Source organism: Lycium barbarum, chromosome 7 (assembly GCF_019175385.1).
Source record: "Lycium barbarum isolate Lr01 chromosome 7, ASM1917538v2, whole genome shotgun sequence".
Lineage (NCBI taxonomy): Eukaryota > Viridiplantae > Streptophyta > Magnoliopsida > Solanales > Solanaceae > Lycium > Lycium barbarum.
In genome coordinates, this window is record NC_083343.1 from 132,452,767 (window position 1) to 132,506,532 (window position 53,766).

General features: G+C 33.7%; 3 protein-coding genes and 2 long non-coding RNA genes across 10 annotated transcripts; all 5 read left to right on the forward strand.

The window, feature by feature from the left end:
* Positions 1 to 1,459: 1,459 nt before the first annotated feature.
* Positions 1,460 to 6,658, forward strand: LOC132604520 (uncharacterized). The gene is made up of 6 exons (XR_009568745.1): positions 1,460 to 2,513; positions 2,633 to 3,307; positions 3,384 to 3,476; positions 4,729 to 4,814; positions 5,427 to 5,512; positions 5,919 to 6,658. It is a non-coding gene; the product is annotated as an uncharacterized LOC132604520 (long non-coding RNA).
* A 1,629-nt stretch (positions 6,659 to 8,287) lies between these two features.
* On the forward strand, positions 8,288 to 17,225 carry LOC132604522 (uncharacterized). Of its 2 annotated transcripts, XR_009568751.1 has the most exons (4): positions 8,288 to 8,612; positions 10,228 to 16,293; positions 16,405 to 16,565; positions 17,146 to 17,225. It is a non-coding gene; the product is annotated as an uncharacterized LOC132604522 (long non-coding RNA). The 2 variants fall into 2 exon arrangements; XR_009568750.1 differs by having other exon boundaries at positions 10,228 to 16,565.
* A 243-nt stretch (positions 17,226 to 17,468) lies between these two features.
* On the forward strand, positions 17,469 to 18,191 carry LOC132601975 (disease resistance protein Roq1-like). The gene has a single exon (XM_060315014.1). The coding sequence runs from the start codon at positions 17,469 to 17,471 to the stop codon at positions 18,189 to 18,191; it is 723 nt and encodes a 240-aa protein (XP_060170997.1).
* A 232-nt stretch (positions 18,192 to 18,423) lies between these two features.
* LOC132604521 (disease resistance protein Roq1-like) lies at positions 18,424 to 28,941 on the forward strand. Of its 5 annotated transcripts, XR_009568749.1 has the most exons (7): positions 18,424 to 19,059; positions 22,487 to 25,187; positions 25,302 to 25,354; positions 25,664 to 25,749; positions 26,356 to 26,441; positions 28,049 to 28,134; positions 28,575 to 28,941. XR_009568749.1 is itself a non-coding variant. In XM_060318062.1 (2 exons), exons 1-2 carry the CDS (start codon positions 18,859 to 18,861, stop codon positions 20,026 to 20,028), a joined length of 396 nt encoding a protein of 131 aa, XP_060174045.1. In that variant the 5' UTR covers positions 18,424 to 18,858; the 3' UTR covers positions 20,029 to 20,851. The 5 variants fall into 5 exon arrangements, 1 of the variants encoding a protein (XP_060174045.1); XR_009568748.1 differs by having other exon boundaries at positions 22,487 to 25,354; XR_009568747.1 differs by lacking the exon at positions 25,664 to 25,749.
* Positions 28,942 to 35,299: 6,358 nt separating this feature from the next.
* Positions 35,300 to 47,802, forward strand: LOC132604523 (disease resistance protein Roq1-like). Its single transcript, XM_060318064.1, is given in 19 exon segments — positions 35,300 to 36,097; positions 36,698 to 37,575; positions 37,577 to 37,779; positions 37,906 to 38,193; positions 39,786 to 39,992; positions 40,086 to 40,292; positions 40,386 to 40,592; positions 40,686 to 40,892; positions 40,986 to 41,798; positions 41,879 to 42,718; positions 42,796 to 42,887; positions 43,271 to 43,319; positions 43,437 to 43,653; positions 43,734 to 43,817; positions 45,502 to 45,590; positions 45,686 to 45,803; positions 45,912 to 45,993; positions 46,641 to 46,720; positions 47,456 to 47,802. Coding segments are annotated over 10 exon segments (4,260 nt in total). The 5' UTR covers positions 35,300 to 35,618; the 3' UTR covers positions 42,650 to 42,718; positions 42,796 to 42,887; positions 43,271 to 43,319; positions 43,437 to 43,653; positions 43,734 to 43,817; positions 45,502 to 45,590; positions 45,686 to 45,803; positions 45,912 to 45,993; positions 46,641 to 46,720; positions 47,456 to 47,802.
* The last annotated feature ends 5,964 nt before the right edge of the window (positions 47,803 to 53,766 follow it).

The window sequence follows — 53,766 nt, forward strand, 5'->3', positions numbered from 1 at the left end:
TAATATCAAATGAAGATCAAATAATGAATAAGGTAAATTAGTCAAATTATAATTCTAATTCACGTTTCCTTAAAAAACCATACAAAAGACAACATGACAAGTAAAATGAGTTAAACCGAGAATATTTACCAAAAATTAAAAAATAGCATTTCTTCGTTTAAATAAAAAATTAATTTCTACTTTGTTTCGTTTCAAACATGTAAAATTAATTTAATAATTTGAATTACAATTATCCAAATCAAAATTTGATAAAAAATAATAAGTATTTTACACTTTTAAGTTAATTGAATTAAAATTGAAAGTATCAACGGATGCTTAAATATTGCTATTATTTTATCTCAAAGAGAGGAATGTAGTTTTGTTTTAAACAAGTCTTCTCTGTTAAAAAATATTAATAAGTTTTCGTAGCAAACACGAATAAAATAAAGTTTTAGATACGGTGCACAAATTACAATGTTATATTAATCGTATTTTGAACATAATACATATACATACATATATATATATATATATATATAACCGAAAATAAAAGTAATAGGGACTCTGAAAATCCCTATTACAATTAGTAAGTTTAGTTCATACATTTTGCAAATTGAAATTTGGAAATCAATCTACGTCAGAATTCATCCATGAGAAAAGAGCTACAATTGTACAAAAGCAATTCTATTCTTCTACCTTTGTCTGTTCTACAATTGAAAGCCCAAAAAAATTATATGTTTTAACTCAAATCTCACAAGTGATTTACAGTCATAGACGCCAATCGAGGTAATTAGGTGAAGTATCCACCAATAGATATCTTGAGGTCAGTCTTTATTTTCTTCTAAATTGTTATTCTTTAATTTCTCACTACATACTGAAAAGATGTACTACCAATATGTACTGCCTAAGAAGACTTCATAGCACACATTAACTTAAATAGTGAAAACAACTTGGATATTACTAGTAACAATGATTAAATTAGAGTATATTCACCATTAACATGCTTAATGAAACAAAATGATCGATTTCTCAAAAATACATCAATGCCTAAAATATAGTGCTTTAGTAGTACTTAGATATTGTATTTATAGAGCTCTCTATTTACAAGCTAGTGCCAACGTATGCTAAAATATTTATGTAACATGTATTAAGTACCATTTAACCTCCAGATGTTAGTCATTTTCTTAACTACAACAACTTTCTAAATTGTTTTGATTTAGATAAAAGTGATATCTCAGTCTCAAATCCAATATTTTAACTGCAATTAGAAGTATTATTAATTTTTTTTAATTATTCATAATAATAGTAGTAGTAGTAGTTGTTGTTGTTGTTGTATTCATAACAGTTGATTTTAAAAAAAAAGACTACCTTTGTGGCATTATTATGTGTTTGTTTTGAACATTAGTTGTGACAACTGTTTCTTTTATTTTCTGTTTAATTTACTTTGACATTCTTTTCACTGTAATGTAGGGATGAGGCTAGTTGATGACATCTTTCCTAAATCGCTTCAAGTTATTTCACCTTTCCCGGAAAGCTTAGTGGGTATGAAATCTCAGGTTGAAAAAGTAACCTCATTATTAGATATGGAATCAAATGATGTTCGCTCTATTGGGATTTGGGGTATGGGCGGCATAGGCAAGACAGAAATTGCAAGTGTTCTATATCAAACATACTGTCATTGATTTGAAGCTGATTGTTTTCTTGGTATTGTATCAGAAAAATGGACTTACATGGCTAGCAGAAGTCGTCATTCGCAAGCTCTTGGGTGAAAATGTGACTCTTAACTAGTGAATACGAAGGGGTGATTATTTTAAAGAAAAGGCTTCGCTGGAAGAAAGTTTTGTTCATTCTCGATGATGTAAACCACCGAGAACAGTTGGAATTTTAGTGGGAGGGCTAGAGTGGTTTGGTGGGGGTAGCAGAATTATTTTAATAGCAAGAGACAAGCACCTGTTGATTAATCATGTTGGGGATAACGTGTATGAAGTCCAACTATTAACTGATCGAGGATGAAGCTATTGAATTGTTCAGTAGGTATGCTTTTGGAGAAAAATCAGCAAAGAAGGATTTTATGAAACTTTCAAGAGAAGTGGTGGAGTATGCTGTGGACTCCCTTTAGCTCTTCAAGTTTTGGGTTCTTCTTTTTACAGATGAGACAAAAAAGTACTGGAGAGAAATAATTGATCGGCTGAAGAGAATCCCTCACAATGATATTCTAGGAAAGCTTCAGCTTAATTTTGATGGATTGAACAAAGATGAGAAGGGTATATTTCTAGATATTGCATTTATTGATATTGCATGCTTGACTGGATCTAGTTTTACTCTTTATGTGGAACTAGTACTTGAGACTCCTGGTTTTCAACTGATAAGAGTTTGCCTTATCGAAAAATCTCTGTTATCCATTGACATATATAATAGAATCGTGATGCATAATATGATAAGAGATATGGGTGCAAATGTCATACAGAAACAGTACGCTAACAGCAGAATATGGCTTCCCGAGGGGGGCTTGTGACCTTTTTAAAGGAAAGTTGGTAAGCAATATTTAACGTTGTAATTAATAATTTCATAAACTCTTAGTTCTATTAAATTTTTTTGTTTCATTTTTATTCCTTAGAAATTAAATATATTTTTCATTCTTTATGGATAACAGAAAAGGTGGAAAGCCTATGTATCCCTTATCATTACGATTTTGAAGATGACCCGGTCAATTATAGCAATATTTTCAAGAGGATGCAAAGCTTACAAGTAATCATAATTCGTGATGGAACTGTTAGCTCGGACGCTATCTCTTATCTTCCTTCCAGTTTGCTGTTTATTGAGTGGGAGAATTCAGTACAGGCAGGTAACATGTTGGGGAATTCACCTGGAGTTGGAGAATAAAGATAGGAGATGGAGAAGGAAGCAACGAGCGGTGCAAAGTCTCAAACTCTTTCCAGTTCTGCGAAAAGATACTACAATGACTACTGAAATTGGTGCTCTATGGTACTACTTGAGCAACCAGAAGCAGCACGCACTTCTGGACATTTGCAAGCATCTGCTGATCATAACATGACAACAGACAGGGAACTACATTTGGGCAATGAGAATAAAGATCTAGAGATGGATCAAGCAACAATGGCAGTTCAAAAGGAGCATGAGTCTCAGAATGTAGAGCTGACTAGAGTTTGTGATAGCCCATCAAGGAAAATGGGCGATGCTTCAAGAAAGAGAAAGAGAAATAGAAATAGAAACAAAAAGAGAAAGACAGCACACATGATTTTGGTTGGATCATGAGAAACCTCTTTCTTTGCTAGCAAAAGTTGGTCATTAAGAGGAGAAAATCGAGGTTAGCCTTGAAAGTATCTTGAGAATTCTTGTGCTCATACGTATTTTACCCTTAACTTCATGTTTCTTTGATGTAGGATGCATCTGTCCAATCAGATATTCAAAACAAAGAACGTGTAATGATGGAGCAGTTACTCAAACATCAAAACCAAGCGTAAGGAGCTTTGCAAGTAAGTGTTTGTTGAGAGTTGAGACAGAACAAAAAGGAGTCCTTTTGCTAATTGCAAGTTTGATTACTTTATCATTTTCAAACTTAAGCTAGAAAAAGTTTAATCGCTCATTGCAAGTTTTCTAAAGACGTTCTTTTTTCCCGCTTAATTTTCTTTTTTATGTTTCAAAAAATAAACTTAAGGTGGAAAAAAAAACAAATCTTTAGAAAACTGATTATTATTCTGTTTGTTTGAAATTTAAGTTACATTTAATTCAAGTAATTTTGACAAAACTTTCCTGTTTTTTCATATGCAAAGTGAAAAACAAATAGTAAAACATACTGTCAAATCCTTTGGAGCCTCTATCCCCTGTTGTATGAGTACAAGTAGATCCTAAATCACACTATTTGAAGTAGATCGAAGCTCCTTAAGACAATTGACTTCACTGACGGCTGGTGAAGGCTTTCAAGTTACATGATTAACTTTGGTATTCCAAGGCACATGGCAAAAAAGGAGGAACTGAAAGATAGTTTCAAGAGGTACACATAATTTCACCTCGACTCTGTAATGAGAAATGGTGATAATGTTTTCGCATTGGAGTATCATAAAAATAGCCCAACAACAAGTAGAACATAATGCAATCAACTAAACGTAACTTGTCGGTGTTTGTCAGGACACAACTTAGGTGAAAGAGCAAACATTTGCTTTCCCCAAGGCCCCCGCTTGAGGGGCAACCTTTATACTATTTTAATTGTATAGTGATCAGGGGAATGCTCACACTCTCAAATGGTATACGTGGTTGCGTTATACTCCCCTTCCAAGTTTTGTTATTGATTTCCTGTTTTTACTAAGAAATACAGCCATCTTTGTATACATCAATGAAACCTATTACCATGTATATCAAGTTGCCAAATATAATTCTGCACACGCTTGATTTCGTCAGGGAAGCTAGTGATAACAATGACTACCTTTTTGTTAGAGAAGCACCGTCTCATTTTCACCTTTTTCACATTAGCCTTGAAAATATCTTGAAGATGTTTTTTTCGAGCTTATTTTTTTATTTAGTTTCGAAACAATAAACTTAAGCTGGGAAAAACCCACATCTAAATCAGTCATTATATAAAATGACTGATTTTTCATATGTAAAGTGAAAAACAAAACGTTAAAACATACTATCAAAGAATTTTTAGCCTTTATCCCATGTGAGTACTAGTAGATCATAAATCACACTATTTGAAGTAGATCAAAAGACAATTGACTTCACTGATTGCAGGTGAAGGCTTTCAAGTTACATGATTAGCTTTTGGCATTTCAAGGGACATGGCAAAAAAGGAAGAAACTGAAAGATAGTTTCAAGAGGTATACAATTAATTTCACCTTGACTCTGCAATGAAAAATGTCTTTTTTTTTTTTGCATTGTAGTGTCATAAAAATAGCCCAACAAGAGTAGAAAGATAATGCAATAAAGTAAACATAACTTGCCGGTATTTGTCAGGACAAATTAGGTGAAATATCAAACATTTGCCTTCCCCAAGGCCCTCGCTTGAGGTCAACTTTTATACTAATTTAATTGTATAGTGATCAGGGGAATATTCGCTTTCTCAAATGGTTTGTCATGAGGTTGCGTTGTACTCCCAATCCAAATTTTGTTATTGATTTCCTGTTTTTACTAATAAATACAGCCATCTTTGTATACATCAATGAAACTTATTTCAATGTATATCTTGTTGCCAAATATAATATGCACACACTTTGATTTCGTAAGGGAATGTAGTGATAGCAGAAATTGATAAGAGGTTGATGGCTCTTAAAGAAATGTGTTTGCTTGCTACTTTGTTAGAGAAGCACCGTCTCATTTTCACCTTTTTTAAAATTTTGGAGAGGTCTAACTAATAACTCTTGCAACCTTTTAAGTAACTTGAGCTTACAAGATTGCAGATGTATAATTGTGACTTTTCTTTTCCTACTCAGATTGGTGAACTGAGATGGTTGTAATATGGGGACATGGAATCATACATAATGGTGACTTTTCATTTCATACTCAGAGACCTGATTGGGTATGTCTCTACTCCTCTTCTATGTTTTCCTGATTGGCTATGCGTTTCACTTATCTCAGTTTCATGCCTCGTCCTCTGCTGTTATTCTTCGAATTACGCCTTTACTAGTTATTCCTATGGATAATCATGAGTTCTTTAAAGTGTCAGGGGATGTATTGTTTGAAGTATAAGAAATTTTAGTGTCTCTATAAATTTTTGCATTACTTGTACAACATTCGTTTTTCATATAGAACCTGCATAACTAATATGATCTCCGTATAATTAATACATCATTTGGCATCTGGTCTTAAACTTCGGATAACTTGAACTCTACACAAGTTACACAAAATTTTCACCAAAAATTAGATGTTGTATTGCTATTTTCGCTATAACTTATATTGATTCCTCCCCTCTTTCTGTTTTCCAGATTGCTAAAAGAGCTGGATTTTGAGGATCAGTCCGGAGAGTTGCCAATGGTTACGAGATTGTAATGGGATTGCTTATATTTACTTCAGTTGCTTTACTAGCATGCTTTAGTCTGCCGTAATCTGAATTCCAAACCTGGATGTTGTTTAACCAACAATTCAACGGATATCTCCTAATTGTTTGTAATCTTTGTGGATATATAGCTGAGATCTCATTTTCTCTAAACAAAGGACTAAATTTTCAAGCTTGAAAAATTCTTCAATACTGACATGTTTACTTACATCGTAAATAATTATGTAGTGCCGATTGCAGCATTTTTGGGGGAGTTAATAGTCATATTGGCTAATTGCACCACATGTTTTTACTCCTTTCTTCTTGTGAACTTTGGCATTTGTATTGGGCTTGCTTGACTTAGTATCTCAAGCCATGATGGGCTTTCCAAATCATTTGTATTCAGATGATTTGATTTGCACCAATGGAAACCATAAAACGTCTTACTCAAGAATAGAGGGATACCAACGTCTTACACAAAAAATAGAGGGATACTATTAGAGTTTTTTTTTTTTTTTTTTAATTTTTTTTAAAATGAATGGAGTTTTTCTTTTTCTTTTTCTATCCTATTCATGAGTACTGATTACAGATATTGTAAGAGTCCTTTCTTATTGTTGTGCTAGCTCATTATCTAAATGAGTTGCACATACATCTGATTATATATTCCTCGACGTTGAGGGCACTCCTTAACAATAGAGATCTAATAATCAACACTCAAATAGTTTATACAACGATCAACCTTTAATTCCGAACTCCACCCTCAACAAGACAACAATAATTCCAACATTTCAAAATTGAAGAACTATAATATTCTTGGTCAAGTTAAAGAGTTAAGAGTAGAAAGGAAAAAATGAAAGAGTAAAAATGTCAACTGCAAACTGTAGATAGTTTTTAATCTGAAAATTAACGTTAAGTGCAATTAAGGTCAAAGAAGATAAATTTATTAGGCATTTTTTTTTTTTTTTACTATTTTCTGCTATCTAAACGGTTTTTAATGTATTGGTGTTATTTTATTTTGATCCTTGATATATTTCCAAATATAGTCTCCTACTTCAGGTAAAAAGATAAGACACTGTTGGTCCAAAGCAGTGTTTTAAAAGGTAGAGACGTGAGGTGAGACGTTTTACTTAGCACGGGGCGAGGCGTAAGCCCTATAGATCTTTAAATATTTAATTTATAATATAGTAAAATAGTAAAAAATATATATTAATAGTTTAAAAAATTTAAAAATATTAAAGAAATTCATAGAAAATAAAACGTCTAACATGGTTTTACAAGTATAAATAATGCAATGATATAAAAGCTATTATAAGATGCAAATTAACCCTATCATCTTACTTTCAAACAATAAAAGAATCACAACTACTTAAAATACATTACTATCAAACTATGAAAGTTACCTTCCTGAAAGAAAATAATCAATAAACTTTATTTGTATTATAGTTAAAACATCACTCCATCAAGAATAAAAACAAAATTCCTTTCAAATAGTGAAATAATAAAATATGATAATTTTGAGACATGAGACAAAAACATGAAGACCAATGATAAGTGAATATGTAAAATTCGTCTATCTATTTTTAAAATAGCTGTTAATTGTTGTTCAGCCTCACGTGTTCTCAATTAGTAAGTATGCAATACTAAGGCTTGTTATTTGAGTTACTCTCAATCATCTTATTTATATAGATGAAAAGACTATTAAACATCATTTTATTAAAGAATTATGAGGGTCAATAATGTTAAACTATGGAATTTGACATATATAATTTGTGTAAGAACTATTAGGTTACCCCCCCCCCCCCCCAACATTGGCCGTTAGCCGCGTTCAGGACGTACAGTTGGGCACATAGGGCATAAGCCTTACAAAACTAACCCCCACACGTAAGCCTAGACGCGAGTCCCAAAACTGCCTTTTAAAACACTGGTTGAAGCCCTAAACTAGCGTTTGGCTAGATCAAATTTTGAAAATTTATTTTCAAATATCGATTTTGCTATGAAATTTGATCAGTTTTTTAAATTTTATTTTCAAAATATTTTCAGGTTCCAAAAATTGACTCAAACAAGTTTTTGAGAGAAATTTCACTTCCACTAACAAAAATTCAAATTTTTTCCAAGCAAAATGCATTTTCAAACACAATTTCAAGTTCTTTAAATCACAATTTTAAATTTAACAGAATTTTCAAATGAATTAATTAAGTCAGCGTATGGCCATGAAACTGAAGTTGTATTTGGAAACCTAAAACCCTATTTTCACTTTTTTACTTTCATCACATTCGAACAACCAAATATTTTTTGCAAAAACTATAGCCAAACACAATTTCAACTTAAAAAAATCTCAAATAAAACGAAAAATATTGGTTTCAATCCCAAACGCCTACGAAGTTTAACATATATGTCCATGTGCAAATCCCGTGCATTTGTCAAAATACCTAAAGAACCTTCTGAAATCAACCACCGTGAAATAGAGAAACCAGTTAGTTTAGTTCAATAAAACTAATAGAGACTCCGAAAATCCCAATTGCAATTAGTTAGTTTAGTTAATACATTTTGCAATTGAAATTTGGAAATCAATTAACAGAAGAGTGGATGCTACACTAGAGTTACATCATCGTAGCAGTGAAAACAAGGATTTATGTCTATCCAAGTAAGTGCTTTTTTTTTTTTTTTTTTTAAACTTTTCATTGTAAATAGATTTTGATTTGACAAAGAGGGGAAAAGCTAGAAGCGTGATCCATATTTTTTATTTTATTTTTATTTTGTGTCTTTATGATCATGTAAGTAATGAATTCCCAATCATATGGTTTTGTTTGTTTTTTCTTCAATTTTACAAAAAAGTATAATTAACTTAAATCCCATCCCCCCCCACCCCCCCCCCCCAAGCTTAAAGAGATTTCTCTCTCTATCTCTTTATTTGTTTTCTTTCTTGTTTCACTCTTTAATTTCTCACTGCAATAGTCAAAGAGGTAGGGTTCAATTTTATGTCACCTAACAGGAAGATGATAGGTAGTTTTGCATACTAGAGTGTGGCCTAGTGATCAATAAAGTGGGTTGAGAATCATGAGGTTTCAGGTTTGAATCTCAGCAGAGACAAAAAACACTAGGTAATTTTTTGATGGACAGAGTTGCCTGGTATTCGGTGGAATTAGTCGAGCTGCGCCAGCTGGCCCGGACACCACGACTATAAACAATATAGATACTCCTAGGTAGTTTCCATGAAGACTAGGAATATTGAAAGAGTTAAAAAGTCTTTACTCTTTATTTAAGCACCACAACCGTCAAATTATCTGAGCTATTAATATACATATAATGTAACTCTAACCTAACTTATTCTAGTTTTTGCTTTACAGATTTTTATGTAGTAGTAGTAGTAAATTTGACACTCCTAAGATGGTTTTATGTATTAATGTTGTATACTTATCCCTCGTTTCATGTTTAAACTACAAAAATAAGAACAATGAGGTTGGTCAATGTTATTTTAGGTTCAATCATTGTCAAGTAAAAGACAAAAAGGAAATAAATGCATTGAAGCGGACACTAAAATTGCTGGAAATTTCTAAGAAGTTGGACCCGATTGAACAATGATACTGCATGAGAGTTTCATTAGAAGTTGGACCCATTCACAAAATGTTGCAGAGACAACAACCATAAGACAACAAATTTCAAGTAGTAAAAGTATAATGACAAAGGCAATTAATAAGAAAAACACATATTTTGCTTCCTTAACTTTCTGCTAAATCTTCTTACATGCCTAACCTTTGCGAGCTTCTCCTTATCTCTAATCTTGTTTCAAGTTAAGCAGTATTAAAACCCCTCCTCATCAACTACATACACCACTTCTGCTAATCTTTATTATTGTACTCTTTAATAAGGCGCCAATTTTGTTGAGTTTTCTCCTTTTTCACACACCGCTCGTTCATGCATTCTTCTCTGTTTCACTCTTTAATTTGTCACTGCAATATTGAGAAAGGTAGGGTACAATTGTATGACTTGAAATCGGAAGATGAGAAGAAGTTTCCCATCAAGACTAGGAATAGTGAAAAAGCAAAAAGAGTCTTACTCTATTATTTGAGCTATCAATTACTCTAACTCTTAACCTAAAGTTTTAACTTTACAGATTTTTTGTGTACTAGTAGTAAATTTGAGAGTACTCCTAAAATGGTTTTACGTATTAATTGTGTTTTATGTATTTGCATTTGAAATTACAATTACGTAGGTTAATTCATACATTTGCATTTGAAATTTGGCAAATCGATTTATAGATAAGGATGAAGAAGACTGGATGCTGCATCAGAGTTCCATCGTTGTAGCAGTGAAAACGACCCTAATAGACTCAAACCAGAAGGCTCTTAAATATATGAGTTTTAAGTCTATCAAATATATTCTTTTGCTAGCTAGTCCAAAAAATGTATTAAGGTTATTTTATTTTGGTCCTCCATATATTTTCCTTGATAAATATAGTCTTCGATATATGTCAAATGGTGATACCTTTGGTCCGAAGTGTAGAATTTCAAGAAGAAGAGAAAGTATTCTTTGTATTTCTTGATAATTAACATCTCATGACAATGGGTATTTATACAATAAATCCTATAACTAAATAAAGAAAGAGAATATTACACAATCATTACATAATCAATCTATATCAATTACTCCTATAATTATGCTAGGAAATCCATATCAATCAACACTCCCCCTCAAGTTGGGGCAAAGATGTCGCACATGCCCAACTTGGGGGCAAAGATGTCGCACATGCCCAACTTGCAAACTAGCGTATGGAAAGTCCGGTTGGTGAGGCCTTTGGTAAACACATCAGTTAGCTGCTTTCCTGATGACACATGGAACAAACTCAAGACACCATCCGTAACTTTTTCTTTGATGAAGTGTCGATCAATTTCAACATGCTTTGTTCGGTCATGCTGAACTGGATTATGAGCTATACTGATTGCAGCTTCGTTGTCACAATACAAGGAAATCTTTCCCTTTTCAGACAATCTCAATTCCTCTAATAGCTTTCGTAACCATAAAAGTTCACAAACACCCTGAGCCATAGCTCTATATTCTGCTTCCGCACTTGATCTAGCAACAACACTTTGCTTCTTACTTCTCCAAGTGACTAGGTTTCCTCCTACGAGTGTACAGTAACCGGATGTAGATCTTCGGTCATCTAGAGATCCTGCCCAATCCGCATCTGTAAAGGCTTCTATTTTGAGGTGACTATGTCTGGAGAAAAGTAGACATTTTCCTGGCGCAGACTTCAGATACTACAAAATGCGAAAGATAGCTTCCATATGAGGATCTAGAGGATCATGCATGAACTGACTCACCATGCCGACTGAATAGGCTATATCTGGTCTAGTGTGAGAGAGATAAATGAGTTTTCCAACCAGCCTCTGATATCTCTCCTTATCAGCTAACTTTCTAACTCCACTTTGTAGTTTGTGATTGCTTTCCATAGGTGATATTGCTGGCCTGCAACCTGTCATACTAGTTTCTTTCAAGAGGTCCAGAATATACTTTCTTTGGGAAATAAAGATTCGTCTATTTGATCTAGCAACCTCGATACCCAAGAAGTATTGCAATTTTCCAAGATCCTTGATCTCAAATTCTTGAGCCAACAACTTCTTCAATCGGGTCATTTCCTCCTTGTCATCTCCTGTCATTACAATGTCATCAACATAAACTATGAGAAGAGTGAGTTTACCCTTTTGATGTCTTATGAAAAGAGTGTGATCAACATTGCTTTGTTGGTAACCGAAAAAGATCATTGCTTTACAGAATCTGTCAAACCAAGCTCTGGGAGACTGCTTCAGTCCATACAAGGCTTTCTTCAATCTGCATACCTTTCCTTGACTCTGTTTATTACCAAAACCAGGAGGAATCTCCATATACACTTCGTCTTCTAAGTCTCCATGAAGAAATGCATTCTTCACATCAAATTGCTATAAGTTCCAATCAAGATTAGTTGTACAAGACAAAAGAATTCTAATGGTGTTCATTTTTGCAACAGGGGCAAATGTCTCTTGATAATCCACTCCATAGAGTAAATCCCTTAGCCACCAATCTCGCTTTGAATATTTCAATTGAACCATCAGCTTTATGTTTCACAGTGAAGACCCATTTACAACCAATTGTCTGGAGGTGGTGTGACAAGTTTCAAGTCTCATTCTTTGACAAGGCCTTCATTTCTTCAAGCATAGCTTGCTTCCATTTGGAATCTGCAAAAGCTTCCCTCCAATTCTGGGGAATAGACACAGAATAAATAGACAAGTCAAAAGCTCTATAGGAGGGAGACAGAGAATTATAAGAGACAAAGTTAGATAAGGGGTGTTTGGTGCAAGATCTGACTCCTTTCCTGTGAGCAATAGACAAATCTAACTCATTAGGAACTATAGATGACTCACCAGATGAAGAAGGTTCAGCTTCGTCAGATTGCATGATAGCTTCTTTTGCTCTATTCCTCCTTGAGCAAGTTATCAAATCAGGCCTATCCAAATGACCAACAGTCTCCCCCTGAATTCTTTTTCCAATTTCATTTTCTCTTGTTTCAAAAAATGGAATTAGAAAAAACCATATCTTCTTCCTTATAATTCAAAATGGAATTAAGAGAAACCATCTCTTCTTCCTTATAATTCTCCTCATGAAGAGGTGATGGTGTAATACTGAAATAGGACTCAGATTATCGAAAGGTAACATCCATGCTGACGAAGGTTCTCCGGGAAGGAGGGTGATAACATTTATACCTTTTCTGTGTTGGAGAATACCCAATAAAGACACACTTAAGAACTCTAGGATCAAGTTTTTTGGAGTTCCTAGTGTGAACAAAGCAAACACATCCAAATATCTTGGGAGGAACAGCATAGTCATTTCTACCCTTTAAAGCTTCCAAAGGACTCTGAAAGTTGAGAGTTTTAAGTGGCATTCTATTGATGAGGTAGACAGCTACTAGAATGGCATCCCCCCAGTAAGGTTTCGGCAGATTCATGGTAAACAAAAGGGATCTTGCTACTTCTAACAAATGCCTATTTTTCCTTTCAGCAATCTCATTTTGTGCACTAGTATAAGGACAACTAGTTTGGTGGATTATCCCAAAAGACTCCAAATAAGCTCCAAAAGTTTTTTTTCATGTATTCTATACCATTGTCAGTTCGAAAGATCTTTATCTTAACCGCAAATTGAGTACAAATCATCTTATGAAATGACTGAAAACATGCGAAAACTTCACTTTTGGCTTTCAACAGATAGACCCATGTTATTCTAGTGCAACAATCAATAAAAGTAACAAACTATCGACTCCCAAACAAAGAAGGTGTTTCAGTAGGGCCCCATACATCAGAATGAATGGTCAAAAAAGGAATTTTGATTTTATTGTCACTCAGAGGATTAGAGTTTTTAGTTTGCTTGGCATATTCACAAGCATCACAAGCATCACAAGACAAAGATTCAAACTCAGTTCTGGAAAATAAACTAGGATCTAACCTTTTTAAAGCAAAAAAAGAAGGGTGTCCCAACCGTCTATGCCACTGCGTTATTTTCTGGTTGACATCCTTATTTGTTCCTAAATAAACTGACCAGAATCTCGAGCTCCATTGATCAAATGTAAGGTATCATACAATCTACCACTGCCAATCTTCTTCCCTGTTTGAAAGTCCTTCAAAACATAATGATCAAGAAAGAATTTTACACTACAGTTTAGTACTTTTGTGATAGCGCTAGCAGATAATAGATTAACAGGAAAGTCAGGAACATAAAGAATGGATGATAAGGTAATATCAGGGATACAAAGGAGTGAACCTGTTCCAGAGACAGGGGTTAGGGAGCCATTGGCTATTCGGACATAATCCCCTTTGGGACTAGGAGAGTGATAACGTCCAAATCCACCCTATTAATTAGAATGGGCACGGTCGTATGCAAATATATTTTACCCAACTATGAGTCGGGGTCGAATCCCACAGAGAACAATATGTAGGCGATTAGGAAAAGTAGGAATTTTCACCAATGATAGCTAAAGCCAAACGATGGATAATATTTTGGTTTTGTTTGAGAGAAAATTATAACTAATGCAAAAATGTAAACTAACCTAGAAAGCAAGTAAAATGATCAATGGCCACAAGCATGGATACATGGAAAACTACGCTCAAGTAACGATCCAATGTATTTCATGATTTACAAATAATGGTGAGTTTATATTACTTAGCCTCGGATAATGACTCTAAATTAGCTTCTTCCGAAGACTAACTAGACTACCTAATTGAATATCCCTAAAGCAATTAGGAGCATTAAGAACACCCGAATATGGCTACAAGTGGTGTCGCCTATTCCTAGGTCGATTTCCATTAGATGAGGGTTAACGCCCCAAATTCTTGTTAATTAATCTTTCCCAATCCCGAGTTTGCCTCTTCCAAGTTTAAACCGAAATAAATGGGCAAGTCTTAGGGTTAGCTACTCCCTTAAGAATCATTCAACATGAGATTAATTAAAGAAACAATAACTCACTTCATTAGGAATAAAATCATTCAACACATAAGCAAAACAAGAGATTCAATCCAAACTTTAATCAAGAATACTTCCATAAACGAGATTCAAGTATTGAAATAAATACTACACACATAAATATTCAATACAAAATAAGAGTAGAAGAAAGGATTAAGAATATCTCATTAAAGTGCTTCCAATCTTCTCCTCCAATGTGTTGGTGTGAAACCCTAGCCTCCAAGGACTTGTGTTGAGCCAAAGATGATATGGTTTTGCCCCCTAGTCTTCCTTTTATGTTTCCCAATTTTTCCAAGTCCAAAAAATGACAAAATATGCCCCAGATTTTCGTTTTTGCAGTTCTGCCCGTTTTTTGCGAATCTGTCCCATTTTTGCAAAACTGTCCAGTTTTGACAGTTTTGCAAATCTGTCCAATTTGACCTCTTTTTGACTTTATTTTCACTTGGTTTCTTCCGATCACTTATAAATCATATAAAACCTGTAAAATAGATGTAAATGATATTAAATGCACTATTTTCTCAAGCAAACATAGCAAAAATATAAGATTAAAGAAGAGATAAGTTGGTAAAATACCAACTTATCAGAGAGTAATTTTGAAGGCCTTTAGAAGACTCTGTCATGTGTCTATTCGCACCAGAATCAATAATCCAAGAATTAAGCTGAGCATTAAAGGCAATACCTGACTGCACATAATTGAAACTAGCAGCACTTGAAGAGTCAAGTTTGTTCAAAAGACGACGAAGTTGTTCAACTTCATCCGGAGACAAAGTCTCTCTAGAAACTTCGTCCAGAGACAAAATCTCTCCAGAAGTAGTGTCTCTAAACGTCTCCACATTTTCTCCAATATTAGACTGACCAGCACTGATTTGTGAAAGAGAACTATTATCTGCTCCCTTTGTATCTCTGATAGTTTGAACAGTCATAGATCTAAATAATTAGATGTGTTCTAAGAAAGAAATACATCACAAACAGATGTCGTGGGTAAACACTGTCGAAAAAAGAAAAAAAATCTGAACCTAAAAAGTCGCCGAAAAACACGCCGGAAAAATCTGAAATAGTGGCTGTAGGTGCAAAATATCGCCGGAAAAATAAAACTGCAGGTCTCTAAAAAACAGTAGATTTCGCTGGAAAAAATGGCTGCCACGCCGGAACCTTAATTTCCAGTGATCGAAAAAAATCAAAAACTGGCAGGGCCGACTCGGAATGTTCCAGTAACTCCAATGGAAGAAAAAAAATTCTGAAAAACTGACCGGAAGGAGCTTGTGTTGCGGACAACCACCAAGAGAGAGAAAACTCAACCTCTTTGAGAACAAATGAACCCTAGTGCTGCGAGGGAGATAACTCACCTCTAAAAGGCAGCAATGGTATCAATGGCTCTTGATACCATGTAGAATTTCAAAAAGAAGAGAAAGTATTCTTTGTATTTCTTGATGATTAACATCCCATGACAATGGGTATTTATACAATATAAGTCCTATAGCTAAATAAAGAAAGAGAATATTACACAATCATTACATAATCAATCTATATCAATTACTCCTATAATTATGCTAGGAAATCCATATCAATCAATACAATCAATACGAAGTCCTAAATTCAACAAAATTTTCAAATGGAGTTATAAGTATTAACATTTTTGGCGAGAAAACAATCAAATTGGTCTTAGTCCTTAATTTTATTCTTCTACCTTTGTCTGTTCCCTTTGCTCTTTGGTGCACTGATTGAAAGCCCAAAAAATATACGTTGAACTCAAATCTCACAAGTGATTTACAATCATTGACACCGAAAGAAGGTTTTCGAGGTAATTTGGTGGAGTATCTTCCAATAGATATCTTAAGGTCAGTCTTTTGTTCTTTCTTTCTACTTTTTGTGTTTTCTTCTAAATTGTTACAAAAATGGTGCTTGGAGGAGCTTGCAACATCATAATGTGCAAAACTGAATTAGAGCAGATTGTGATTCCAGTCTTCTATGATGTGAGTCCATCAGATGTACGCCATCAAAAAACCCCTTTCGCTAAATCATTTTCCAAGCACGAGAAAAAGTACAAAGATCACTTGGAGAAGGTTCAAAGATAGAGGGATGCATTTGCAGAGGCAGGGAAAATATCAGGGTATCATTTACAATTTTTTTTTTTCGAGTTTCTCGTTATCAAGAGAAAAAACGGACCAAATTTTTAGCTACAACTCCACACATTTACTCCCTATGACTCAATTCATGTGATGCACTTTCCTTTTTAGTTTGTCTCCAAAAGAATGATACATTTCTATATTTAGAAATAGTTTAAGTTAAAGTTCCCCTTTTTACGGCCATACAAATATCTATGATTTGTTTTAGACCACAAGTTTCAAAAGTCTTCCTTTCTTTCTTAAGTGTCTAGTCAAACTATATCACATAAATTGAGACGGAGGGAGCATAATCTAACTTTTACCGAAAAAGGGAAACAGAGACATATATGGTAGTCAATTTACTTATAATTGTAATTTACATTAATGGACAGATCTAGAGTATGTGCTTATTTGATGGTCTAATTAGATTTAAAAATGTATTTTTTTTTTATAATTCATAATAGTTGATTTAAAAAAACTACCTTTGTGGCATTATTATTTGTTTGTTTTAGACATCAGTCTGCGACAAATTTTTCTTTTATTTTTCGTTTAATTTACTCTGACATTCTTTTTACTGTACTGTAGGGATGAGCCAGATTGCATCAAGATGCTAGTTGATGACATATTTCCTGAGCCGCTTCAAGTTATTTCATGTTTCCCCGAAAGCTTAGAGGGTAAGAAATCTCAGGTTGAGAAAGTAACCTCATTATTAGATATGGAATCAAATGATGGTCGCTCTATTGGGATTTGGGGTATAGGCGGCATAGGCATGACAGAAATTGCAAGGTGTTGGAACGTTGTATTAGAAAAATGGACTAACATGGCTAGCAGAAGTCGTCATTTGTAAGCTCTTGGGTGAAAAGTTGACTCTAACTAGTGAACACGAAGGGAAGATTATTCTAAAGAATATGCTTTATTGGAAGAAAGTTTTGTTCATTCTCGATGATGCAAACCACCAAGAACAGTTGGAGTTTTTAGTTGGAGGGCCAGAGTGGTTTGGTATGGGTAGCAGAATTATATTAACAGCAAGAGACAAGCAGCTGTTAATCAGTCACATTGGGGATAACGTGTATGAAGTCCAACTATTAATTGAGGATGAAGCTCTTGAATTGTTCAGTAGGCATGCTTTTAGAGAAAAATCACCAAAGAAGGATTATACGGAACTTTCAAGACAAGTGGTGAAGTATGCTGGTCGACTCCCTTTAGTTCTTAAAGTTTTGAGTTCTTCTTTTTACAGACGAGACAAAGAGCAGTGGAGACACATAATTGATCGGCTGAAGAGAATCCCTCACAATGATATTCTAGGAAAGCTTAGGCTTAGTTTTTATGGACTGGACAAAGATGTGAAGGAAATATTTCTAGATATTGCATTTATAGGTATTGCAAGCTTGACTGGATATAGTTATAATCTTTATTTGGAACTAGTACTTGAGAGTCATGGTTTTCAACTGATAATGGATTACCTTATCGAAAAATCACTGTTATCGATCATACATAATAGTATCGTAATGCATAATATGATAAGAGATATGGGTGCAAATGCCATATGGGAAGGGAATGCTAACAACAGAATATGGCTTCCCGAGGAGGTTCGTGACCTTTTCAAAAGAAAGTTGGTAACCAATGTTTAACGTAATTAATAATTTCATAAGCTCTTAGTTCTGTTAACCTTTTTTTTTCATTTTTATTCCTTAACAATTAAATATATGTTTCATCCTTTACAGATCTACGTTACTTGGACTCTTCACTTTCGGTGCCGCACCTGTGTCGACACGACATGGGTGTGGGTGTGGGTGTGGGATCCGTATCCGATCTGGTCAACTGATTTTGGATACTTTGACCAAAATCAACTGAGAAATTGGGGATAGGTTCAATGGTTTTTTTAATCAAAACAAAAGCTAAGGTGAAATTGAAGAAAATGGATACCTTGTATCTAGAAATTTCTATGTCACTCCTTTTCCTTTTATCTCCTTCGTGGACTCTCCCCCGTGATCAATATTTTTTCCTCAAGTTTTCCACATAATATCTCATAATTTAGGTTTTATAACTCTATTTTTAGATAATTGAATTTGTTTTAGCCGAATCCCCGCACACGTATCCATAACTGGATCCGTATCCCTGAATCTTAAAATTTAGATCATGAAGGATCCGACCTCTAGATCCTCACCCATATCGGACCCCCGCACCCGAGTCCGAGCAACTTAGTTGCAGATAACAGAAAAGGTGGAAAGATTATGTATCCCAAATGGTTACAATTTTGAAGATGATCCTGTCAATTATAGCACTATTTTCCGGAGGATGCAAAGATTACAAGTACTCATAATTGGTGATGGAACTTTTATCTCGGACTGTGCTATCACTTATCTTCCTTCCATCTTGCGGTTTATTGAGTGGCAGGGGTATCCTTCAATTTCATTGCCAGAGAGCTTTGAACCATCACAGCTCGTTGTGCTTTGCTTAGAAAGATGCCGTCTTGCCGAACTTTGGCCAATATCAAAGGTATATTTGCTCTCTCTCTCTCTCTCCCCCTAATATAACAGAAGTACAGTGTTTTTTTTGTTTGCTAGGTTTAATGCACATGCAGTTAATCACTCCACGATTGAAATGCTACATAAATAAATGCTTTGATATACATGATTAACAAAAATATTTTTAATTAAGTAATAACTCACTTGAAAAGTGGAAACTTAAATCTTGCAATTCCAATCTTCGGACTTCATCCGAAATGAAAATGTATCATCTCTGCCGCAGCTCATACTTCTTTCGTTTCCCAATTAAATCTTCAAAATATTAGGTGTAATGGAACTAGAACTACAAATTTTTGCACAGAGTATCCTTCCCAATTAATCACTCCGTTTGTTTATTATGCAAGGTTATTGACATTTTTGCCCTACCGAAGTGGTAATTTCTCCCTTTCTCTCAATCAGCTTTCTTTTCCCAATTAAATCTTCAAAATAGATAGGTGGAATCGAACTAAGTTGTCATTCACGAACTAAAATAAAGTACTATATCACAGAGAATAGTAAAGAAACATTTTTTATGTGAAATGTTTTTTTTTGAATGGTAACAATTAACTATATATCCACAGGTATACTACATCAAAAAGAATGTAGTCCCCCTTTCAAAATGTTACACCTTAGAGCTTGAATCTCCTATCTATACTCTTCCTTGCAAGTAATCTAAAACATCAAAAATATCTTCAGTTTGACCTCAAACATCCTGTTTACACCAAAAATAGTATAGAGCTAAACAATTCTTTTTAAACTTTTGTAGGTCACTTTGTTTGCCGTCAAAACATCTCTGATTTATTTCTTTCCATGCTGTCCACCAAATACATGCTGGGACAATCTTCCATCTCTCTTCCTGCCTTGCACCATTGCCATCTCTATTCCAGCAGCTAAGAACTCCTTTAATGCTCCCTGGTTTCACCCACCTGATCTTCCTCAGACTGATGAATATCTTCCATAACTGATCTGCCTATTTGCAGTGTAAAGAAAGATGGTTGAGTGTCTCTGCTTGTTCCCCACATAAATAGCATCTAGAGCACAACTGGAACCCCCTTGTTTAAATTCTCATGAGTCAACGCTATTTCCTTTGTCAATAGCTAGGAAAACAATTTACCTTGTAAGGTATTTTAGTTTTCCATATCGTCTTCCATGGCCATCCTACCTCCCATGTGTCCAGGTCTTGTAAGCAGAATTTACAGTGAACAAACCCTTGTTTTCTACCTTCCAAACCATAGTATCTCTTTCTTCTGTTAAATTATTGAATTGAGCAACTGTGGAGTAGAAGGCCGGTATTCTTTCCATTTCCCAGTCCTTTAAATGTCTTCTGAGATGTAAATTCCAACCCTGTCCTGTCCATAATTCAGCAATTGTAGCTTGTTGTTGAAGGCATAATGCGTATAGATCTGGATAGAGTGTGAAATGTTTTTGGATTTCAAAATTTGTAAAAAAATTAGATATCACCTGGAATCTGTTGAGTCCTATTACAAAATAATGAAATCATAATTCAGAGCAAATTGTAAGTATAACTGTATAATTTACTTCTTGCTGTTATATCTACCTGATAAAGAACTTGCAAGCCCGGGGGACTCCATCATGGCATAAGCCCTATAAATATTTAATTTTCGGAAAGGGCCAAAAATGCTCCTAACTAATGAATTTGGCTCAAGAATACCCTTCTTCCACCTATTGGACCAAAAATACCCTCAATGTTATCTTTTGGTTTAAAAATACCCTTAACCTATTGAATTTGGCTCACAAATACCCTCATTCCACCTATTGGACCATTAATGCACTCAACATCTTTTTTTGGCTTAAAAATACCCCTAATTGATTGACTAGTTAACTAAACCAAACGCATCAAGCAGGGTATTAAGAAATGTTAAGTCAAAGGTCTTTAGATCATCACTTCTGGCATAAAACTTCTCCTGCTAACATATTTGTTAATGGATATCTAAAGTTAATAACTTGGAATCGTTCATTCAAATTTTAGATGAAATAGTATCATTTTTTCCTTCATAAGAAAGGAAATTACTAAAGCACAATAAAATACTACTTAGAATTTAACACTAGATACAACCAAAAATGGCTTGACGAGTGAGTTTTCATGTAAAAGCTATATATTAAAATAGAGAAGCTGCAAGTACCAAGAATAGATTAGTCTCATAACAACTGATACTATTTCAAATATTCGAAAAAAAAGGTACTTTTGAATCCATTGTATTAATTCGACAACCTGTTCATATGCTCCTTTGATAGAGCACTTGACAGGATTTACTTTCTTGTTGTCCGCTTAACACTAATGTAAATGCATTCCTATAAAAACACTAATGTAATATCTGCAGATAGTAAGCCTGATGGGTAACATATATTAATTCGTTTACATCTCGTAATGAATAGTCAATGTATCTTTGGCACTGTGTTTTACATATATCCAATGTTGGGTAAGAGTTATTTTGAAGCTACTATTGGTTTACATCTATCTAATGAATGGACAGTGCTGTATTATAACACATGCCAACTAATAACGTGAATATCTTTCTTCATTTTCTACTATGTTTCAGACATTAGCTAAAAGCTAAGTTACTCGGACTCTTTGAAAGTGTTGCCACACCCGTGTCGGATCCTACAAAAATACACTACTTTTGAAGGATCTGGCATGCACCCGACGACATTTTAGGATAGTCTGAGTAACTAGGCTAAAAGACCAATATTATCCAAATTCATTAGCGTAAACAAAAAACCCAAATCAGAAATTTGATTTTTTCGATGATTCCACAAGAAATTGAATTGAATAACAACTAATTACTGTAAGAATTAACAATAGATAAATTGTGGGTCAGAAATTGGATTTTCTTTGATAATTGATCAACCATTGGTTTTAGGGGCATTTTTAAGCCAATAAATTAAGTTAAGGGGCAATTTTTGGTCCAGTATGTGGAAGGAGGGTATTTTTGAGTCAATTCAATAGGTTAGGGATATTTTTAAGCCAAAAGATAACCTTGAGCACATTTTTGATCCAATAGGTGGAAGGAGGGTATCTTCGAAGCAAATTCAATAGGTTATGGTCGTTTTTTACCCTTTTCCGTTTAATCTTCAATATCTTAAAAAGTGAAATCTATAATGAAAGTACGATATTAAAGAGGTTATACGATATTAAAGGGGTTAAGTACGATATTAAAGAGGTTTTATTTTCATTGTTAAATAAAAGAGCAGAAATATATATTTAGATTTTAAGATAATTATGTATTTCCAAAATAATAGCTACAACCAACGTTCTGAAAACAAACTTTTCCGTCAATTCTGTCACAACCTTCTCTTATCCTTTCCTTATTTTTTCCCACAAAATAGAATAGCATATTTCATAGAAATTTTATGTTTTATATTATGTTCTTGTATATTATGTTCTTGTATGGAAACAGGAATTGAGCAACTTGAAGCATTTGAATCTAAGCTGGAGCAGTGGGTTAACAAAAACCCATAATTTTGGTGATATGCCAAACTTGGAGACACTATATTTATTCGGGTGTCAGAATTTAGAAGGGTTCATCCCTCTCTTCGACATTGCAGAATGCTTACTTATTTGAATTTGGATGGTTGTGGTTCTACCTTTTCGGATGCACAAGTTTAGAAGAATATCCAGAAATCTGTGGAGATATGCGGCATTTATCACATCTCTCTTTAGGACCCCTCTGGATAAGAAGCTTACCCCCGTCTCTCGGCAGCCTTAGATGTTTGGATTTGCAAGGTTGTGAAGTTCTTGAAAGTATTCCGGATGCTATCCAAAATCTTGGATTTCTTTGGATTGAAGGTTACAGTAAACTTGCAACGTTGCCAAATAGCCTCTTTGAATCAGGTCAATTGAAAGAGCTTCGTATATACAAATGTTCTGGATTGGTAGAGTGCCCCAAGTTCAAAAGAAGCTCTTGTGGTTAAAGGTAGATAGATGTGAGAACTTAAAGGCTTTATTCAGATGGAATCCCCTCAAGAACAGGATATCTAATTGCCCAAAATTAGATACGCTTCTAGAAATCAGCGAAGATATGCATAGCTTAAAGAGACTGACCATAATATCTACTGGGATAAGAGAACTGCCTTCATTGATTGGGAATCTGAGCGGCCTCACTGAGCTCTATCTGGAAGGTTGTGAAGATCTTGTAAGTCTACCAAACAGCCTCTGTAATTTGAAGAAGCTTAAGAATCTTGTTCTCCGCGGATGCAAAAAACTTGAGAAGCTTCCAGAAAACATTGGTGATCTGCAAGAGTTAGAGATACTTGATGCAACATAAATTGCAATCTCCCAACCACCTCCATCCATCACCAAGCTTGGCAAACTTAGTAATCTCAATATTTTGGTTGGACTTCCCAAGGATTTAGGATCTTTACAATCTTTGAAAAGTTTGAATGTTAGGGGAAGCAATATTTCTTGTTTACCCAAAAGCATCAAAGAACTCTTAGGGCTTGAAACCTTGGACGTTCAATTTTGTCAGAATCTTAATGAATTGCCAGGAGAGCTACCGCCAAATTTGGAGAAGCTATGTGCAGATTATCATTTAGCCCTGAAGAGCATCAGAGATCTACTAATTATCTTAAGTTGCATTTTGTCTCAATATCATGGTGTGGTCATGAAAAATCCGAATACGGAACTATCTCAAGTGAACAAGTTAATGTGTTGAAGTCCCTACAACATTTAATTAGGACATGTATCTAGGTTTTTATCTCTCCCTCACATATTTGAATGTTGAATATTCTTGTCGAATTGATTTCTATTAATAATGATTTGTGTTGCAGTGTGTCTACCACCAAAGGGATTATTTTTTCATTTGATTTCCCAAAGTGAGAATTCCTGAGTTGTTCAATCATCAGTTTATAAATCAAAATGTGATCTTAATTGATCTGAACCCATCTTGGTATATTGATAAATTCATGGGTTTTTTGATATGTTGTGGTCCTAATAGCGAGTATTTGGCAGTAGTAGCTACACTAGTCTGCAGATCTGACCCTGAAAGAAAATTCCTTGAAGTATAATGTCCCCGAATGTAGGCTCGAGTCTCCTGTCATGTGTTTCTTCTACATACCATTTGAAACATTGTTGCACGCTTCGACGATAAAGAAGGGAAGAACCCAAATGATTATTACCTGTTTGAGGTATCTTCAGTGTACGGACAGGGAGCATATTGGGGAATTTGCCTAGAGTATGACAATAAAGATACTGCAGTGACAACTAAAATTGGCTGCCTTATGGTACTTGACTAACCAAAGTCATCACACACTTCTAGTTCGAAAGCGACTACATTTCGGATATGAGGATAAAGATGTAGTGGTGGATCAAGCAGCAATGGCAATTCAAAAGGAACATGAATCTCAGAATGTTGTGCTGACTAGAGTTTGTGATACCCCTTCAAGGAAAATGGACGATGCTTCAAGAAAGAGAAAGAAGAAAAATGTTGTACTATGAGAATGTTTTCAACAGTAGTAGCTACATTGGTCTGCAAATCTGATCATGACAGAAAACATTCCTTGAAGTATGACACGGAGTGGTGGCGCGGGTCTTCTGCTATGTGTTTCTTCGACATACCATTTGAAACATTGTGGCACACTTCTGACAATAAAGAAGGGAAAAATTCCAAATGATTACTACCTATTTGAGGTATCTTCAGTGTGCAGGAACGAACTATGTTGGGAATTCGCCTGGAGTATGACAATAAAGATACTGCAGTGACAATTGAAATTGGCTGCTCTATGGTACTGCTTGAGCAACCAGAACCATCACGCACTTCTAGACATTTGCAAGCGTTTGCTGATCATAACATTGCAACAGACATGGAACTACATTTGGGCAATGAGAATAAGATGTAGAGGTGGATCAAGCAGCAATGGCAGTGCAAAAGGAACATGAATCTCAGAATGTTGAGCTGACTAGAGTTTGTGATAGCCCATCAAGGAAAATGGGCGATGCTTCAAGAAAGAGAGAGGGGAAGAAATAGAAAGAAGAAGAGAAAGATAGCTAGGACAGATTAGACTAGCTGCTCTCATTGCACCAATTAGCTTGCATGACTTCGATGGATTGTGAGAAACCTCTTGCTTTGCTAGAAAAAGGGTTACCCAAAGGAGAAAATCGAGGTTAGACTTTATGATATCTTGATAATTTTTGTGTTCATGTGTATTTTTGCACTTAATTTCATGTTCCTTGGTTGTACAAATCATCTATGGAATTGGATTTTATGAACAACGAAGATGTGATGGAGCAACTACTCCAACATGAAAGCCAAGCGTGAGGAGCTATGCAAGTAAGCACTTGTTTCTTTGAGAGTTGATACAGAATGGAACAGGATCCTCTTGCTCATTGCATGTTTAAGTATTCTATTATTTTCAAACTTAAGCTGAAACAGAAAACACATATGTAGAAAACGGATTATTATCCTGTTTGTTTGAAATTTACGTTGCATTAATTGACCCAATTTTGACAAAATTTTCCTGATTTTTCATATGTAAAGTGTAAAACAAATGGTAAAACATACTGTCGAATCCTTATTAGCCTTTATCCCCTCTTATATGAGTAAAAGTGAGATAACAAATCCTAAATCACACTGACTTAGGTGAAGGCTTTCAAGTTACATGATTAACTTTTGGTATTTCAAGGGACATGGCAAAAAAGGAGGAAACTGAAAGATAGTTTCAAGAGGTACACAATTAATTTCACTCGACTCTGCAATGAAAAATGGTGATAGTGTTTTTGAATTAGAGTATTATGAAAATAGCCCAACAGCAAGTAGGAGATAATGCAATCAACTAAACATAACTCTCCTGTGTTTTCCAGTACACGTCTTAGGTGAAATATCAAGAAAATCCAGTACACGTGGCTTCTTCCAAGATGGCCAGCTTTTATACCATTTTAATTGTATGGAGATTGGGGGGTATGCTCATTTTTCTAGGAGGTTGCGTTATACTCCCAATCCGAATTTTGTTATTGGGTTCCTGTTTTACTAATAAATACAGCCATCTTTGGATACATCAATGAAACCTATTTCCTTGTATATCAAGTTGCTAAATATAATTTGTACACACTTTGATTTTGTAAGGGAAGTAGTGATAACAGAAATTGATGAGAGGTTGATGGCTCTTAAAGAAATGTGTTTGCTTACTACTTTGTTAGAGAAGAACTGTCTCATTTTCATTTTTTTAAACATTTTGGACAGGTCTAACTAATAACTCTTGCAACCTTTTAAGTAATGAACTTGAGCTTACAAGATTGCAGATGTATAATTGTGACTTTTCTTTTCATACTCAGATTGGTGAACTGAGAAGGTTTTAATCTGAAGACATGGAGTCATACATAACGGTGACTTTTCCTTTCGTACTCAGAGACCTGATTGGGTATGACTCTACTCATCTTCTCTGTTGTCCTGATTGGCTATGCCTTTCACTTATCTCAGTTTCATGCCTCGTCCTCTGCTGCTATTCGTTTGAATTACGCATTTACTAGTTATTCATGTGGATAATCATGAGTTCTTAACTGTCAGGGGATGTATTGTTTAAAGTATAAGAAATTTTAGTGTCTGTATAAAACTCTGCATTACTTTTTTCGTTTAAAACCTGCACAACTTATATGATCTCCGTATAATTAATACATCATTTTGCATCTGGTATTAAACTTCGGATAACTTGAACTTGGCATGTTAGATTGATCACAAATTCTATCGGATTGACATGCTTTATATTATTTGCATACTACCTATCTTGCTAAATTGTTCAATAAATTAACCGGATTGACATGATTTGTTTGTGTTGTTCAACATGATGTTCTTCTAATTTGCAATTCCAATTTCGATAAAAACCACCCAAAATCTGCTCCAAATGATCTAAATTTGAAACAAAGCCTCCAAAAAATCCTCAATCACCAATTTAGAAAAGAAAAAATGAAAAATAAAATAAAATTAAGAATATCCTTAGTCTTCTTCACCACTATCTGAAGACAAACACTACTATCTAAAGACAAACATGGAGTTTTGAGATTCTTAAAGCAAATCACTAAATTAGTGTTAGAACTAAAAAATTAAGCGCAATTTTCTTATCATCTTAAATTTAGGTGATTGGATTTATATCAACGGAAATCATAGACTGCATGCAGAATAAAGGGGTATGATAAAGTTTTTTCAATTAACCTAATAAATGGAGTTTATTTTCCCCTCTTATCCTATTTACCATCATTTATCGTTGATATTATAAAAGTCGTTTTCTTATTTTTGTATCAGCTTATGATCTAAATGAGTCGTATATATACCCTAGTTGTCTACATGTTCCTCAATGCTAACTCCCAAAAGAACGGGGGATTTAATAACAAACGCTGGAACTATTTTAACAATTATCAATCATTAACTTCGAATTTCTATCCTAAACAAGATTTTCAAGCGTTTTAAATTGAACAACTAGTCTTTTTGGTGAAGAAGAAAAGTTAGAGGAGGAACGGTAAAATGATAAAAATATCAAGTACAATGTATAAAAAATCAAAAATTAATTGCAACAAAGTAAAAGAAGAGGCACACAAATTAAAGACCAGTCGGTATGTCTCTATATATTCCTCACTCCAGCGGTTTTTCTTTCCTTAATTAATACTCCTTCCGGTTAAAAAACGAGCGTTTACTTAGCCATTTACATACTCCTTATTAGTTTCCTGTTTTACTAATAAATACAACCATCTTTGGATACATCAATGAAACCTATGTCCATGTATATCAAGTTGCCAAATATTATCTGTACACGCTTTGATTTTGTAAGGGAAGGTAGTGATAACAGAAATTGATGAGAGGTTGATGGCTCTCAAAGTGTGTTTGCTTGCTACTTTGTTAGAGAAGCACCGTCTCATTTTCACCTTTTTCACATTTTAGAGAGGTCTAACTAATAACTCTTGCAGCCTTTTAAGTAATGAACTTGAGCTTACAAGATTGCCGATGTATAATTGCGACTTTTCTTTTCGTACTCAGATTGGTGAACTGAGATGGTTTAATTCTGGAGACATGGAATCATACATAATGGTGACTTTTCCTTTCATACTTAGAGACCTGATTAGGTATGTTGCTACTTCTCTTTCCTGATTGGCTATGCCTTTCATTGTCCTCAGTTTCATGTGAGAAAATACCGAGTCTAATTGAATCCACTAAACCAAGGTTGTCTATCTCTGCTAGTATTCATTTGAATTTACGCTTTTACTAGTTATTCCTATGGATAATCATAAATTCTTTTGAAGTGCCAGGGGATGTATTGTTTGAAGTATAAGAAATTTTATTGCCTGTATAAAATTGTGCGTTACTTGTACAACGTTCATTTTTCGTATAAAACTTGCATAACTTATATGATCTCCGTATAATCAATACATCATTTTGCATCTGGTATTAAACTTCGGATAACTTGAATTCTACACAAGTTATGCAAAATTTTCACCAAAAATTAGATGTTGTATTGCTAAATTTGCTTTAACTTACATTGATTCCTCCCCTCTCTCTTTTCCAGATTGCTAAAAGAGCTAGATTTCGAGGATCAGTCCGGAGAGTTGCCAATGGTTAAGATATAGTAATGGGATTGCTTCTATTTACTTCAGTTGCTTTACTAGCATGCTTTGTTCCGCCATAATCTGAATTCCAAACCTGGTTGTTGTTTAACCAACTATTCAGCCGAGATATCTAATTGTTTATATTCTTGGTGGATATATAGCTGAGATATCATTCTTCTCAAAACAAAGGACCAAATTTACAATTTTGAAAGATTCTTCAATACTGACATTGTTTACTTACATTGTAAATAATTATGTAGTGCTGGTTGCAGCATTTTTGGGGAGTTAATAGTCATATTGGCTAATTGCACCACATGTTTTTACTTCCGTTCTACTTCTGGTTAAGTGCGTGACAAAAATATGAAAGATTAAGAGAGAAGGTTTTCCTGTGAACTATTAGCTGATCAGATTTTTGCTTGCTCAAATATTAATATTTGATGCTTTAAATTTGCTGCAGTTTGTAAGAGCAGTAAAAGCAGTAAATAAATATAAAAAATGGGTATTCATATAAGCCATTTGGTGATTTTGTTAATGTTTTCCTGATTATAGGCTAATGCTGTTATGCTATTAGTCTTTTAATAATGTTTACTACTAATAAATAACCAAATACTCTTAATCAGATGATCTCTATATTGTATTGTATTGTCTCCGGCTTCTGGTCTTCTGTCTCCAACGTTTGCTGCTCAAAGGAGCCGTCTTTACAAGCATTTAACACCAACCCGTATGAGTATTTTATTAGAAAGTAGAGGTTCTTCAATCCATATGTATTTACGGCAAAATTAGAGTTATATATTATTTTTAGCGAGATCTCTTAATATATGAATACACTACATGGCGGTATTAATTAACATCAAAATGTAACTCATTATGCATCTTATCTGCCTAACCAAATTTGTCAATTTTGCAGGCTAAGATAATAGTTAATCATTTGTCGTTTAACAGAGAAGTAATTCAAATAAGCTGAATGTTCATGAATTCCAGCTTGTACTTTTTCACTTCATTTTTTTTTTTTTTTTTTTTTTTTTTTTTGCTCATTACGCTGCAGTTTTGATATAAATATATTCATATTCTATATTTCATTTGCATGGACACACGTGCAACACATGTATCCAGAAACTAGTTATCTATATGTTCCTCAACGCTAACTCCCAAAAGAATGGGGGATTTAATAATCAACGCTCGAACGATTTTACCAATTATCAATCATTAACGAGTACAATGTAAAATCATATAATGTATAAAAAATCAAAAATTAATTGCAACAAAGTAAAAGAAGGGCACACAAATTAAAGACCAGTCGTATGTCTCTATATATTCCTCACTCCAGCGGTTTTTCTTTCCTTAATTAGTACTCCTTTCGGTTAAAAAAGAGTGTCCACTCAGTCATTACACACTCTTTAAGAAAATACAAAATGGCTAGGCAAAAATAGATAATTTGATTAAACTACCCCTATTAAATAGATATTGAAATTTGGCCACTTAACAAAGGCAAATCTGAAAAATAAGATTAATTCTTTCTTAATTTGGTAAGTGAACACTTTTTTGAACAAAAAATAAATAAAGGCTAAGCACTCTTTTGGAACCGGGGAGAGAATTTCCTCCGTTCCATTTTACGATTCGTCTTTATTGAAAATAGGTGGTTCAAAGTAATTGTCATTTTAGAAAATCAAGATATAATTAACGGAAAAAGGTCGGATATACCCTCTACTTTGTTTTATTGTTGAACGCTATGCCAGTTATATTTTTGGCTATTTACAACCCTTGCAGTCAAGCAAAGTTCTGAATTTGTCCCTCATTTAACGGAAGTGACACGTGGCATAATCAGAATTAAAAACCCAATCCACCAGTTAAAAAACAATACCCGACCCAAAACCCATTGGAACCCCCCTTCCAAATTAAAACACCCAAACTAACTAAAACCCTCCCCCGTTAGCAAAAAACCTAGGTACAGTAAATGGAAGAATTGCTAAATGATACAGTAGATTTTAATCTAGCAATGTTGTGAACAACATTTGCTAACAATAGCACATAGCTTTGGCCAGCATGAGTATTCTCACTTTGGCACAAACTCCACAAATGTGATAATAGTCAGCAAAAGTTCAATGAAACTTTCAACGGAGTAGGGGTGTACAAAGCAAACCGATAAATCGCACCAAACCGATAAACCGAGTCAAACCGAGAAAAAAACCCGATTGGTGATTTGGTTTGACTTGGTTTGGTGTTGAACAAAAAAACCCGACCATAACTGGTTTGGTTTGGTTTTAGCTAAAAAAGTCAAATCGAACCAAACCGACCCGACATTATGTGTATTCGATCTTTAAAATATTTTATACATAAAAATATTTTTTTGTAATGTAATTTGTAAATATTTCTTAAATTTTTTCATAGTTTTTTGTCTTTTGTCATATTTTTTTAAGTTTGGACTTAGAATTTTAAATGCCAATAAGTTTTATATCCAATGGATGTTAATAACTCAAATAAAATCCAAATCAAACCAATTCAACACTAATGCTAACAAAAGAAATTCAATTCTAACAGCAGGAATGATAGTAATGTTGGATATCTATTCTTTAGTTTTGCATAATTGGTTTAGTGTGTAAAAATACATAGCTTAATTTTCTTAATTTTTTTCTCTGTCATGTAATTAATATTTATTAGCCGTATTTATTTTAGCATAACTTAGTATTTAGATTAAAGTCATTTTCTTTATGGCTTATTAATTAGCAATACTTATTTTAACCGATTTTATTAAGTTTTTTGTTGAATATTTTAATACGATATCATCACCCATCTCACATTTTGTGTTATTTTCTTAAGAAACACCTTAGTTATATAGTTGTATCTCACTAGGACTAAAGAAATATTTAAAGTACAAGTCATATGTTTTGTATGAAGACTTTTTCGGGAAAAAAACCCGAACAAACCGAAAAAACCGAATAACCCGAGAAAACCCAAAGTTGAAAACCCCGAATTTTATTGGTTTAGTTTGGTTTATAAATTTAAAAACCCGACGCAATTGGTTTGGTTTGGTATTTGAAAAATACGAACCAACCCGGCCCATGTACACCCCTAAATAGGAGTAATGAAGCTTTTGGGTTGAGTATTTTAGTGTTGGGTTTATTCTTTCTCTCAGATGATGCCACGTGGCCTCTCCCGTTATATATAAGCAATTTTGGCCGACGGTAGGGGTTAAAATAGCCAAAAAGTATAATAAGGGACAGTTTTCGATAATAAAACAAAATAGAGGGGCATATCCAACCTTTTTTCGTATTATTAATAATTAGTTTTCACCTTACCATTACCCAATAAATTGTGGAGGGTGATTAATGTGATGAAAAGGAGAGTAGTATTATAGCTTATTTAGCCAAACTTCTAAAATTAGCTTATTTTAAAAAGTGTTTTTTCAAAAAATATTTTTGGCAAAAAACAGTTTGTGTTTTACAAATTTATTTTAAAAGTACTTTTAAGCATTAATTAGTGTTTGGCCAAATTTTAAAAAGTGTTTATAAGTGTATTTTTTTTTAAAAAATGCTTTTGGACGGAAGTTATTTCTTTTTTAGCTTCTAAAAAATCACTTGTGCTACTCTCCAAAAGCACTTATTTTCTTCCAAAAACTTTGGCCAAACACCTCACATTTGTTTTTTAAAATAAGTACTTTTGGGGAAAAAATTAATTTGGCCAAACAGGCCATTAAATTGAGATCAAATAATAAATAAGTATAGCTTAGTTGAAAAAAAAAAATACATGACAAGTAAAATGGATCCAAGGGAGTAGAGACGAGTGAAATTGAAAAGAAACAGAATTTCTCTCATGACACAAAATTCTTTCCTTCCTTTTTTCACTGTACTTTTTTTAATTTCACTCTTTAATTTCTCACAAATGGCGGGAAAAGGTAGGATATGGTATTGATGACGAGAAGGAAGATAATAGGAAGTTTCCCATAAGTTGCATTGGCAGATGGTTAGCTAGCAATGGTGAAGACAAAAGGTAACATTTTCATTTTTTATTACTTTTACTCTTTAATAAGTCACCAATTAATTTAGTCGAGTTTTCTCCTTTATCACCCCTCTTCTCTGTTTCACTCTTTAATTTCTCACTCAAATACTAAAAAGGTACAATTTTATGACTTTAAATAGGAATATGATAAAGAAGTTTACCATAAATACTCCTTCCGTTTAAATTTATGTGAACCCATTTGACTAGGCATGGAATTTAAGAGAAAACTCTGTTTGAATTTGTGTGAACCCATTTGATTAGACACGATTTTAAGAAAGAATTCTGTTTAAATTTATGTGAACCCATTTGACTAGGCACGGAGTTTAAGAAAGAAGAGCAGACTTTTAAATTTATTGTGTTAAGTGAGTCACATAAATTTTGTATGACTATAATTCATTGCATAAAGGTAATTTTTTTTCAAATATATAAATGCGTCATTCTTTTTTTTCATGGACTAATAAGTATATAAGTTTACATAAATTGAAACGGAAAGATTAAGAGATAAGAAGTTTGCTTTTATACTAGCTCATAGTCTAAACTCTAAAAAAGTCGTACAAACACGTAGTACACATTCCTCGACGCTCAGGGCACCTCCGATGAGCAGGGATTTTATAATCGACACTCGAATGAATTTAATAATAATTAATTATTAACTTCATATTTAACCCAAAGTAAGAAATTCAAGGAATTAAAATTGTAGACCTGTAATGTTCTCGGTGAAGTTAAAGAGTCAGAGAACCAACAAAAAATAAAAGGGTAAATATCAAAGAAACTTATATTGTAGACGTGTGACAAATTCTTTCTTTAATTCCCTTTTTCATCTGTTTTCTTCCATCTTTCCACTTTTAATTTCTTACAAACGGTGAAAAGTAGTAATTGCCCATAAAGTACGTTGTTCAGTTGTATGACAAAAAGGAAAATGATACAAAGTTGCTCATAAAGTTGCATTGGCAGATGAAGAAAAAGATAAATTCTTTTATCCCTTCCTTTTTTTATTCATTTTCTTGGTTTGGTATCAAGTTGAAAAATGTCAGAACATTTGCATATATTCAAAGGCAAAATAGTATGATTTTTTAAATACGGAATGCAACTTCTGGTGGTAGGGGTAGGCGGGGGTTGCAGTGGGGTAGGCTGGCTGGGGGTAAGAATATGTTTTTCATTTTTTATTTATAAAAGTAAAATAAAATATATGAAATAGAAAATTCAGACAAGTGGTGTGGGCTGGGGGATGGTAAGAATTTTTTATCAAAGTAAAATAAAATTTTTGAAACAGAAAATTTGGGGGAGGTTGGGGGTAGGGGTGCCGTGGAGTGGGTAGATGTGGGTGGAATTGGGATCCATTGGAGTGTTTTTATTGAATTCAGAAAATGTTTTCCATCAAAATTTTAAGGACAATATTTTCCGTAGAAAAATATTTGCCGATACATTTAGTGCAACCAAACAAGAAAAAATAGAAAAATATTTTCCATCATACCAAACACACCCTAATTTTCTCCCCCAGTTTTCTGTAAATGCGAAGCTTTAAAGGGATTTCCCCTAGGTTTTTCTTTTCTTAATAATAGAGACGAGTGAAAGGATAACGAAACATGATATTTCTCATGCCACAAAATTCTTTCTTTCCTTCCTTTTTTTATTTTTTTTATTACTTTACTTGTTTGATTCCACTCTTTAATTGTGGAAAAGGTAAGTTAAAAGGTTAATTTTTTTTTTTACTTTAGTCTTTAGCAAGGCATCAATTTTCTCCTTTTTCACATACTGCTCACTCAGCCCTTCTTCTCTATTTCACTCTTTAATTTATTACTGAAAAAGATATAATTTTATAACTTGAAATTGGAAGAAGATAAGAAGTTTACCATAAAGATTATGAATAGTGAAAAAGGTGAAGTCTTTACTCTTTATTATTCTCTTTTCCATCATACAACTATAACCAAAACTTAAAAATAACAATTGAGAAAAGAGAGATAAACAGTTGGTAAATTTCATTATATGCAATATAATTGGATATATGCAGTTTTTTCTTCTAATTGTCATTCTTAAACAATACTTTAGATGATGGGAACCACTGGTTGCTTAACCAATTTCACTGTTTTAATTTATGCGACACTCTTTCATTTTTAGTTAATCCCAAAAAGAATGACATCTTTATATATTTGTAACAACTTTACTTTAAAAATTTTGTTTTACTCTTAATGAGTTGATCTGTAGCCACACAAACATTTATGACTTATTTTAGACCATAAGTATGAAAAATATTCTTTTTCTTTCTTAAACTCTGTTCGTAATCAAACATCTTCGCATAAATTTGGACGGAAGGAGTACACATATATATATATGTGTGTGTGTGTGACTAAAGACTTAGTGGTCGTTTGGTTGCTAGTCAAAATAGTCCCGGGATTACAATCCCGGGACTAATTTATCCCATCTATTGGGATTATTTATAATCCCAGTATAAGTGGGTTAAGAAGGTATAAGTTGAGTTATTCCAGCACTAATTTTTATACCACGATTGGTACAAGGTATAAAATAATCCCGGGATAAATCTATACCTTATACCAAACGTGGTATAAAAATTAGTACTGACATAATCCATTTTATACCTTGAACCAAACGACCCCTTAAGGTTTCTACCATATGAAAGGTGTATACAGAGGATGTATAATATTAGAAATAACACATTAGCTTCCTCAAACATAATTCCACTAGAAAGTCTCTTTTTCCTTCCTTTTACTTTGCTTTAGTTCCCTTTCCATTTGTTTTCTTCGTCTTTTCCAACTTTAGTTTTTCCTTTTCTTCCTTTTTGACTAATGGCCAATTAATCAAGTTTTCTTATCTGTTTCACACCTTAATTTCTGAAAATAATGGAAAAGGTAGCGTACATAGACTAGTAATAGTGATAAAGGTAAAGTCTTACTCTTTATTAAGCACCACAATAGCCCAACTATGTCAGTTTTCTCATCTTAGACAAAGCTGGGAATTTGCCTGTTAGTCTTTAGCAATATTCTTCAACAATGTCTCATGCTTCTTCTTCCAAAGTTTGCAAGTATGACATCTTTTTGAGTTTTAGAGGTGAAGATACACGTAGAACCTTTGTGAGTCATCTCTATAATGCTCTAAAACAAAGAGGAATCCACACTTTCAAAGATGATGAGCGGTTGGAAACGGGAAAAACAATTTCTGGTGAACTTTTAAAAGCCATCGAAGAGGCCAAATTCGCGGTCGTGATATTTTCAAAAAGCTATGCATCCTCTAGATGGTGCTTAGAGGAACTAGCACACATCATAAAGTGCAAAAATGAATTGGAGCAGATTGTGATTCCAATTTTCTATGATGTGAGTCCATCAGATGTGCGCCATCAATATCCCCCTTTTGCTAAATCCTTTTCCCAACACGAGGAAAATTGCAAAGATGATTTGGAGAAGGTTCAAAGATGGAGGAATGCATTTGTGGAGGCAGGGAAAATATCAGGGTATCATTTACAAAATTTCAAGTAAGCGTTTCTTTTTTCTGTTGTTGGTGTTTGTTGCTTTCTGTTTTAGAAGGAGAAAATAGGACCATTTCCTTTTCTGTTTTCTGTTTTTTCGTTTACAATCCAAATAATTCTCTGTCTCTACCTAAAAGACATAAAGATATGAATCAGAGTTATGGCAGTTGGATTTTTGGAATACGAGCCTTTTTGGATTAGCTGAATTTAATTACTTTCTCCGTCCATTTTTGCTTGTCATGTACTCTAAAATAGATATCCATTTTTACTTGTCCATCTCATACTTATTTTACTCTTATTATTAATTATTAAGTTGGAGACTTCAATGAATTGTTAGTGGCACTACAACTTTTAAAGTATGTTTGTTTAATTTCAACCATTACATGACTTAGTAATAATTTGGGTTGATTTAGTAAAATTGTCATTCTAAGAAATAATAATAGTTTCGGTGGAGTATTATTATGAGCCATTCATTTTAGTTTGTAAATGCATAGAGATGAAATGACCAAACAGAGTATAGTCCGTTAAAACACCCTGGGACAGCTGCATTTACATATAATCTTATTTTATTTCAAAAGTTTGATTTGCATAATGATTCACGTGTAGGGATGAGGTAGATTGCATCAAGAAAATAGTTGATTACATATTACCAAAGTCGCTTCAAGTTATCTCACTATCGTCCAAAAGCTTAGTGGGTATTGAACCTCAAATTGAGAAAGTAATCTCATTGTTAGATATGGAATCAAATGATGTATGTTCAGTTGGAATATGGGGGATGAGCGGTATCGGCAAGACAGAAATCGCGAATGTTATATATCAGAGATATCGTCATCGATTTGAAGCCGATTGTTTTCTTAATTGTGATGTTGGAGAAATGTACCAGAAAAAGGGACTGACATGGTTACAGAAAGCTCTGATCCGCAAGCTATTGGGAAAAAAGATGACAATAACTAGTGAATGTGAAGGTGCCATGATTATAAAGAATGGGCTTCGCTGGAAGAAAGTTATGCTCATTCTTGACAATGTAAGCCATCTAAGTCAACTAGAGTTTATAGTTGGTGGGACAGAGTGGTTTGGCAGGGGTAGTAGAATTTTGATTATCACGAGAGACAAGCACCTGGTAATCACTCATTTGAAGGAGGATAAAGTATATGAAGTCCTACTATTATCTAAAACTGAAGCTCTTGAACTGTTTTGCATGCAAGCTTTCAAAAGAAAATCTCCTAAGAGCGATTTTAAGGAACTTTCAAGTGAAGTGGTGAAGTATGCTGATGGACTCCCTTTAGCTCTTAAAGTTTTGGGTTCTTCTCTTTATGGACGAAACAAAGAGCAATGTAGGGACATAATTGATAGATTGAAGAAGATCCCTAATGAGGACATTCTAGAAAAACTAAAGATCGGTCTTGATGGGTTGAATAAAGATGAGATGAGAATATTTCTAGATATTGCATGCTTGTACAATTATAGACTTAACATATGATGTGAAACGAATACTTAAAAGTTGTGGTATTCACTTGATAGGAATAAATTACCTCATCGAAAAATCTCTCTTATCCGTCAGATATGGCTTCATGTTTGAGATGCATAATTTGATAAGTCAAATGGGTCAAAATGTGTCAAGGCAAGAGCATGCACACAACAGAATATGGCTCCATGAGGAGGTTCATGACCTTTTTGCTGGAAAGTTGGTAAGAAATATTTTAACTAAACTGATAATTTTGTAAGCTCATAGTATTGCGACTTTGTTCCGTTGAGTTTTCTGCTTCATTTTCTTTAATTCCCTGACAAATGAATATTTGTTTCTTTCTTTACAGAAACCAAAAAAGGTGGAAAGCCTGCGTATCCCAAATGGTTATCGTTTTGCAGATGATCATGTAAATCATAGCAAGGTACTCAAGAGGATGCTAAGCTTACAGGTGTTGATATTTGATTATGAAACTATTTGCTCGGAAAGCACTGTGACTTGTCTTCCTTCTAGCCTACGGTGGATTAAATGGCCGAAGTATCCTTCAAGTTCATTGCCGGAGGAGTATGACCCATCACACCTCGTTGGGCTCTGTTTATATAAAAGTCAGCTTGTCGAACTCTGGCCAATACCAAAGGTATACTTGTGCACTCTCTCTCCTCCAAACCAACAAACCTCTAGTTTATTATATTCGCTAGGTTAATGCACGTAAATTAATCACTCCATGGTTCAAATGCTACGCCAAGTAAATGCTTCTATATACACAATTCACATCTTGTAAAACTTAAAACTTGTAAATCCAATGTACAGAGACTCTATCCAAACTCAAATGTATTATCTCTCCAACAACTCAATTAAATCTGCAATTTTTTTTAGGTGGAATGGAACTACAACTACAAGTTTTTGTACGGAGTGCCGCTCCTTGTGTTTGGTCTTTAAATATTGTCTCCATATTTTGCTTTGTTTTAAAAATCGGCTCCATTTGTCTATTATGCAAGGCAATTGTCATTTTTGTCCATTTAAGCCCAGTCTAGCTGTCCCTGTACAAAAGTTTTTTATGAGCACTTTTGTAGCGCTTATTTTAGGTGATTTTAAGCCAAAATAGCTTTTAAGCACTTTTATAGTGTTTGGATAAAATAAAAAAAATGCTTTTAAGCACTTAATTTTAAGTCAAAACAACAAAAATATGTCTATATTTGTTTTCTATAGGAACAGGGTTATAAATAACTTAAATGAAGTACTTTATCACTTAGAATAGTACAGAAACAGTTGTCATGTGAAATACTTCTGATGTTCTCGTACACAATAATGGAATAACAGTTCAGAACAAATTGTTACAATTATAGAACATCTTGTATATAAACTCGCTTTTTTGTAATTTACATCTTTTAATTATAATCTACGTAATAAGGAGTTTGAAATAAATGTGTTGATAGGTCAATGCAAGTAAATTAATCATTCCACTATTTAAATGCTACGTTAAATAAATGTTCTGATATCCACAATCAAACCAATTTTTTTTTCTCTAATCACTCACTTGAAAGTGAATTTAAAACTTACAAATACAAACTTCATCACAAAATCAAATGTATAACCTCTCTATCTGTCAGCTTTCTTTTCACAATTAAATTTTCAAAATATTTAGATGGAATTGAACTAAGTTACCATTCACGATCTAAAATGAAAAAATATATCACACAGAATTGTAACGAAACATTTTTCATGTGAAATATGTTTAATTTTTTTATTTCCAAATTTTTAAGAATTAGATATCAACTGGATTTCATTATGAAGTTCTCGTACAAAATAATGGAATAATAATTCCGATCAAATTATTATAATTGTAGAACATCTAAAATATAAACTTGCTTTTGTGTATAATTTATTCCGTGAAATTATATCTAATTACTAAATAATTTGCAAGCCCCGAGAGACTCCTTCACGGCATAAGCCCTATAAATATTTAATTTTCAATATTTAAAAAAAGTAAAATCTAATACTAATAAAATACGATATTAAAATGATTTTTTTTCATTATTAAATTAAAAGAGAAGAATTATATATATAAACCTCTTTTCCACATTAGCTACGACATACTTCAGTGTGCATTGAACGAAACTTCCCTTTCCACAATCTTCTCTTCTCTTTATTTCTTCCTCACAACGTACTTAAGCTATATGGTGTATCATACAAACATTATGTTTTAATTTTTTTTTTTAATTAAAGCAGAAATTGAGCAACTTGAAGCATTTGGATCTAACCAGCAGCTTTGGGTTAAGAAAAACCCCTAATTTTGGTGATATGCCAAACTTGGAGACACTAAATTTAAATAAGTGTAAGAATTTGGAAGAGGCCCATCCCTCTCTTGGACATTGCAGAATGCTTACACTATTGGATTTAAGTAGTTGTGAAAATCTTAAGAAGCTTCCAGATTTGGTGGGTTCTCTTCTCTTTATTTTTAACCATAAAATAGAATTGCTTATTTCATAGAAACAATATGTTTTATATTTTGTTTTTTCATGAAAACAGAAATTGAGCAACTTGAAGCTATTGAATCTAAGGGTGTGCGGTGGGTTAACAGAAATCCCTAATTTTGGTGATATGCCAAACTTGAAGGCACTAGATTTAGGTGGGTCTAAGAATTTGGAAGAGGTTCATCCCTCTCTTGGACATTGCAGAATGCTTACTTATTTGAATTTGTCTGATTGTCACAAACTTAAGAAGCTTCCAGAATTGGTGGGTTCTATTCTCTTTATTTTTAACCATAAAATAGAATTGCTTATTTCATAGAAACAATATGTTTTATATTTTGTTTTTTCATGAAAACAGAAATTGAGCAACTTGAAGCTATTGAATCTAAGATGGTGCTGTGAGTTAACAGAAACCCCTAATTTTGGTGATATGCCAAACTTGGAGGCACTAATTTTTAATGAGTGTAACAATTTGGAAGAGGTTCATCTCTCTCTTGGACATTGCAGAATGCTTAATTATTTGAATTTGTCTGATTGTCCCAAACTTAAGAAGCTTCCAGAATTGGTGGGTTCTCTTCTCTTTATTTTTTACAATAAAATAGAATTTCTTATTTCATAGAAACAATATGTTTTATATTTTGTTTTTTCATGAAAACAGAAATTGATCAACTTGAAGCCATTGAATCTAAGGGTGTACGGTGGGTTAACAGAAATCCCTAATTTTGGTGATATGCCATACTTGTTGGCACTAGATTTAGGTGGGTCTAAGAATTTGGAAGAGGTCCATCCCTCTCTTGGACATTGCAGAATGCTTACTGATTTGAATTTGCGTCAATGTGAAAAACTTAAGAAGCTTCCAGAATTGGTGGGTTCTCTTCTCTTTATTTTTAACCATAAAATAGAATTGCTTATTTCATAGAAACAATATGTTTTATATTTTGTTTTTTCATGAAAACAGAAATTGAGCAACTTGAAGCTATTGAATCTAAGCGGGTGCGGTGGGTTAACAGAAACCCCTAATTTTGGTGATATGCCAAACTTAGAGACACTAATTTTTAATGAGTGTAAGAATTTGGAAGAGGTCCCTCCCTCTTTTGGACATTGCAGAATGCTTAGAGTATTGAGCATAAAATCTACTGGTATAAGAGAACTACCTTCAACATCTATTGGGACTTTGAGTGGCCTCAAATCTCTCAAGTTGGGAGGTTGTGAAGATCTTGTAAGTCTACCAGACAGCCTCTGTAATTTGAATAATCTTAAACATCTTGATCTTCATGGCTGCAAAAAGCTAGAGAAGCTTCCAGAAAACATTGGGGAATTGCAAGAGTTAGAGACACTTGATGCAAGAGAAACTGCAATCTCCCAACCACCTCCGTCCATCACCAAACTTGGCAAACTTAGTAATCTCAATATTTTGGGTGGACTTCCTGATGATTTAGGATCTTTACAATCTTTGGAAAGTTTGGATGTTAGTGGAAGCAATATTTCTTGCTTACCCAGAAGCATCAAAGAACTCTTGGGGCTTAAAAACTTGAACACTCAATTCTGTCAGAATCTTAATGAATTGCCAGAAGAGCTACCCCCAAATTTGAAGAAGCTACATGCAGATTATCATTTATCCTTGAAGAGCATCAGAGATCTAGTAATTAAGTGTCTTAAGTTGCGTTTTCTCTCAATATCATGGTGTGGTCATGAAATCCCCGAATACGGAACTGTCTCAAGTGAACAAGTTAATGTGTTCCTACAGCATTATATTAGGACATGCATCCAGGTTTTTATCTCTCTCTCACATGTATGAATGTGGAATATTCTTGTCAAATTGATTTCTGTTAATAATGATTTCTGTTGCAGTGTGACTTCGAACAAAGGGATTACTTTCTCATTTCTTTTCCCAAAGTTAGAATTCCAGAGCTGTTCGATTATCAGTTTATAAATAAAAAAAAGGTCTCAATTGATCTGAACCCATCTTGGTATACCGATAAATTCATGGGTTTTTCGATATGTTGCTGTTCTAATAGTGAGTATGTGAGTTTAGTAGCTACATTGGTCTGCAAATCTGACCCTGGAAGAGAACATTCCTTGAAGTATAGCCTCCCCGAATGTTGGCCCAAGTCTGCTATGTGTTTCATCTACATACCATTTGAAACATTGTGGCACGCTTCTGACAATAAAGAAGGGAAGAACCCAAATGATTACTGCCTGTTTGAGGTATATTCAGTGTACGAACAGGGAGCATATTGGGGAATTCGCCCGGAGTATGAGAATAATGATACTGCAGTGACAACTGAAATTTGGTGCTCTATGGAACTTGAGAAACCAGAGTCGTCACTCACTTTTGGACATTTGCAAGCATTTGCTGAGCATAACATTGCAATAGACAGGGGACTACACTCGGGCAATGAGAATAAAGATGTAGAGGTGGATCAAGCAGCAATGGCAGTTCAAAAGGACCATGAATCTCAAAATGTTGAGCTGGCTAGAGTTTATGATAGCCCATCAAGAAAAATGGATGATGCTTCAAGAAAGAGAAAGAAAAAAAGAAAGAGAAATAGAAATAAAAAGAGAAAGATAGTAGGGACAGATGAGACTAGCTGCTCTCATTTCACCAACAAGCACGCATGATTTTGATTGGATCTTGAGAAACATCTTCCTTTGCTTGCAAAAATTTGTCACTGAAAGGAGAAAATCGAGGTTAGCCTTGAAAATATCTTGAGGATTCTTATGTTCATTTGTATTTTTACTAGTAATTTCATGTTTATTTGATGTAGGAAGCACCTATCCAATCAGATATTCAAAACAAAGAAGATGAAATGAGGGAGCAATTACTCAACATCAGAGCCAAGTGCGAGGAGCTTTGCAAGTAAGATCTCGTTTCCTTGAGACTAGAGTGGAAGGGAATCCTCTTTCTAATTACAAGTTTGACTATTCCATTAATTTATTTTCTTTTTACCATTTTGTTGAGAAAGGTGCCTGATATTTCTATGATCGTTCTTCATTTTTTTGGTTTCTTTAGACCTCTCTTTCAGTATAGCTAAACACAAGGTACCTGCTGATATCATTCTCGGGTAACAGGACAATTCTGGTTATTTTAATTTTTTCCCTTGGATTTTAAGTGTGGACTCTGGAAATTGTTTTAAAATGATAGTGTATACTATTATAGACAAATACATGGTTTTATCTTTAGGTTTGTGCTATATTTCTCGAGTATTCTTGATCGCATGATATAATTTTTTGTTGATGCAGATGGGCAATGCATTTATGGTCTAAGTACCACTGCTTATCCTACTACAAGGTATCTTGAAGCAACTGGTTCCCACATCAGAATTTCCAAAGTCAAAATGAAATTTATTCATAGTAATTTGGAAATGAATTTTAACCTTTAAGTACTGTTGCTTGTCCTGCTACAAAGTCCCAAACTCTCTCCCGTGCTGCGAAAAGATGATGTAGTAACAATTGAAATTGGCTGCTCCATGGTATTTGAGAAACTAGAGCCATCATGCACTTCTGGTTCGCAGGCGTCTACTGAGCATAACTTTGCAACAGCCCGGGACCACATTCAGGCTAAGAGAATGAAGATCTAAGATGTGGATCAAGTAGAAATGGTTTTGTTTTGCATCAAATATCGGGTTTGTCCTCCTTGACTCAATTTGATATTCGTAACTGCAATATATTGGGTGGACTTGCTGAGTATCTTGAATCTTTGCAGTCCTTGCTACATGCGGATTGTCATTTAACCAAGCTGAAGTCAACTGAAACATCAGTACTCAGGAAATAAGAATTAAAATTGCATGTATACTCCATCGTAAGCTGCCTAAAGAGTTAAAATAACTACATTAACGTTAGTTCTTCAATGGTGCCATTGTCTACTCCATTGTGAGCTACCTTTGTAATTATGCACTGTTGGTGGCAGCAATTTTTTGAGTCTTTGTTTCATGTTGAATATCATTCTTAGTGGAACAAAACATGGTTTCAATACGAATGTGAAACATCTTGATTGACATCTGAGTTCTAGTAAAAATTTCATTGCTTCGTTGACCCATAAGTTTCATTTATGTTTTTGAATTACATTAGTATTTTCTTTATAAATTATGCCAGAGTTGGATTTTTGATCGATTTGGGGATTAGATTAATGCACATGTCTCATAAATTTCCTATGTGAGCTTCAATATTGAGTTCTCTCTCTTTCACCTTTTAGCCTTCTAGGCTCCTGGAGAAAAAAAAACAAAAGAAGAGAATGAATATTTTAGATGATAAAAGCAATGGTCTGAGGTGGGCTGTTTGAAATAAGCGGTAATTTTTTGTGTGTCCCGGTCCTAATACATACCATGTGAAGCGTGTGATCGCTCAGATATCTAATGCCATAATTATTTGATATATATTAAAAATTATCGATGTCACTAAAAGTTTCAATACAAGCAAGGAAAGGGAGAAGTTTAGTTGAATCAATACTTGTGAACTCCACATCATTTGCCATTTTCCTTGAAGGAATTCCACATCAGAGTGCCACATCTTTGTTGAAGTAAATAAAGTTACTGTATTATGTTTGGATGCAAAGTTAGTAGTGAACCACGTTAGTATAACAACTGATATCTAAATTTTAATGGTTCTAGATTATCTAAGAAGTTAGAAGTGGTGCACCAGCACTATTGGTTCTATATTGTCTTTGTTGAGTCACAGTTGTTATTGCTTAACTTTTGATTTGGTTGCGCTTTTTGTTGAGGTGCTGTTGTTGCCTACTGTTTTGGTTTGCTATTGGCTTGATTGCGATTTTCTTCTGCCCTTGAGTTTTTTTGGTATTTCTTTCATCTTGTTTAAATTTGAATTTTCACTGCTGATTTGGGATTTTTCAGTGTATTTGGGGTTTTTCTATGCATTTGGGATTTCTCTGTGTATTTTCTGTAGCATTTGTTAATTCATGCCCCTTAAGAATGTGATGAAATCAGTGGAGGAAAGTGATGAATAGAATAGAAACATGTTAACAAATCCATAAACAAGTGAAAGTGTAACGAACATACCGGAAAGGATATAGGATTAAGTCGATATACTTACTTTAATTTCAAACCTAAAAGCTTATTACTCGGTCAAGTATTAGCTGGAAAATGATATCCAGCTACTTCAAACATTCTTAGACATTTTTAATATGATTTAAGCTCTTCAATTGTATAGCTAGCTTGTGTATCATTTGCCAGGTTTAGTACTCAAAAAAATTTCTTGTTGCTCGTGTATGTTGCCTTGTTTGATTAGTTGTTATATTCAATATAACATGTCTGAAAAATATGACTAAGGAAACAGAATAAACTATTAAATGACACCTTTGTTAGATATGACTTCACCTCTAGAAATTCTGAAGCCTGAAAGGAAGAAGCCATAGAAGCGTGCCAATGAGATATTCTGGATTCTACTTCTTCACCTTGGATTGTATGTAGCAGATCATGTCTTCCAGGTTCTGAAATTGTTTTCCCTCTTTGTGGCAGTTCTCATTTTATATCTTTAATGTGATGGAATGAAGATGATCCGCACAACAAATATATATGTCCTTCAGTAGAGAAAGTGGTGCATTATGGTTAGCTACTCCTTTTATCTCTATTTTTAGATACTAGAATTGAATATTGTCTCAACAGGGAGACATCCTTATTATCTTTTTCATTTGCCATTCAGATGGTCAATTAGAAAATCTGCAACAGCTAAGTTTGTTTCTGCCAACAAGCTTCCTTTAGTGACAACTTTTACTAAAGATACCGCCCCTTCAATTTTTGCCAGTCCAATTAAGAAGACGGTAAGATTAGATCATTTGTTTAACTATTATGACTTTTGTTTGACGTGCATCTTCCTCGTCTAGTTATATGGTTAATAATGTATTGATTGTCCCCTATATTCTTTGCAGGTTTTGCATTTTCACTACAGCAATTGATACAGATAAGTTGTTCCCAACATTTCGAGATGCTGCAAAACTTTTCAAGGGAAAGGTAATGAAGCTTTATTCAGTCTCAAACGTATGACAGCACCGTCATTTCTTTATTACATATAGTTCGATAGAGAAATACTGTAAGTCTTTTAGGTTGAACTCTCCTAATTAGTTTATAACAATTGATATTGGAGTAGGTTGATCAAGGCTAGATATCATGAATTCTAAGGCTTCGGTTTAAAGTTTGAGTGTTTTTTCTCTGTTCATTAGTTTGCAATTATCAAGTAAATTATGTAACAGGACCTGATTAGTGATTACTACCTATCCATCACACAGTTTACTCCCAAGTATCCAAATCTTTGATCCCTTTACTTTTTGGGACTATCAATTAAGTAACAGAGCGTACTCTTTGCCATGGTCAAATGAGGCATAGCTTCGTTTTTGTAAAAATGGACGACAATGAAGTTGGAAGACCAGTATCAGATTATTTTGGGGTCACTGGAGATGCTCCACACGATACACTTATTCCACATTATGATGGGCACTATAAGATTTTTTGAGACCTTGGTTACTGAATGTGTAATTTTATCATGATTCTTGATTTAATTCTTGGTTACTGAATGTGCACTATAAGCTGCAATTTCCTTCTGACCTTTAATTTAGCTTATCATAACGTTTTGATTCAACTCCGTGTCTGTAATATCACAGAATGATGTGGATGTGAGAGTCTTGGTTGGGAACAATTTTGATGAAATCGTTCCAAATGAGTCAAAAGACGCGCTCTTGAGGTATGGTCAAGAAATGATTTTATTTTTTCATTGGTGTTTTAATCAATTGGGGGATCAAAATTTTAGTATGCAATTCAACATCTTTTTGTTAGATCTTTCCACGATGGTATGGGCAGTGCCAAGCTCTTGAAACAACGTTCAATGAACTTGCACACCACTTACGTGGCGTTGAGTCTCTTGCTGCAATGTCATTTTGGTGTTTAGCATTTGAAATTTTCAGTTTTACATCATAGTTTTCTGATGACCTTTATCTTGAGGTATTCACATCCATGTATTGTTGATATGTCCTAACTTCTTTAAGTGATAAAACCCAAAAGTTCACTAAAATGGTTGTGTGATGAAGGAATTAACTTTTGAATCTTTTACTCATTGGAAGCATGTCTTCAGTTTCTGGAGTTCCAGGAACACTTTGTATTCTGATTACTTTCAACATTTTAATTAAAAAAAGCATGCTTAGGTTCATAAGTCTTTTAGTCCCCTTTCCAGTACTGCATGCAATTCTGAATTGAACTTTTGAGTTCATTTGCTAGAGAAAGAATTAAGTACTAATATTCTATTTGTTTAGAAGCTCACCCATTTCAATCACTTTGTGACCTCTTGAATACTTAAATGGTCAGACTAGTGTGACTTGTGTGGAATATTTCATTTGCCTACTAATTTAATGCATTTTAACTGGAGTTTGCCTCTATTTGGCCTATGATTCCTCACATTTTTCATTGCTGGTGATATGCACAGCCCCACCAATTATGGAACTATGGAGAATACAAAGAAGCTCTGAACACATGCCTGGAGACATGCTCCATAACAAATTCAATCTCGTTACCGATATTTAGAGTTATAGATAAGATTACAAAGTCAATCTCGTTGTCGATATTTAGAGTTATAGATAAGCTTACAAAGTCGCTAAGGAGTTGGTCATTTGTTCAATGTCGCTCCCAATTATAGATAAGCTTACAAATTGTCAGATTTTAGATATATTAGAATTTATTGTTGCTTTTTATTATATGTTGGTGCAAGAACGTTTACCATCAGCGTAACGAGTTGTAGATTATTTATGGTAGCATTTTTGTGGTTTAATAAAACTATTATTATTTTTTTATAAGCATTTTTTATACTAAATAGTATCGTCCTTCATCTTGTTAACTAGGCTATGGTCCATGTCCTTTTCCGTGTGCTTATTCTTTTGAAAGGATACATGGTCATGTCTAAAACCCCAATATCCACGTTTGGAGGACTTTTGGGGAAAAAATCTATATTTCATAGGAGAAAATTATCATTTTCTCAGAGAACGGAAAAGGGCAAAAAGATCTAAGTATTTGAAATGACTTAAGTTTACCCTTTTTTAGCTATTGATCTCTAATTGTTCTTAACGTTAGTTTTTGAGTTAAAAATATCCTTGCATATACCTATTGGACTTTAATTGTCCTTAAAATTAATTTTGGAAAATTCCCCCCCCCCCCCCCCCCCCCCAACTTCTTTTAAAGCAATTGTAAAATGGAAAAGGGCCAAATATGTCCTTGTATATCGGAAAAGGGCCAAATATACTCTGGTTATACTTTGAGTTCAAATATACCCTTGCCATTATATTTTGGGTACAAATAAAACCCTCCAATGTTAAAGTTGACTAAGATGGACACATTTGATGAGGTGGAGCCATGCGGCATGCCACCTCTATTTGCCTTCTGGGTCGAGCTCGTTGCATTGGACTTGCCTAGTGTGGGTTACCTCTCCTGTGGTTTGCGGGCAATTGCACAGGAGTGAGGTTTGTGCGCACACGAAGGGTAGTGGCCCGCAGGCTCCCTTGCCATAAAAAAAAAAGTATAAGAAACTTTAGTGTCCGTATAAAATTTGGCATTACTCGTACATTTGTTTCGTGAAAAACCTGCTGAACTAATATGATCTATGTATAATTAATACATTGTTTAGCATCTTGTATTAAACTTCGGATAACTTAAACTTAGATGTTGTATTGCTAATTTTGCTATAACTTATATTGACCCCCTTTCCTCTCTGTTTTCCAGATTGCTAAAAGAGCTGGATTTCGAGAATCAGTCAGAGAGTTGCCATTGGTCGCGAGATTATAATGGGATTGCTTCTATTTACACCAGTTGCTTTTTTAGATTGTTTGTGTTCTTGGTAAATATATAGCTGAGATATCCTTCTTCTCAAAACAAAGGACTAAAATTTGCAAGCATGAACAATTCTTCAATATTGACATTGTTTACTCACATCGTAACTAAGCTGCTTTGTGAAAATTTTGTAGTGCTGGTTGTAGCATTTTTGGGGAGTTATTAATAGTCATGTTGGCCAATTGCACCACATGTTTTTACTTCCTTTCTACTTCTAGACTTTGGCATTTGTAATGGGCTTGCTTGACTCAGTATCCCAATCCATGATTGACTTTTCATTTGAATTTTGTTTTTGCTCATGTGTTTGCAAGTGAATCGATATGTCAATGTATGTAGTGTGAAATGACGAAATGCAACATATTCTCATTCGTTCACCTCTCTTTTATTGTGCAAATCCATCAGATATATATAGTGTCAAATGAATCATCTTCCGAGCACTCACATTGTCAAGACTAAAGCTACTTATAATGTGTATTATTGAATTACCTTGAAGTCCTACTGGATTGTTAAAGACTTACGTGTAACGTTTTAGAACTCGTGTTGTTGAGCTGCCTAAAATTCCTATTGGATTTTCATGACTTGAAATTGTTTACAACATGTGTTGTTGAATTGCCTTGATATCCAAATGGATTGACATGACTTTGCACTATGTTTATTCTACTTATTTTGTTAGATTGATCACAAATTCTATCGCATTGACATGCTTTATATCATTTGCATACTACCGATCTTGCTGGATTGTTCAATTAATTGGCCGGATTGACACGATTTGTCTATGTTGTTCATCAAGGTGTTCTTCTAATTTGCAATTCCAATTTCGATAAAAACCACCCAAATTTGCTCCAAATGATCTAAATTTGAATCAGAGCCTCCAAAAAATTGTCAATCACCAATTTAGTGGGAAAAAAAAAATCAAATTAAGTATATCCTTAGTCTTATTCACCCCTATCTAAAGACAAACAATGGAGTTTTGAGATTTTTAAAGAAAATCACTAAATTAATGTTTGAACTAAAAAATTCAGCGCAATGTTCTTATCATCTTAAATTTAGGTGATTAGATTTATATCAATGGAAATCATAAACTTCATGCACAATAAAGGGATATGATAAAGTTTTTTCAATTAAACTAATAAAAGGAGTTTATTTTCCCATCTTATCCTAATTACCATCATTTATAGTTGATATTATAAAAGTCGTTTTCTTATTTTTGTATCATCTTACGATCTAAACGAGTCGTACATATACCCTAGTTGTCTACATGTTCCTCAATGCTAACTCCCAAAATAACGGGGGATTTAATAATCAACGCTCGAACAATTTTAACAATTATCAATCATTAACTTCGAATTTCTATCCTAAACAAGAATTTCAAGCTTTTCAAATTGAACAACTATAGTCATTTTGGTGAAGAAGAAGAGTTAGAGAAGGAACGGTAAAATGATAAAAATATCAAATACAATGTTAAATATCATACAATGTATAAATAATCAAAATTAATTGCAACAAAGTAAAAGATGGGGTACACAAAATAAAGACCAGTCAGTTGAAGGCACAAAAGTTATAGACCGGTCGGTATGTCTCTATATACTAGATGTCGTTGGCCCGTGCTGAACGGGACCAAGAATCCGTGTTACAATGTAAAGTATCCCCTCCGTTTTAGTTTATTTGAGCCTATTTTTTCAAGACAATTTATCGAAAATTATTTTTTGAAAAATTAGAAGTAATTTAACTTAAACTTTTATGTTATTCCAGATGATAATCTTTTATTGTTACACAAATGTTATGACATATTTAATATCACAAGCTTAAAAAATCTAATATTTATATATTTGTTATGACATATTTTAGATCATAAATATGTAGAATCTTTTCTTCTCTTATAATATCTGCATTGTAGAATGTAAGAAATAATAAAACTCACATTTACATATAATATTTTAATTAGTTTTTTTTTTTACTTTTCAAATACTAACTAAAGAAGAAATCTAATAAAGAGTTAGAATAAAAAGTAGTACTACCTGCAGAATTATTGGTGGAATAATCTATATAACTTAGAAAATTTGAAGTGGAGTTATATTTATTTTATTTGAAGAATAAAATGTGGATTATGTTTTTTTTTTCCTTTGATTTTAACTATAAAATGTTAGCTTTAAACTTTTGTGGAAAAAAGGCAAAGATTAAAATAAAAAAATAAAAAAAAGGGGGAAATAACACTGTATGTCTATTTGTGTTAAATTATTACCCATTTTAGCCCATATTTTGCTTATTACCCGAAGAGGCCAAAATCTGTCTAATTCTCAACACTTATCTCTCTCTCTCTCTCTCTCCACCCCTTCTCTCTTCTCCCACACACAAACAGCCAGAGAAGGGAGAGAAGGGAACTTGGGACAGAGATGGTAAGATCTGAATATTTGCTGAACAAAATCTGAGTTTGAGCCATTTGAGCTATATTTTGTAAGGCTATAAAATTGTAATTTTTTAATTTGGCTATGTAATGAAATATATTGCTATGAGTTGTACTTTTAAGAATTTTTTCCAAAAAAAATGCTTAATCTGAAACCTATGTGTGTATAATTAGCAAAGATAGTGAAAGGTCAATAAGTGGCGAGTGAAAGACAATGAATGAAGAGAACACGTGGTCAGTTGTGGCTAATGAAAGAGTATGAACTATGACATAAGCAGAAGGGTGATTATGTTAGTAACATATAAAGCAGCCACAGTAACATTTTGGCTTGGCCAATTATGTTACTCCATTTTAATTTAAATTACCAAACTACCCTTTAGACAAGCAGAGATGTCGACGGACACCTCTCTACTTCTACCCTTTAGGCTCCAACACTTTTCTTTTCATTAATTAATTCTCTCCAGTTAAAAAAACTATTCGGTTAGTCACTTGTACGCTTCTTAAGAAAATACTAATTGGTAGATAAAAATAGATAATTTAGTTATCTCTAATTAAATATATTGAAATTTAGCCACTTAACGCTTAATAAGGATAAACTAGAAAAATAAGATTAATTATTTCTTAATTTGGTAAGTGTATACTTTTTTTTTGAACGAAAAAATTAAAAGCTAAGTGAACACTCTTTTGAACCGTAGGAGTATTTCCTCCGCTTTCATTTTACGATAAATAGATGGTTCAAGATAATTGTCATTCTAGAAAATTCAGATATAATTAACGAAAAAGGATTGGATATATCCTCTACTTTGTTTTATTGTTGAACCTTATCCCCGTTATACTTTTTGGCTATTTATACCTTGCCGTCAAGCAAAGTTCTAAATTTGCCTCTCATTTTAACTGAAGTAGCACGTGGCATCTGGATTAAAAACCTAACCCACCACTTAAAAAAACAAATACCAGACCCAAACCATTGGAACCCTTCCAAATTAAAACACCCAAACTAACTAAAACCCTCCCCCATTGGCAAAAACCTAGGTACAGTAAATGGAAGAATTACTAAATGATACAGTAGGTTTTAATCTAGCAATGTTGTGAACAACATTTGCTAACAATAGTGCATAGCTTTGACCAGAATGGGTAGGCTCACTTTGGCCAAAACTCCACAAATGTGATAATAATCGGCAAAAGTTCAATTAAGCTTTCAACAGGAGTAACGAAGCTTTTGGGTTAAGTATTTTAGTGTTGGGTTGATTCTTTCTCTCAGATAATGCCACGTGGCCTCTCCCGTTATATACGCAATTTTGGCTGATGACAGGGTCTAAAATAGCCAAAAAGTATAATAAGGGACATGTTTGGACAATAAAACAAAGTAGAGGGATATATTCAACCCTTTTCTATATTATTAATCATTAGTTTTCACCTTTACCATTACTCAATAAATTGTGGAAGGAAACTAATGTGATGAAAAGGAGAGTAGTATTATAGTCTGTTTGTCTAAGCTTCTAAAATCAGCTAATTTGGAAAAGTGTTTTTAGCAAAAAACAGTTTGTGTTTGACCAATTTATTTTAAAAGCACTTTTGAGCAGCAATTAGTGTTTAGCTAAATTTTTAAAAAGCATTTATAGATGTATTTTTCTCAAAAGTACTTTTCAAAAAAATTCATATTTTATTTAGCTTTTGAAAAACTGCTTCTGCTACTCTCTAGAAACACTTATTTTCTCCCAAAAGCTTAATCAAATGCCTCACCTTTTTTTAAATAAGCACTTATTAGAAAAAATAAGTATTTTTGGGGAAAAATAAGCTTGGTCAAACAGGCTATTAAATTGGGATCAAACAATAAATAAGAATAGCTTAGTTGAAAAAAAAATCATGACAAGTAAAATGAACCCGAGGGAATAGAGACTACTGAAATTGAAAAGAAACAGAATTTCTCTCATGATAGGAAATTCTTTCCTTCCTTCCTTCCTTTTTTTTTTTATTTACTTTTTTGTTTTTTTAATTCCACTCTTTAAATGGTGGGAAAAGGTAGGATATGATATTGATGACAAGAAGGACAATAATACGAAGTTGCCCATAAGTTGCATTGGCAGATGATTAGCAATGTTGAAGACAAAAGGTAACATTTTCACTCTTTTATTACTTTACTCTTTAATAAGTCACCAATTAATTTTGTTGAGTTTTCTCTTTTTTCACACAATGCTTATTCACACCTTCTCTGTTGCACTCTTTAATTTCTCATTTCAATGCTTGAAAAGGTATAATTTTATGACTTAAAATAGAAAGATGATAAGAAGTTTATCAATAAAGAAGTTTGCTTTTATACTAGCTCATAGTTTAAACAAGTCGTACAGACACCTAGTACATGTTCCTAGACGTTGAGGGCACCTTTGAAGGACGGGGAATTTTATAATCAACACTCAAACGAATTTAATAATAATTAATTATTAACTTCATATTTAACCCTAAAATAAGAATTTCAAGGTATTAAAATTGTGGACCTCTAATGTTCTCAACGA

Bases quoted from the DNA above. Each gene is read 5' to 3' on its own strand.
- LOC132601975 (XM_060315014.1), top strand. From the start codon at position 17,469: ATGCTTTATTGGAAGAAAGTTTTGTTCATTCTCGATGATGCAAACCAC.
- LOC132604521 (XM_060318062.1), top strand. From the start codon at position 18,859: ATGCAAAGATTACAAGTACTCATAATTGGTGATGGAACTTTTATCTCG. The intron at 19,060-19,833 runs GTATATTTGCTC...AAACTTTTGTAG, and splicing joins AACTTTGGCCAATATCAAAG to GTCACTTTGTTTGCCGTCAA.